The sequence below is a fragment of the Rutidosis leptorrhynchoides genome, chromosome 7, assembly GCF_046630445.1.
Source record: "Rutidosis leptorrhynchoides isolate AG116_Rl617_1_P2 chromosome 7, CSIRO_AGI_Rlap_v1, whole genome shotgun sequence".
Classification (NCBI taxonomy): Eukaryota; Viridiplantae; Streptophyta; class Magnoliopsida; order Asterales; family Asteraceae; genus Rutidosis; species Rutidosis leptorrhynchoides.
The window spans coordinates 358,154,374-358,226,462 of record NC_092339.1 but is presented as its reverse complement, the minus strand read 5'-3'; the positions used below and the strand labels follow the sequence as shown (position 1 = coordinate 358,226,462).

Here is a 72,089-nt window from a genome sequence, read left to right as displayed (position 1 = left end):
ATATGCTAAGATATGAATTTTGTCCATACACTAATCATGCAATCAATGCAGTAAAACGTGTCTAGACTAAGAATGATAAGCAAGTGATTCTCTAAGAATGATAAGCAGGTAATTTTTGACACGAAGTGATAAGCAAAACTTTTGACATGCAGACACGGTCGAAGTCCAGACTCACTAATGCATCCTAACGACTTATCAGTTAGACACACTATTGCAGACCTGGTTCGCTAAGACCATCGCTCTGATACCAACTGAAAGGACCCGTCCTAATCCATCCGGACGAAGTCCATATCGATTATAAACGATTCACATCAGTTGATTACATCGCGAGGTACTTGACCTCTATATGATACATTTTACAAACATTACATTCGTTTTTAAAAATACAATCTTTCATTACATCGAAATTTGACGGCATGCATATCATTTCATAATATATCTAATTATAATCGACTTAATAATAATCTTGATGAACTCAACGACTCGAATGCAATGTCTTTTGAAATATGCCATGAATGACTCCAAGTAATATCTTTAAAATGAGCAAATGCACAGCGGAAGATTTCTTTCGTACCTGAGAATAAACATGCTTTCAAGTGTCAACCAAAAGGTTGGTGAGTTCATTAGTTTAATATAAATAATCATTTCATAGTTTTAATAGACCACAAGATTTCATATTCTCATTTCTCATAAACATACGTCCCATGCATAGAGACAAAAATATCATTCATATGGATTGAACACCTGGTAACCGACATTCACAATATGCATATAAGAATATCCCCATCATTCCGAGATCCTCCTTCGGACATGATATAAATTTTGAAGTACTAAAGCATCAGGTACTTTGGATGGGGCTTGTTGGGCCCGATAGATCTATCTTTAGAGTTCGCGTCAATTAGGGTGTCTGTTCCCTAATTCTTAGATTACCAGAATTTATAAAAAGGGCAATATTTGATTAGATAATCCAACCATAGAATGTAGTTTCGATTACTTGTGTCTATTTCGTAAAGCATTTATAAAAGCAACGCATGTATTCTCAGTCCCAAAAATATATATTGCAAAAGCATTTAAAAAGGGAGCAAATGAAACTCACCATACTGTATTTTATAGTAAAAATACATATGACGACATTTAACAACTGAACAATGTAGGGTTGGCCTCGGATTCACGAACCTATATCATTTATATATAGATATATATTAAAACATATAATTACATAATTCCATTTGTAAATTATATACTACTTATATATTAAGTGTTGTAGGTTATATAACTAAATTTTGATTAAAATATATACCTTATTTACATATGATATCTTCAATTATATGTTATATATATTTATTTTGTAAGATAATGAATATTTATATATACAGTTATATTTATCCATTTATATATTTGTAATTGATGTCATATCAAAAATCATTAATTTGTCATATGTAATATTTATATAATTAATAAAAGTATTTAATATTTATTTGCCATATAAAAACAATACTAGTTATGATGATAACTCTAATAATAATAATAAGTAATAGTATTGATAGTTAATATATATATATATATATATATATATATATATATAATGATAATAATATATAAAATATTGATATTGATAATAATAATAATAATAATAATAAGTTATTTTATTTTTATAATAAAAACAATAATATTAATCATAATACCTAATACTAATAATAATTAATAATAATACTAATCATGATAAAAATAGTAATAATGATAAAAATGGCAATTTTACTAATAATGTTAATGATAATTTTTAATTAATAATAATGATAATAAAAATACTAATAATCATAATAATTAGAAAACTACCTCATAAAGCTTTTCTAAAAAGAAATGTCCTAGACCAGAATTGAACCCTTGATCTCCCGCTAACCTGAAAACACACCACACCAGCTGAACTAACCCGTTTTTCTAAATACATCACAGACCCAACACTATTTAACCCATTTTATTTATTTCCCTTCCTGGCCCAGTTTCACTTCAGCCCAATATATGTAATTGATTCAATCCAACCCAATATTTGCTGTAAAATAAAAAAATATGGTGTAGGAAGCGAGAATAGAACTCGGGACCTCTTGAATAACAACACACACAACGAACCACCCTGCTGCTACTACACTTCTGATATATAATGCATGCGATAAAATATAATCCGTTTGGTTTTCTATCTATTTTATCTTCTTCATCATTATCATTCAAACTCGCCATCATCATCACTTTTCATTACGGTTCATTACCATCATTCCTTATCATCATCGAATACATTTTATCATTCATTCATCATCAATCTTATGTCATTAAGATCACTACTGTGTTATCTTCACAGCTCATCATCTTCATTTCATCGTAACAGTAGCAGATAGGCTGATTAAATAGCAGCGGTTTGTGGAGTGGTTTTGATGAATATGAAGGTGGCATTTGGTGGTCAACAATGGTGGTTTCATCAGAAAAATATTAAAGTGCAACAGGTTTGTTCGATCTTGGGTTGTCTGATCGGAACAATAAACAGAAACAATTTGTAGCAGTTTTATGGGTTGATTCTTGAGGTGGTGGATTAATGTGCTTATCGTAACCGAAAACAGTAATAATATCATAAGTGAGAGAGAGGATGAGAGAGAGAAAAGGGATTCGGGTTGGAGGTTGATATGGTGCCCGATAGTTGAAGTTATGAAATGAAGAAGGTGGTGATGGGTAGCCGGAATAGTAACAGGTAGTAACAGTAAACCGTAGCAGCTATATCGTCTTTTTGGGTTTCGTTTTCTTTTCCTATAAACTAAACAACAACCTTGGGGTTCGATTAGACCGAAAATTCATGATGGTCGACGGTTTTCTTAGCAGGAGAGGAAGAGAGATATACCTAGAGAGAGAGTGAGGTGGTGGTTCTAAATGTTGATGGTGGCGGCTGTGATGGTTGTTGATGGCCGGTTGTGGTGGTAGTCATGGTTGATAGTTAACGAAGGTGGTGACTAATTGAAAATGGTGATAGTTCACAATCAATAATCGTAGAGAGAGTAAAGGTGAGAGAGATGGTGGTCATGTGGTGGTTGTCTGATGGAAGAAAAAGGAAGGTGGTAGGTGATGGAGTTTAATGGTGGTTCACGATGGTGTTTAGTTCTTGCTCGTGACAATAGAATAGCAATGATAGAAATGGGTATTTAGTGGTAGCCGGTTGTTGTCAAGTGGTGGGAGGTGGTGGTGAACCATGGTGGTGGCGATGGATTGATGGTGTGGGTGATAAAGATGAGAGATTTTGATCTCTCCAAAATAGTCGAACATATACATTTATTTATTTGTATAATATTAATAATAATTAATAATTATATAATAATAATAATAATAATAATAATAATAATAATAATAATAATAATAATAATAATAATAATAATAATAATAATATAAATATCTCATGAAAGTCATGATTGCACAGTAAGAGTTCACAAGCTGAATAGTTTAGCAACCGGGGAGATTTGGAGTATCCAATTATATTATGTCTATTGCTAAACAGTTACGGATAAAAGTGTTCCTAAAAAATCCCAAACTTTTAGGATAATTATAATTAATTATTTCACTTATTAATTGTTTGAAACCTGATCAAAAAGGTTTGATAATTGTTTATTTTCTGTTCCAATTTATATGCACGGAGTATTAATATTTAACCTTAAAAAGGTAAAAATATTTTTAACACATCTAAAATCTTCGTAATCAAATTACAGTCCAACTTTTATCTTAATCATTCATGAACATATATTGTATCTATATTAAAACTAACGAAACGTTAACTGAGTGTCACTGACGTTTACTAATTAGGCTCGAAATTAATTATTTTTAATATAATCTCTTTCTATATGCAAACAGTTTTAAAAAGCAAGTTTTAATTACTAAAACAAATATATATATATATATATATATATATATATATATATATATATATATATATATATATATATATATATATATATATATATATATATATATATATATATATATATATATATATATATATATATATATATATATATATATAATATAGCTATATATATTTACAAGTAAAATTTATATACATAACTACATATATCTATATATAATATTAGTTTTTATTACATCGCATATTATTTTATATATTTATTTCCAACAATTAAGTGTATATGCTAGTTTATTAATGTTCATGTTATTATATATTTACATATATTTATATATGCACATATTTATATATATCCACATATTTACAAGCAATGGTTCGTGAATCATCGGGAACAGTCGAAGGTCAAATGATTTCATGTAACCAGTTTCAATAATTTTCGAGACTCAATATTACAGACTTTGCTTATCGTGTCGAATTATGTAAAGATTAAGTTTAAATTTAGTCGGAAATTTCGGGTCATCACAATCACTAGGTAAACTTCCCGGTTTTCTTTCACCTATTAACCTTGCTAGGTTGCTTACTTCTTGTTCCAAATTTTAAATAGAAGCTTGTTGATTTCTAAATGCTTGAGCATTTTGTTCATTGGTTTGTTTCTGAGATGTGAATAACTGAGTTTGAGATTCAACTAGCTTCGACATCATATCTTCTAAATTTGGCTTTTTATCATCGGTTTGTGGTGGTTTGTTTTGAAAAATAGGTCTTTACTGATTGTAAGTATTATTGGATACTTGTTGATTGCTTGGACCTTGTTGGTTGTTGTATGGAACATTTCGGTTATAATTCTGATTTTGATTGTAGATTGGTCTTGGCGGTTGATAATTATTCTGATAATTATTTCCAGGCCTTTGGTTTATGTATGAAACATTCTCTCTTTGTTCCATTGTTAGTTCAATACTGAGACAATCTTTTGTCAAATGTGGTCCTCCACACTGCTCACAACTAATTCGTATTGAGTGAATATATTTAGTCATCTTTTCCATTCGTCTCTCGACATCATCTATCTTTGCGGAAATGGAATCTAAGTCATGGCTAGAATCGGCTCTAGCTGCTTTAGATGATCTAACGATATCTTTTTCTTGGTGCCACTCATGTGAGTGGGAAGCAGTGTTATCAATAATTTTGTAAGCGTCAGTTGCGATTTACTTCATAATGGAACCACCAGCTGCTATATCGATGTCTTTTCTTGTAGTGATGTCGCATCCTTGGTAGAATATTTGTACTATTTGACAGGTGTCTAAACCATGTTGCGGACATCCTCTTAATAACTTTCCAAATCTGGTCCAAGCTTCATATAAAGTTTCATTTGGCTTTTGCGTGAACGTGACTATTTATCCTTGAAGTCTCACGGCTTTAGATGCCGGAAAGAATTGTTTAAGAAAATTTTCAACTAAAACGTCCCATGTATCCATCGCCCCTTCAGGTAACGATTCTAACCAATCTTTGGCTTCTCCCTTTAAAGTCCAGGGAAATAACATGAGATATATCTGTTCATCCTCCACTTCTCAGATTTTAAATAGTGTACAGATCCTATTAAAGGTACGAAGATGTTCGTTTGGATCTTCCTTCGGCGCACCACTAAATTGGCATTGATTAGTCACCATGTGTAGGATTTGTCCTTTGATTTCATAATCTGGCGCATTAATGTCAGGTTGAGTAATTGCGTGACCTTGGCCAGTGCATTTAGCTCTCATTCGGTCTTCCATACTTAGAGGTTCCAGATTTTCCATGATTGAATTTGTTGAATCTGAATCACTATAGGATTCTGATTTAATGGGTTGTTCCTTGACAATCTCCGTTTGAATGATTGGTGGTTCCGGAGGAAAGATTAGTGGTTCAGGATCTCTGAATTGTCCCTGAATATCCTCCGAATTCTCAATTGTGAGGTCGGGTTCAAAAAATAGATTATCGAAAATTTGAATTGGAGTACTTGGTCGACTGGATGAAGATTCTAAAGAAAAATCAACGGCGATAATATTTGCTAGATGTCTTGATCGAGTTACAGGTGGTGAACGTACAAAAGGTGGTGAACGTTTTGCTCGGTGCATTCACTGAATATCTTATTAGTTATAAAAATAAGAAAAATTATATAAGTTATCAAATTAATAGACTTTTCTAATTTTGCCCACGTTTCGAATAGCCAAAAGATGCAGCAGAGGGGCAGGATTCGTTTGGTCTCAATATAATTGAGTACTGTTTGGCTCCAATAACCAGGTCCACGTACAAATCCAACTATTACTACGAACCAGAAAATCGATGTCGAAAATTACCTGCTTATCATCTTAAGTCTAAGACACATCCTACTGTATTGAATGCATGAATAGTGTATAGACAAAATTCATATCTTAGCGTATCTGCTAATTCGTATCTTAGCGTATCTGTTACTGTAAACTTTGCCTGACAGCTTTCGAAAATTCCTCCGTAATCTACGAGATCTTCTTTTCTAGACATAAGTATTCTATGTAATTAGAATATCATCTGATATCTAAAAATCATTTTATATCGAAAACCCTTTATCTAACCGTACAAGATGGAACTCGCAACTAGTTCAAATTCCTCGAATTCCGACAGCTATTCCGATATGGATTTCCACTCGAACTCCAAAAGCAGTGCAACCGGAATGGATCGGTCAATCAGCCATCATCAATTCTGGATGAATTGGGGCTAAGTTCGTAGTCGACTTAATCAATGGAGAAGCGAAGAAGGCGATCCTTTCCACCAACCGAGTTCACCTCTTGGCGAAGAACCTGAAGCACTTACCGGTGAACCAGTCCGAAACAACATTTTCACCCTCATTTCTCGAATATCATGCCATGATTATATACTATCTCAAATTCAAAACCTTATTCACTCGCCCGTTCCTACCGACAATCATCCCGGAGTAATAAGTCAACGAGCTTCGCACCCGAGTTGTAGCCTTTAAAAAATATGGTGCAAAACGTACCAACTTCAACAACATCACTGGCAACAACAGTACCACCATCAGCAACATTAATAGTACCATCACCACCAACAGCAACATCCGCATCCCACACCTCAACATCACAATCTGTCCCACGAACATCAACATCATACGCACCATAGATACCAAGGTGTACCAACAACAATGAATGATTAAGTATTGATCCATAACTTCATTGAAGAAATATTCTACGAAGAATATGTGGTTTCTAAAAGTTTTAGAAATTGCTTATTTTAGCTCAACCCGAAAAGCAAATGAGATTAATATCATATTAACTCATTAAATCCATGATTACATCCGAAGAAAATATATATGTATATATATTTTCATAAAGATTTTAATTAAAAGTTCTTTTGTACAAAATGTTAATGGTGAAAATATTTTAACGGGTAGGTAATACTCGAGGAATATTTAGATTTCACATTAATAAGTTACACTGTACATTCTTCGAATATGATTCAACGGTCATTTACTATCCTACTTACATCCACAGATATATGAATCCGTTCACCACAGAATAATCATTTTCATTCAATTTCATATTTGGATTTTAACCTATCAGAATCCAACAATTGGCATAATGAAGAAAACATTGGACAAATAAAATTTGTTAGAAACAAACAAATTAACTATGAGAAATGCTGTTAAGAATCCACGCTAACAAAATCCTAGAACTGTTCCTAGCTAACTGTTAATTCCTATTTACATTTATTTATCACAATTTTAATTCTCGCAATTTTATTTATCGTCATTTAATTTCTGTTATTTATTTTTATGCACTTTAAATATCGGGACACGTATACAATGTTTTGACATATCATATCGACGTCATATATATATATTATTTAGAATAACCATAGACACTCTATATGCAGTAATGATCAAGTTCTCTATACAGGGTTAAGCTTGATTCTAAAATAATATATATACCTTGAGTTGTGATCGAGTCTGAGACATGTATATAACGGGTCATGACATGTATTAATTAATTCGAATATAATATATTAAACTATATATGAATTGTTGAATTACTAACTGTGGACAACTAATTGTGGACTACTAACATTGGACAATTAAAATGAATTAAAATATTGATTATAACATATGAAACTAAACATTTCTTCAAGTTTGCCACTTGATTTCATCTTAAACCTCATTTGTATCTTGACGATTACAATCTGCGTTCAAACCTTTCATGATTCTTGAAAACACCTCAATCGAGAGGATGAACCAACCACACTTCATCTACGGAAGAAAAGATTGATGCATATAGTTATGCACCTGAAAACACTCGGAACCTGAGTAAACGTTTAACACGTATCTGTGCTAGCTCCTTTAGCATTGCTATTACCGAAAATAACATTGCAATCTTTTTTTTCAAATTAGCCAATTTTGTCACAGCTCCAGCAAATCAGCTTCAATTTTTCATTCGAATAAACCTTATTATAAAGATTACCCATTCATCATCGTTACCGGGGAACCGTTTAGATTCCACCACATTAGCAGTAAACTTACCAGCAACTTCACTACTCATTGGCTTAAGTCTCTCCGAAAAATCATTATATTTGTTCATTAAAACCCTATCATATACTCATCCGCATCTTGTAACGAGAATTGCCATACCAAGTACCGGGAAATCAGCAATTAGTATTTTGAATCTCGCAGCGTTTTTACATCAATATTTATATGTATACATATAACATTTATCTCTTAGAATTATGATCTTCCATTCTAAAATTCTGAAAAGCAATCTAGTCTACGAATCAGTTCTTTGAATCTTGAGAAAGCTGATAAAACAGCGAAAAATGTTGATGACTTTAACAGTCAAAAGTATGATGATAAAGAATGGAGTGCTGGAAACGCTCAATAGAAAATTTAGTACCGAAAAGCGAATTATGCGAAACTATGAAGGAGGCTGTGAACAAATCACAAAGACTAAATCTGCCTTCAAAGAATCCAAATGATTCAGTATTTGCTGAAGTCATTAACGAATATCTTGCTTCTGATCCTAAACCTTTACGAACAAATCTTATTCATCATCTATCGATATTAGAAATTCTAAGATATCATCGTATCTTTCATTATAAATATCCTCGATAATTCTGAAGATATTTTCATAACTATTCTTATCTGATATCATTTATCTCTTCACGATATCAGTGTTACATCAGAAAGGAAACTAATTTAGTTTCTAAATTCTGAAAAATTCAAATTTAAATTATGAATGTTTTGAAGTAGTGTTGGAAATTGATGCATGAGTTAGTATAATATACTGACTCTTGATCAACGTGATTATATTACAGTAAGTCATGCTGAGTTTTTAATGAAACATTATGATTCACAGATCATACCGTCATCAGGTGCCATGTTACACGACTCCTACATTCTATCTAATCTCTAAACATATCAAGAACATATTTTCTTGATACTTCTATTTTTTTTCTTCCATAACTTCTGGTAATTTAACCAATCAAGATCGCGCTATTACAATTACTCTCTTAAAACATTAGTTATGTTCATTCGAAACTCCATACCTATAAATTCTGGACCATTACTTGCTTTATTTAAAGTCGGGAAGAGAAAACAAAAGCATGGAGTTCCGAAATATAAGGGAGAATATAAAGCCCGATAACAACACATAAATTACAAACCGTGTATGTCAATGTTTATCGCAACATAAAGACACGAGAGAATTAAAAACACTATAACCCCAAGGGCGAAGTAGAAGAAAATAGATTTCTCCAGTGGAAGTTGGAAGAGGAGAATGATTGTTGCGATAGTCAGAATAAGAACAATGATCAGAACTGGATTAAGCATTTTCATAATCTTTTGAATTTGGGAATTAAGTATAGGAGTGGTAGAAATAATGGAACGAAAAAAGTTTAATTTATAATGGAAATATCAGACAGAGTGATCGAGGCAGATCACCATATTTAATTATAGAGATCCTAATTTCCTTATTCGCTGAAGAATCAAATCTTTTAGATTTCGAAGATTTTCTTTAAATCCCTTGAATTCCGGAAATCAACCATGACTACGTCAAAGGTTAAGACGAATCTCTATCTCTTAATTTCAATCTTTTGCGATAGCTTCGCTTATACTTTTTAATAATCGAATTATCTTATCTATATTATTCAATTGTAATAAAATTCTATTTTATCAACTCATATGCGTCATGAAAACATCCTTATTGTTAGCCATGACAACCTCGATTAAATTTCGGGACAAAATTTCTTTAACGGGTAGGTACTGTGACGACCCGGAAATTTCCGACCAAATTTAAACTTAATCTTTATAAGATTCTGACACGATAAGCATAATCTATAAGGTTGAATCTAAAAATTTTAGAACTGTTTACATGAATTTATTTAACCTTTGACTATTCTCGACGATTCACGAACAATTGTTTGTAAATACATATTGTGTGTGTGTATATATATATATATATATATATATATATATAAATGTAAGTACATATAATAACTTGAAATTATAAAAATATAATTTAAATATTAGAATTAAATATGAAAAATAAGATACAAAATAATTAATTATAATTTAAAATGAACCTATATATAAATATATATGATTTTTAATATATTGTAAAATATATAACTCTTAGAAATAATAAATAATTAATAAAAGCTATTATATGATATATTATATGAATAATGAATATTACATAAGATAATACATGTATATAATACAAATATAATTATTGTTGTTATAAATAGAATTTTTATTACTTGCAATATTAATATCAATACCGGTACTATTAATATTATTTTAAAAATATATAATCTATAGATATGAATTTGATATATATAAATTGTTATAGTATTGTTATTATTATCTTTAATAATATTAGTATTATTATAATAAGTATTATTATTATTATTATTATTATTATTATTATTATTAATATTAATATCAATATTATTAAAAAATATTATTTGTATTTTTATTTGAAATATATAATCTATTATACTTAGTGTTATAAGTAATAATATTATTATTATCATATTTTTTTTAGTTAATATCATTAATATTATTTATTGATATTATAATTATTATTAATATAATTACTATTAGTATTATTATTAATATTAATTATTATCATTTATATATAAAATACAGAATAATTCAGAAATCAGTTTCATGTTACCATCATATTTTTGTTTTGTGTCTCTAAAACTGATGACAAGATTGATCGAATCTCAACAAATATCAAACCCAGTACAAATCAATAACAGTTTTTTTTTTAAGTTTTCCTTATTTCATTCTGTTACTGATTTATACTGTCGACACAATTGAGACATAAGACCAACGTTTTCTCAATGCTATTATCAAAATCACTCAACTTATCACCAATTACTATTATACATTATCCCAAATTCGAAGTTTAAACAGAACATAAACGAAGAACATCAGACCCATGCCTGTTCTTGTGTCATTTAACAAATTGCTTGATTTCGAAACACTTTACAAAATCTAAAAATGTAGCCTTGTTAGGAATTCTCTGTTAAATCTTTCTGCAAAGTTTGAGCTCTCAATTCATCTTAACGAATCTCAATTTTCGAGTCAAAGTTTCTATTTTCAAAAGTCAACAATGTTGTTCATCGTGAAATTTGATTTCAATTTGATGTTTTAGGTCCAATTGAAGATACAGAAAGTTTCTAGGATTGTTTTGCAATGTATTTCGTTTTGTAATTTTTTGTCTAAAACTGTCTTAATTTCAAAAGTGGAGTTTGAGTTGGGTTGAGTTCTTCGACTACACAGCAGGTCCCTAAAATTTTTATTTCTTTTGTTTAGTGAAACCAATTTCCATCACAGATTATTTACAAATGAATTTCAAACTTTATTTCAAACAATAATTAGTTATTTGATTGGGTGTTGGGTTCCCTAGTCGACTGAATAATTTGGGGAAGACGAAGTATTAGAATACGGGTTATAATTATTTTTGGGTCGTATAATAACAGAAAGACAGTGTAGCTTGGATGGTTTGGGTGTTGGGTCGGTTAATGAGAGGTCACGGGTTCGAGTCTCGAATGGGACAATTCTTTTTAGAAAACTCTTCAAGGGTATACACTCTTATTTTTTTTTTCTATTATTATTATCATTATTATTATTGTTATTATTATTATTATTATTATTATTATTATTATTATTATTATTATTATTATTATTATTATTATTATTATTATTATTATTATTACACTTATCATTATTATTATTTATTAGAATTATTATTATTATTAGGTATTATAAATATTAGTTACCATTTATTTTTATTATTATTATCATAACCCTAGTTACAATTATGATTATGATTATTATTAATGTTATTACTAATATTATTATCGATAAAAGTATTATTATTATGTAACATGATTATTAATATTATCATTATTAATAAGATTTCTATTATTATTATAAGAACATGTATTAACAATATCATTATTAGTATTATTATTAATAAAGATATTATTATTATTACTAGTAGATTATTATTATTATTATCAAAACTATCATTTTAGACAAATAAATATTTTGTACATGAAATATACTTATTACATATACTATAATTATATTAATATTTCACATAACCATATATATCAAACTTATTAATATTATTTATTTAAATACGTACATACAACAAACTAATGATTTTTAAATATAACACTAAACAATAATTTATATAAATATATAAATATATATATATGGATATATTAATATAACTATATAATTATTAATCATTTTGAATATATATATATATATATATATATATATATATATATATATATATATATATATATATATATATATATATATACACACAAATTAAATATATAATATATAAATTAAGATATAATGAATAAATTTGTTCAGTTACGATTACATGTTTTAATATATATATATATATATATATATATATATATATATATATATATATATATATATATATATATATATATATATATATATATATATATATATATATATATATATATATATATATACAAATGATATAGGTTCGTGAATCTGAGGCCAACCCTACACTTGTTCAAATATCGCCATATGTATTTTTACTACAAAATACAGTATTGTGAGTTTCATTTGCTCCCTTTTTAAATGCTTTTGCAATATATATTTTTGGGACTGAGAATACATGCACTGCTTTTATAAATGCTTTACGAAATAGATACAAGTAATTGAAACTACATTCTATGGTTGGATTATCAAACCGAATATGCCCCTTTTTAGCTTGGTGGCCTAAGAATTGGTGTTTATGATAATTGCCACCAATTAACGCGAATCCTAAAGATAGATCTATGGGCACTAACAAGCCCTAGTCAGAGAATTTGAACTGCTTTAGTACTTCGATTTATCATATCAGATGTGAGTCCCGAAATGATGGGGATATTCTATATGCATCCTTTTAAGGTCGATTACCAGGTGTTCACCATATGAATGAATTTTAATTCGCGAGTTACGCGTGTCAATATATGAAATCTTGTGGTCTATTAAAATGATGAAAATGAATGATTATGATAAACTAATGAACTCACCAACCTTTTGGTTGACACTTGAAAGCATGTTTATTCTCAAGTATTCAAGAAATCTTCCGCTGTGCATTTGCTCATTTTAGAGATATTACTTGGAGTCATTCATGACATATTTCAAAAGATGTTGCATTCGAGTCGTTGAGTTCAACAAGATTATTATTAAGTTATTGATAGTTTGGATATATTATGAAATGGTATGCATGCATGTCAACTTTCGATGTAATGAAAGTTTGTCTTTTAAAAACGAATGCAATGTTTGAAAAATGTATTATATAGAGGTCAAGTACCTCGCGATGTAACCAAATGTAATGTATTCGTCCAGATGCATTAGGATGGGTCACTACAACGGGTATGAGTCATCTTTGTTCACCATGAATAATCATAACTCCCCCACTAGGAGTTTTCACCTTCACAAATTTTTCATGACACGAAAAATCGGCTTCATTTCGATCAAACCAATCCATGCCAATAACAATATCGAACTCACCCAAAGTGATAGGTATCAAGTCAATTTTAAAACTTTCAGATCCAAACTCTATATCACAATCTTTATAAACCCCGACAGCTATCATAATCTTACCATCTGCAATCTCTACCTCTAACGGCGACTCTAAATTACTTAAAATTGGATTCACACAAGCCATAGAGTTTAAAGCAACAAAGGAATTATGTGCACCTCAGTCAAACGGTACTTTCACAAGTTTAAAGTTAACCAGAAAAGTACCTACACAACTTCGGTGGATTTCTTTGCCTCCTCGCTAGACATCATAAAATTTTGACTCCTAGCAGACCCGCCGCCCTTTCTAACCTTTTCTCTGCTTCCTTCTTCATTTCTTCATCAGTCAACTTAAGACAGTTTGCCCTTCGGCGACCTTCATGATGACATTTAAAAAAAGCGATTGCATCTTGGGATGGATTTGTGCAATTACGAGAAATATGACCCTTCTGCCCACAATTATAACATTTTAGGGGCGACGATCCGGAACCGCCTTTCCTAACACTCCCGACACTTTCTGCCACACTTTTACTTTTCTTACTTGGCCCACTTGTAGCCTTGAACTTCCTTTTTGAAGAAGTTTGATCTACCTTTTTAGGTAAATTCGTTTCAAACCCTTTCGCCACTTCAAACAACTTGGCAAAAGACTCGACATGACCGAGACTTATTCTTTCACGAAATTTCTCGCTCATTAAACGGTGGAAGGTTTCCATCAACAGTCGATCATTACCAGCATATTCAGGGCAAAACTGAGCTTTGGCAAAGAAACTAGACTTGAAAGTATTCAAGTCCATCGAACCTTGCTCCATACTTTGTAATTCATTTCGAAGTCTAGTAATGTCCGCCTGAGTTCAAAATTCCTTGAAGAATTCCGTTTTTAAATCATCCAATGACAAGTTCATCGTACGGTCTTCCCCAAGCAACATGATTTTCTTATCCCATCATCGTTTAGCCTCAGCTTTTAACATACTAGTACCAAACCGCTTTTTCTTTTCGGGTGGACATTCACAAATATGGAAAGACCCTTCCATCTCAGAAATCCACCGAGTGCTCTTAAGTGGATCTAAGGTCCCATCATAGGTTGGAGTATTCGTAATTAAGAAGTCTTTTAGGTCAAACTTCTTTTTCGGAACATCATCTCGTCCACCCTCTAAAACCACACCCTCACCTATAGTACCCTCGCTGTCTCCACCATCAACAATTGGAGGTTTAGGGAACCTCCTTTCAAACTAGGCTTGAACCGCCTGGGATACTTGTTCTTTAACAATCTTCAAAATTTTGTCAGTAACGGCTTCTTGAAAAGCCTCTTTGAATTTACGGGTGAAAAACGAAGAGTAATTTTCTAACGTGACACCAATTTGAGTGGCTAAGTCTTCACCACCCTCATTGACGTTTGTCAGAGGTGTCTCCTACATTACCTTCAGAAGTCATCATGAAATTTTAAACTCGGTCAAATACACAATCGACACAATAACATATACATACACCACGCTATAAATTAATAGTATGTATATATACACTAGCACACCCAACACTCATTATTCTTCACTTGTATAACCCAGTACGCGACCGTAATAGTGGTGGCCAATCATTATTACCCTCGTGTACGTGATTACATGCATTAACATAACAAGCACTACAACAATAAGCACATAACATTGCACAACATAGTTAGCTAGCTTAAATATTGAAGCACTAACTATTTCCAATTCGACCTATAACACCTACAAGTCCCGACATAGCACTTTGCACCAGAAAATCTAAGTCTATGCACCTATCTAAAGGTCACCTAAATCCCTCGGACCATCTCCTGATACCACTTGAAAGAACTTGAACACATTTCCAGAAAACAACATTTTTTTTACTATTACAAACTGTACATACCATTCAAACCCTGTTCACGACAATTATACAAAACATTGTTTCCAACTTCAATTCGATTAAGTAATAGACTAGCATTACGACCCATTTCGCGACTAAGTGGCAATAGTGACCCATTCGACATATAACACCAAAAGACACAAAATTGGAGCATGGTTTTCGGGACGAAATACCCACTTAGCAAATCCACCAAAAACATAAGTCTTCCAATTTCGTAAAGGTCCACCAACTATCTAGCCATCCAACTTACCCTTATTCTTCTGTGCACTTAAATCTATAAAAGAGTCAACAACAAAAAAGTAAGCTTTACACTTAGTGAATGTAATAATATATAAATATATATATATATATATATATATATATATATATATATATATATATATATATATATATATATATATATATATATATATATATATTTACACAAGTTTAACACCACACCAAGCATGCTCGACATCAAGTACATAACTTTTCTATAACGGACACAACAAGCATGCTAACACAATATCATTTGTAACTCATACAAAACACATATACACATTCAATACTCTGGGTGGTCGCCCTACGTCATCTAGTGTGTCATAACAAGTCACTAGATAGAAGTAACCTAACTCATAGTCCACTTTAGTGGTCTAACTCATAGTCCACTCGTCATGTGGTCTAACTCATAGTCCACTCGTCCCGTGGTCTAACTCATAGTCCACTCGTCCTGTGGTCTAACTCATAGTCCACTCGTCCCGTGATCTAACTCATAGTCTACTCGTCTCGTGGTCTAACTCATAGTTCACTCGTCCCGTGGTCTAACTCATAGTCTACTAATTCAAATACGCATACATATACACAATTATTACACTCACCTTGTATTTTCAAGTGATAAAATCCTTCAGTCTTGAGCACCAACAAAGCAAACACCTATTTCAAGTAATCACATATTAAGCTAAATACACAATTTAGCTATATCACTAACTATCACTAACTTGACATTAGTATTAGTGTAAGTTTGACCCATTTACATTTAACGCCATTAACCAACTTATGGTTTACCCATAATCACTAGTAAACTAATGATTATGCTCACAAATTATCACTAAACCCTACAATTTAAGTAATTATGTACCAAATCATAAATTTGACTTAAACTCTAGTTTGACTTAATTAAAGTCAACCTTCAGGTTCAATCAACAACAACCCTAACACTTAATTGATCAAGAACTTGGTTAATTACTTGACTTTTTGAGTTTTTTGTCAACTAATTCAACACCCAACCTAAAACTCACACTCAAGTGTTACACAACCATATACGAGACTCAATAAGCCCAAAACCTTAAGGTAAAAGGGTTAATCACCACTATTACATCGAACCCGAACATTAATTCAAAGATTATACATATAATTCGAATTCTAGGGTTTACCTTAAGTCACAAAAGAAGCCTATCAGCTGGAGCAACGGAGAGTAAGCTCTAATTTGAGTTGAAATTGCCTCCTTTCACACTAAATCAAGCTTGCCTCAACTTAGGGTTTCAAGAACTTTAAAGAGAGAAGTCTGGAAGGAATTAGATGTAAGAATGAAAGACATTAGACCTTATTTAGGTCCTTATCTCGTTTCTTTTTTATTTACATAACAGCCCCCTGCAGTTACAAAACTTGTCAAAAATTGCCTAAAATATTTTATACAAAAAGTGGATGTTACAGATTAACTCTAGGTTCTACAATGATGGCACACTAAGTGTTTGATTAAATGTCCAAATGAAAAGGAGTTTTAAATAATAAAACAAGTATGTTAAGAACGGTGATATTTGCGTAGCCAGTATTCATCTATACTCTTTATATTTATTCTCTTCATTTTTTTTTTCAACTACTATATGCTTTCAATCAAATATAATAAAGTATTTTATAAGAACATTTGATCAATTGTGGTACAAATCTAGTGTGATAAGGGACTATAATGAAAGAAGATCATTAGATAGCTACATTGTTAGGGAAAATTATTCAATTTCAATTGCTAATAGTATCATGGGAATGAGCTATTTCCATGATGATTATTGCTACCTTATGTTGCTAAGTCCAATAGTAAATATTATAAGTAGCAATATGGGTGGATCGTAAGGACTAATTAATGGTGTGAAGTATGTTTTTTGTTAGTTCACATCAAGAGGTGCAGTTGGTAAAAGTGGGAAACTGTGTGAAGGTATTACTGCGTCGGTAGCTTCAAATTACATGGAAATATAGTGATATAAGGTACTTATATGGCATGTCATATACTCCGTATCACTAAGTGTCTAAGCATTTAGCATTGATATTTGTGATGTTCTTATTGATATCTAATAAGAAGTGAAAAGACGCTGTAATGCTGTACTTGAGATGTTGCATATTGAAGTTTACTGATGTGTGCGAGGGGTAGTACGAAATACTATTATATTTTATTACGAAATAATATTAAATACGATATAATTTTACACAAGTTATTTATTTATTTATAGAATGGGATATACCTAAACCTTGCTACAACACTTATAGGCAGTGTACCTAATCGTAGAGTAGTGTAGTTTTTAGTAAGTCCGGTTCGTTCCACAGGGATCTAGCTAAGTTTAACGCTATATTTATTTTAAACTATATTTGTACAAATATATATATATATATATAAGTAATATTATTATTATTAAAAAAGGGGGGTTTTACCGTTTAATGACCGGTTTGTCGATTTTATGTCTTAAGTCACAATTAAAACCTAATGTAAAATATTAAATATAAATATAACTTAATTTAAAGCGTAAAGTAAATGACGATAAATAAAAGTGCGATAAAATAAAAGTACGATAATTAAAAGTGCAATAATTTAAAGTCCGATAAATAAAATGACGATAAATAAAAGTGCGATGAGATATAAAATAAAGGAATTATGCTTATTTAAACTTCCGTAATCATGATGTTTGACGTGTTGATTTTAATTTATTACCATGGGTTAATTATCCTTTGTTCTGGATTATTTGATATGTCCATCTGGTTTTGTCCATAATAGTCCATCGGTCATAACTATAAAGTGCGAAAGTCTTCGTCAAATTACCCTTATATCCGAAGTCAAATATTCCAACTAATTGGGGACTTAAACTGTAACAAGGTCTTAATACTTTGTTGAATGAATACACCAGGTTATCGACTGCGTGTAATCCAAGGTTTTAATACTTTGTTAACAATTACACCAATTACCCTTGAATGTAATCCACCCCTATTTAATGAGTCCAGTGACTATTAATCCATCCCCGTGTCTTGTGAAATGAATAATTATTAGTATTTATAGATATCCCGCCCACCGTACCCGATCAAGCGTATGTGGTTATATATAAACACGTCAAATTATAAATCTCTATATTAAATCAACGAGATATCATTTAATTAATATAAAGCCCACTAATAGCCCATAGTCCAATTTCCACAAGTGTCGGTCTTTTGTCCAAACCCCAATTATGGTCCAAAGCCCAATAACCTAGTCTTAATATTTAGTCCAACATTAATATTACTTCGGCTTAAATAAGCATAATAATAACTTAGCTACGAGACATTAATTTAAAAAGGTTGAACATAACTTACAATGAGTATTAATCGCGTAGCATTACACGGATAGAGTTTTGACTTACAAACTTAAAACATTCGCCACTATTACCTTATTATTATTAAACTTAAATTAAAATTAAAATTATATATATATATTTACGTAGATAGAAAGAAAGAAAAAGAGGTGATTGAATCGAGCAGAATGCGCGGCCTTTTATAGGCCCACTTTGAACTGTACAGCTCCGCGATTGTGGTACTTTTCTTCCTCACAGCTCCGCAGTCGCGGAGCTTTAGATTCCGGCTCACCATAGTGAATTAAACGTGGGCTGCTGATAAATATAATATATAATAATATATATAATTAATTATATATTATATTATATTCTTGTGCATAGTTGACTTGTAATTTCAGCTCCGTTGAGTCGCACGTTGATAGTTGGTTCATGTCTCGGTTCTGGATTTTCGAACGCCTTTTTGTATAATTTAATATCTTGTACTTTGCTTTTTGCGGCTTGTACTCTTATGATTTTGAGACGTTTCTCATCAATAAATTGAACCACTTTTATTGTACTTTGTACTTTTTAGCTTTTTGATCATTTGCGTCTTCAAATCGTCGAATCTGTCTTTTGTCTTCACCTTTTATTATTTAAACGAATATTACTTGGAAATAGAACAATTGCAACTAAAAGCTTGTCTTTCTGGAAGGATAATGCTATGAAATATATGTTCGTTTTTAGTATTATCAAATATTCTCACACTTGAGCGTTGCTTGTCCTCAAGCAATATAGAACTTGAATATAACTTTACTAGAATCACTTCTTTATTCTTCACACTTTGTACATCAGTGATTTTGATACGGCGGTATAAACAATGATAGTAACGTTGTGGTTTACATTCCCACATGACTATGAAAATTTAAATCCGTTAGGAAATTGGATCTTTATGAAAACATTTGATCGATTAAAAATTCAATCTAGCTTTACCCTAGATAAGTTTTCCGCAATAACCCTTCACCGGTGTTTGCAAAATGTTTTTGTGGGTTTTGTGGGTTTCAGATTTTAAAATTTTAGCTCAAAACTTGCGGTTTTGTGTCACCCACTTGCTAACCTTGTATTAGGAAAGCAACATGTCCAGTTTACTTGTTCCGTATATTACCTTTTGGTAAACTACCATCCGGTTGTAAAGAAAAGCGTTGAACAAGCAACTGTTAAGGCAATGTCTAATGACATGCAGATGATCATGGTCAAAAATGTGTCGGATGCAATTACTATCCTTTGTAGGAGCAATAGTAAAGATCACCCTATAATTTTTCGGTCTGGCACAAGGTCCTGTCTTCGACCATGCTATGCAACCACCGTTCTTACGGTTGACACCCGATTTGGTTCAGGTGACCTAATGAATTCCAGGTGAATTCCTAGGATTTTACGTTCAATGGTAATGAACGCATTGAAAATAGGTTTTTCAGAAAACAAATTGGTTTGTAATTTTGATCAAAATATTTTCTCATTCAAGCTCGAGTTTAGATATCATCGAATTCCATGAGTTTGTAATTCTCAATCTTTAAGGTCGATCTCAAGGATTGAGTAATATCAGGCTTAAATGCTGATTTTTGATCTTTTAAGGAGATTATCCTTTTCTGAGGGTCTGATTCATTAGTCTTATCAAGCTAATTTGCACGGCGCCCTCCCCATTTTACGAGATAGATCCTCTCATGGTTAGGATACGTCTGACCACCTAGCGACCCTGTTTGATGCTGAGGTCCGTGGATTTCCAGCTGATTTTCGAGAAAACTTTTCAAGGTTTTTTGTAGACTCTACAACTGATCTGGACGACAACTTCCTGACCTAAATCAAGAAGCGCGTGTCTTTTTTGGTAGACTTTACTTCCTTTTAATTTTCATTTATATTACAATAAACTGGGTAAAACTGATTAATATCATCCAAAACAAAAGTATCTTCAATTATTTGTACAAAAATATGTGATATATGTTCTAAATAACTTGGTAAATTTTTCCCACACTTGGCTTTTATTTTTCTTTCTTTGCCTTTTTATTCTCTTCTATTCCATTTTAAATGAATTCAAGCGTTTTGGGGTTTTTCTCAATTTATGTCATTTCTGAGGTAACAATAATTTCGGTGTTAACACCTAGTTTTATCGTTCTTAAATATGTATAAACATGATTTTGAGTTCATTTAGTTGAAAAATTTTCAAAAATTTTACTAGAAGTGGGTAGTCAGTATATAAGACTAGGGCTGTTCTTTATTATCAGAGAACACTAGATTCTAATACAACTACTGCGTTACTAGTAAAGTTTAACTGTGGCTATTAAACCAAGTGTATAAGTCAATTTTTTAAAATCCGAAAGAATTTAATCCCTTCCCACACTTAAGATCTTGCAATGCCCTCATTTGCAAGAAATCGGTATCAATTTAAATTATTGAGGGTGATTAGCATAGAAAAATGATTAAATTTTACCAAAGTTTCCAAACATATTGTTGTTTGTTTGAATGATAAATGGTGCACATCATTTGTTCATTCCTGCAGTTGTTATATCACATTTATTTTACATCTTATCGTCAAAATTAGTTGCTTTTGCTGAACTTAATGCCAGTCTTTGAAAGTGCGCTGTTTTACCCTGTTTTGTACATGAGATAAACTACAAACATATATATACATATTTTTGAAGTTGGGTATATCACCCCACATTCAAAAATTATTAAAATCTAATAATAAAAGTTATAAAATTATAAGAACTATTACAGTATCAAAAGAAGTATTAAAAGTATAAAATTACAAGTTACAAAATAAATAAAAATAGGAATAAAAGAAAATTACGGTTGATGAGGATGGTTCCAGTAGGGATTTCATTCATAGCCGTAAGTGCTGTAGAATGCTTGAGCTGGGTTATATGTAGGGAACGGTGGTCGGGTATGTATAGTCCAGGGAGGAAATATGGCCGGTTGAGTAGGAATGTAGTTTGTATTTATGTAGGCACAATGGCTTATGATTTGGCTTTGATGATATTTCCAATCTGCAAATGCTCGTTGTCTAGCCATTTCATACTCATTTTGGGCCAATAAAATTTGCATTTCTGTCATCTGATTCCCTCCTCCCGCATTACCTTGCTCCTGATCTCTTTCTACCTGTGGATGCGTGCCATCATATGGTACTGCAGCGTTATGTCGTTTCTTTAAAACCTTTGCACCGTGATACACTTGCAAACCAATTCTATCACGGGGTTCTGGTACTGTAACTAATAATCCCCCTTGACTTCTATCCACATTGAGATACTCAGCAATTAAAGTAATAAAAATACCACCTCCTATTATACTATTAGGCCGCATACCCCTCGCCATAACCGATAAGTAATAACACACACAATAAGGTATGTTCACAATGCTCTGTGGGTCTCTAATACACATGAGGTAAAATAGATCATTTTCATTTACCTTTTCTTTATTCCTACCTCGCTGTGTAATCGAGTTTGCTAAATACCTATGGATCACTCTAAGCTCAGCTCTATTAATATCTGTATAAGAGTGAGTTCCCCAATGAAATCGGTTATGGCTAGTCATTCTACTCCATATTCCATTCATATCAAAATTTTCATCAACCCTTCTACCGTTATATATCAACCTCTGACAGTCAGTAGATGCTAGTTCCTCATGCGTATATATACACAAATCCTGAGCCATATCTAGTAGAGACATATGGCGTATCACACCTCCCAACAAAAATCTAATAAAACTCCGATCGGTTAAGCTAGTTACCCGATCATTTATTTCAACACTACATAATAATTCGACACACCATTCTCTATATACAGGCCTACGTATATTGAATAATCGTTCCCAATCATTAAAAGTAGAATTACCATACCTTTGTGTAAGTAATTCTCTGATTGGTTCGACCAATCCCATTGTTTCTAATGGATCCCAATCTATTACCCTAGGCACTTCAACATTATTAGACTAAAGGATGTGTTCCTCTGATATTTTGGATAATCTATCCAATGTCTGTCAAATCTTAAATTAGGGTGTAAATCTGCCAATTGTATATTTGAATATGAAATTAATTGATGCGGTAGATTTTGTCTGTATTGGTCGTTAATCTTCTGTTCGTCTGCATTCTCAGGAGGAGCATTGTGAGCCTGGGATGTGGATGAAGATTCACCCCTTTCAGTCTGCAAAACACATTAAACACAATTTTTGTGCATCCAAATATGCATTAGTGTTAGCAAAATCATAGATTAAAACAATCATAATGACATGTTTAATCCGTATTAAACTTTATACGCATTTTCATAATATTAACAATTCTACACTTTTTCAAATAAGCATATATGAAAATGTATACAATGTTCCTTAGCATTTAACTTCTAAAACATGTCAAAAATAATCATTATAGCAATTAAACGAGTTTCAAATGGCATTCATATCAAATTAATCAAGTTCATGTATTTTAGACTTAAAAAGTCCACTTTAATGCTCAAAAATCATGTTTAGGATCAAAGTTTTGATCATTTAGCAACCTAAACATGTTACACTACTTATTTAAGCATGTATTAACAACAAAATTCGGTCATAACCCGTTTATATCAAAAAGCCCCAATTTTGCTCAAGAACACAAACCTTAGATTGTTAAAAATTTGAAGTTTAAGGCTTCTAATCATGTTAAATAGCATCAATCTAGGTTATACAAGCATAATATACAAACAATTTAAGCACAATTAAACTAGAAATCATCAAAATCAAATTAGATATAATTTTGCTCGAGAACACTAAAAATTCGGATTAAAGAATGTTTAGATGTAGAAATTACCGATCTCCTTGAAAAACTTGTTGGTAGGATTCTTCTCAACATGATTTTAGCAAAAAATTTGATGATTAACGGTGAAAAATCGTGAATTTTAGAGTGTTTTGTGTGTATTTTTCGCAGAAATATTGAGAATGGGGATGGGGACTGGTCTATCAACCAGTTTTAATCTGTTTTGGGTTTTTCTTGCTCCGCGAGTGCGGCTGTGGGGTCACACAAACCTCCGCGAGTGCGGTTTTTTTTATAAATCCTTTAACTATTAAAACAATTAATTAATTAATTTTTAAAATTTTGTTTCCTTAGATTGAGGGCGTTTCGGTATGTTTACCTAGTCCTTCCCTTGACAAAATTTTAAAATTTGTCATTTTAAAGCGATTGTTTTAAAAGCAAAGATTTTTGGGTTTTCTAAATATTTTTTGCATACTTTACTTAAATAAGATTAAAAATAATGATAACAAAATTTCTCGTCCCGCCCTTGGGTAAAGCAATTTTGGTTCAACGACCTAGTCTTCAACTCACGACGAATTTTAGAAATCATTTTTTAACTTAATGAAATAAAGTACATTTTTGTTTTTAAATTCATACCAAATTTAAATTTAAAATGTGCATATTAATAAAAGTTCATATAAATATTATTATTTTTTATATAAATTAATTTTACAATCTTATATTTAAAAATAATATAGTTATATATTAATTTTAAAAACAAGGTAAAAATAAAAATCTTTTTTGTCTTTTATCCCACTTGAATCAATCAAATATTAACAAAAATATACGTCCCTCTTTTGGGTAAAGTAATTTCGGCTATATTACCTAGTTTTACTCCTGACGAATTTCTGAAATATTTTGAGTTGATTGATTAAAGATATTTCTACCTTATGAATAAACGGTAAATTTCGCAGTGATAAATTAATTTTTTGTCTGATATCAATAATTTCGGTTTATTATACCTAATTTTATTGAATATCAATTTAATACTTTATAGCGAACGATTCAGCGTTTATTATCAAAAAGTTAAAAGCAATAAAATAAAATAAAAACTGTACATACTTACTTGTGAGATTGAATTCTCAGAGACCTGCTTTAGTTGACTCATAGGAGAGTCGTTCGATTTGGTTTTCAATTGCTACATAAGCGTAACCTCGATTTTTCAATAACTTTTCTTCTAAACATATGAACGGTCCTTCTCTGCATAGAGTAACGAATTCAGAATTGGAATGTGTTTGATTGTTCAAACATTTACCTTCATGTGACCATTTTCCGCATTTATGACATCTTTCAAGGTGTCGTGCTCTTCTTTTTGTTGCGGATTTCGATTTTTCTTTACCAAAATGTGTCTTATTATGATTCTTCCTGAGTTCTTTCCTCACTTCGTCCATTTTGCCTCTTATGAATGATACCAGTTCACTCGGGAAGATGTTATTATTACGTTTAGTTATCATAGCATGTAGTAGTAGACCATGGTTCAAATCAAAGGAATTCTTCATCTCGTAAAATCTAAAAGAAATAAAAATTCAGAATGGAGGGAGAAGACTAGTTCTTTAGGGTCTGCTAGGGAAAGACCATTCGAACTCCATTTTCGAGAACTACATGAAAATAGAAAATATAATACTAGACAGCATTATATTATCCTTTAAAACATTTGAATCTTCCCACACTTAGTTAGCTGTGGTATCGAAATTGTGATTAACTTCATTATTAACTTCAATTGGAACATCAACAACTTGAATATTTCTGACTTTTACTTCAAGCCATTTGTTGATTTCCTCTGTAACATTCACAAATTCAATTAACATCACCTTTTCTTTAGGCAAAAAATTGGATAATAATCGGTTACATAACTTAAAGTTCTCCTTAATCCTAGCATCTTGAATCCGTTTATAAATTTTCTTCGTTGAACTGTTAACAACAGGTCCATCTAATTTTGTATCAACAATGGGGTTCTTTGTTATCAGGTCATCATTGGGTGTTTCTTCATCTTCCCCACACTTAGGCATTTTTATTGGTTCAATAGTTTTTGTTGGTGAAGATTGAAACTTTCGGTTCACAAAGGTGACCGATTTATCACCATGCCTAAGTGTCATTCTACCTTCTCTTACATCAAAGAACGCCTCGGTGGTTGCTAAAAATGGGCGACCTAAAATTAGAGGAATATCAAGGTCTTCCTCCATATTAATAACTATGAAATTTGCAACAAAGGTCAAACTTCCCACTTTAACAAGTAAATTATTGGCTATTCCAACCGGGTGTTTAATGGTTTGGTCAAATAATTGAACACCTATTTTGGTTGGTCTTAATTTACCTACGCCTAATCTTTTGTATAAGGAAAGAGGCATAACATTTGTACTAGCTCCTAAATCTGCGAGCCCATTATACATAGCACCATCATTAAGCAAGCAAGAAATGATAAATTCACATGGGTCTCCTACTTTAGTAAGTAGAGTTGGTTTGTTAACCTTTTCCGGGTGATCTTTTCTTGATTCTTTCACTTCTACTTGAACTTCTTGTTCATATTTTTCTTCGTTTCTTGGAATGGGAGGTTTATATAGAAATTCTGCTTCATCACTCCAATTTGAAATCTCTCCATCTTCCACTTTTGGTTTTTCATATGTTGTTGGCAACATATTTACGTTTTCATTCTGAGAGTTTTCTTGGGTGGTGAAATTATGATTAACTTCATTATCAACTTCCATCGGACCATGTATATAATGTTTAACTCTGTGACCATTAACTTTAAATTCAATCCCATTTGAATTTATTAACTCTATTGTTCCGTATGGGAAAACTCTTTTGACTATAAATGGTCCAGACCATCTTGATTTCAATTTTCCAGGAAATAGCTTGAATCGTGAATTGAAAAAAAGAACTCTGTCTCCTTCCTTAAATTTTTTTGAACTTCTGATTCTTTTATCATGCCATTTCTTCGTTCTTTCCTTATAGATTAATGAATTTTCATATGCATCATGTCTTAATTCTTCTAATTCGTTTAGTTGACTTAACCGTAGACGACCGGCTTCATGTAAATCAAGATTACATGTCTTCAAAGCCCAGAATGCTTTGTGCTCAATTTCTACTGGAAGGTGACATGCTTTTCCGTAAACGAGTTTAAAAGGTGTGGTGCCAATTGGAGTTTTATAGGCTGTTCTAAAAGCCCAGAGTGCATCCTCCAATTTCATGGACCATTCCTTCGGATTTGATCCTACGGTTTTCTCTAGAATACGTTTTAAAGCTCGGTTGGTATTTTCAACTTGTCCACTTGTTTGTGGATGATAAGCAGTTGAGATTTTATGAGTTACTTCATATCTTTTGAGAACTTTCTCAAGTTGATTATTACAAAAATGAGTACCCCGATCACTTATTAAAGCTTTCGGTGTTTCGAACCTAGCAAAAAGACGTTTTAAGAAGTTGACTACAACTCGTGCATCATTAGTTGGGAGAGCTTGTACTTCTTCCCATTTAGATACATAATCAATGGCAACGAGAATCTAGAGATTATTATGAGATTTTGGAAATGGACCCATAAAGTCAATACCTCAAACGTCGAATACTTCACATACTTGAATGACATTTTGTGGCATTTCATCACATTGACTTATTTTTCCGGCCCTTTGACAAGCATCATAGGATTTACAGAGAAGCTGTGCGTCTTTGAAAATTGTAGGCCAATAGAATCCAGCATCATAAACTTTTCTTGCTGTGAGTTGAGGCCCATAATGCCCTCATGTTGGTCCTGTGTGACAATGGTTTAAGATTTGACTAGCTTCATCTCCAAATACACATCGGCGTATTATTCCATCGGGACAACTTTTAAACAAATGTGGATCTTTCCAAAAATAGTATTTTATATCACTAAAGAATTTCTTTCATTTTTGGTACGACAATCATTTTTCAAGGAATCCACATACTAAGTAGTTAGCATAGTCTGCAAACCATGGAATTTCATTATAATCGATCTTCAAAAGATATTCATCAGGGAAGTTATCTTGGATGGCCGATTCATTTAGAACTTCTAATTCAGGGTTTTCAAGGCGAGAAAGATGATCAGCTGCGAGATTTTCTGCTCCCTTTTTGCCTCGGATTTCAATATCGAACTCTTGTAAGAGTAAGATCCAATGGATTAATCTTGGTTTGGCATCTTGTTTTGAAAATAGGTATCTAAGAGCAGAATGGTCGGTATAGACCACCGTTTTTGCTAGAACGAGATATGAACGTAATTTGTCAAAGTAAAGATGATAGTAAGGAATTCTTTTTTAGTAGTTGTGTAGTTCGTTTGTGCTCCTTGTAATGTCTTACTAGCGTAATAGATAGGTTGAAATCTTTTTTCAATTCTTTGACCTAAAACGGCTCCCATTGCAAAATCACTTGCATTGCACATGAGTTCAAATGGTATATTCCAATTTGGAGTTATCATGATCGGCGCATTAGTGAGTTTTTCTCTAAGAATATTAAAAGATTTGATGCATTCATCTGAAAAGATGAATGAAGCATCTTTTTCAAGGAGTTTGTTCATAGGAGTGGCAATTTTAGAAAAATCTTTTATGAAGCGTCGGTAAAAACCGACATGCCCTAGAAAACTCCTAACTCCTCTAACATTGGTGGGATGTGGAAGTTTAGCAATTACATCTACTTTAGCTCTATCCACTTCAATTCCTTCCTTTAAAATTTTATGACCAAGAACGATGCCTTCTTTAACCATGAAATGGCATTTCTCCTAATTAAGTACTAGATTTGATTGTTCGTATCTAATAAGCATTCGTTCAAGATTAACTAGACATGTTTCAAAAGTATCACCGAAGACTGAAAAGTCATCCATGAAAACTTCCATGCATTCTTCTATCATGTCGTGAAAAATCGCCATCATGCACCTTTGAAAGGTTACAGGGGCGTTGCAAAGTCCAAATGGCATGCGTTTGTAAGCAAAAGTACCATAAGGGCACGTGAATGTGGTTTTCTCTTGGTCCTCGGGTGCGATTGGAATTTGAAAGTATCCGGAGAAACCGTCAAGAAAACAATAATAACTATTCCCAGCTAACCTTTCCAACATTTGATCAATGAAAGGTAAGGCAAAGTGATCTTTTTAGGTGGTGTCATTTAGTTTTCTATAATCAATACAAACAAGCCATCCTGTTACAGTCCTAGTAGGAATAAGCTCATCTTTTTCATTTGTGATGACAATCATGCCACCCTTCTTAGGCACGCATCGAACTGGGCTTACCCATGGACTATCAGAGATTGGATAAATTAAACCTGCATCGAGCAGTTTAATTATTTCTTTCTTAACAACATCTTGCATATTAGGATTTAGTCTTCGTTGGCGTTGCACATATGTTTTATGACCTTCTTCCATAAGGATTTTATGTGTGCAATACGAAGGACTTATTCGTTTAATGTCATGAACCTTCCATGCAATAGCTGGTTTATGAGCTTTTAGCACAGAAATGAGTTGAGATTTTTCATTTTCCGTAAGAGAAGACGATATTATTACAGGTAATTCAGATTCACCATGTAAAAAAGCGTATTTCAAATGGTTTGGAAGTGGCTTTAACTCTAATATCGGTGGTTCTTCTATCGATGATTTATATCAATATCTGTCTTCTTCTTTTAGCATTTGAAGTTCTTCTGTTGTTGGTTCGTATTCATTAGCCATGAGTGTAGCTAACATTTCAACTTCATCAATTGGTTCAGTTTCTTCTCCTAAAGAACATTCTCCTGTTCCTTGTAATTCTGGAAATTCTTCTAACAATTCTGCATGTGAATCTATAGTTTGAATATAATAACATGTATCATCAGCAGATTACGATTGTTGCATGGCTCTATCCACAGAAAAGGTAACACTCTCGTCCTCTATACTTAGGGTCAGTTTCTTACCGAACACGTCTATTATTGCTTTAGCCGTGTTTAAGAATGGTCTTCCTAATATGAGAGGAACTCGAGAATCTTCTTCCATGTCCAGAATAACAAAATCTACTGGAAATACTAAAGTACCAACTTTAACTAGCATGTTCTCCATTATCCCTCTAGGATATTTTACTGATCGATCTGCTAGTTGTATGCTTATTCTTGTTGGTTTCAATTCTCCGAGGTCTAGTTTAGCATATAATGAATATGGCATTAGATTTATACTAGCACCTAAGTCTGCCAATGCTTCTATTGAATTAAGACTACCCAGAAAACATGAAATTGTGAAACTTCCTGGATCTGAGAGTTTTTCTGGTATCTTATTCAACAGCACTGCAGAACAATTAGCATTCATTGTAACAACCGAGAGTTCTTCCATTTTCTTTCTATTTGTGATTAGATCTTTCAGGAATTTAGCGTATCTTGGCATTCCTGAAATTACATCAATGAAAGGAAGATTGACATTTATTTGTTTAAACATATCCAAGAATTTGGATTGCTCGGCTTCAAGTATTTCTTTTCTCATTTTACTCGGGTAAGGAAGTGGTGGTTGGTATGGTTTAACATAAGGTTTAGCCTTAACTGTATTATCTTCATTAACCTTTTCAACTACCGGATTTTGGATTTTAACATAAGGTTCTGTTTCCTTATCTTGCTCAGGCTGTGGTGCTTGTGGAGTAGGAATAGAGTCATCAGAAATTACAGGTACTTCAGGTGGTTTAAGTGTAATACCACTTCTCGTGGTAATGGCTTTAGCTATTTCATTTCGGGGGTTAGCATTTGTATCGCTAGGTAGACTTCCCGGTTTCCTTTCACCTATCAACCTTGCTAGGTTGCTCACTTCTTGTTCCAGATTTTGGATAGAAGCTTGTTGATTTCTAAATGTTTGTGCATTTTGTTCATTAGTTTGTTTCTGAGATGTGAAAAACTACGTTTGAGATTCAACTAGCTTCGACATCATATCTTCTAAATTTTGCTTTTTATCATCGGTTTGTGGTGGTTTATTTGGAAAAATAGGTCTTTGTTGATTGTAAGTATTATTGGATACTTGTTGATTGCTAGGACCTTGTTGGTTGTTGTATGAAATATTTCGGTTATAATTCTGATTTTGATTGTAGTTTGGTCTTGGCAGTTGATAATTATTTTGATAATTATTTCCAGGCCTTTGGTTCATGTATGAAACATTCTCTCTTTGTTCCATTGTTTGTTCAATACTGAGACAATCTTTTGTCAAATGTGGTCCTCCACACTGCTCACAACTAATTTGTATTGCGTGAATATCTTTAGTCATCTTTTCCATTCGTCTCTCGAAAGCATCTAACTTAGCGGAAATGGAATCAAAGTCATGGCTAGAATCGGCTCTAGCCGCTTTAGATGAACGAGGAATATCTTTTTTCTGGTGCCACTCATGTGAGTGGGAGGCTATGTTATCAATAATTTTATAAGCTTCGGTTACGGTTTTCTTCATAATGGAACCACCAGCTGCTATGTCGATGTCTTTTCGTGTAGTAATGTCGCATCCTTGGTAGAATATCTGTACTATTTGATAAGTGTCTAAACCATGTTGAGGACATCCTCTCAACAACTTTCCGAATCTTGTCCACGCCTCATATAAAGTTTCATTTGGCTTTTGTGTGAACGTAACAATTTCTCCTTGAAGTCTCACGGCTTTAGATGCCGGAAAGAATCTTTTAAGAAATTTCTCAACTAAAACATCCCATGTATCAATTGCCCCTTCAGGTAATGATTCTAACCAATCTTTGGCTTCTCCCTTTAAAGTCCAGGGAAATAATATGAGATAGATCTGTTCATCCTCAACTTCTCTGATTTTGAATAGAGTATAAATCCTATTAAAGGTTCGAAGATGTTCGTTTGGATCTTCTTTTGGCGTACCACTATATTGGCATTGATTAGTTACCATGTGTAGGATTTGTCCTTTGATTTCATAATCTGGCGCATTAATATCTGGTTGAGTAATGGCATGACCTTGGCCAGTGCGTGTAGCTCTCATTCGATCCTCCATACTTAGAGGTTCCTGATTTTCCATAATTGAGTTTGTTGAATCTGAATCACTAGGGGATTCTAATTTAATAGTTTCTTCCTCGACAATCTCTGGTTGAATGATTTGTGGTTCAGGATCTCTGAATTGTCCTTGAATATCCTCCGGGTTCTCAATTGTGAGGTCGGGTTCAAAAAATGGATTATCGGAAATTTGAATTGGAGTACTTGGTCGACTAGATGATGATTCTAAAAAAAAATCAACGGCGACGATATTGGCTAGATGTCTTGATCGAGTTACAGGTGGTGAACGTATGAAAGGTGGTGAACCTTTTACTCGGTGCATTCACTGAATATCCTATTAGTTATAAAAATAAAAAATTATATAAGTTATCAAATTAATAGACTTTTCTGATTTTGCCCACGTTTCGAATAGCCAATAAATGCAGCAGGTAGTCAGGACCCTTTAAATCGGAAGCCCACAACTCGCCACTAATAAATCCAACTATTACTACGAACCAGAAAATTTTGGATGTTTATCAATTTAAACACTTAAAATAATTTATTTTTTTTCGAAATTTTGAAGAAGATATAGAAAATTCTATGTCCTAAAAACTAGAGTTTCAAAATTTTTTCACACTAAATCAAGCTTGCCTCAACTTAGGGTTTCAAGAACTTTAAAGAGAGAAGTATGGAAGGATTTAGATGCAAGAATGAAAGACATTAGACCTTATTTAGGTCCTTATCTCGTTTCTTTTTTTATTTACATAACAGCCCCCAGTAGTTACAAAACTTGTCAAAAATTGCCCAAAATATTTTATACAAAAAGTGGATGTTACAGATTAACTCTAGGTTCTACAATGATGGCACACTAATGGCACACTAAGTGTTTGATTAAATGTCCAAATGAAAAGGAGTTTTAAATAATAAAACATGTATGTTAAGAACGGTGATATTTGCGTAGCCAGTATTCATTTATACTCTTTATATTTATTCTCTTCATTTTTTTTTTCAACTACTATATGCTTTCAACTAAATATAAGAAAGTATTTTATAAGAACATTTGATCAATTGTGGTACAAATTTAGTCTGATAAGGAACTATAATGAAAGAAGATCATTGGATAGCTACATTGTTAGGGAAAATTATTCAATTTCAATTGCTAATAGTATCATGGGAATGAGCTATTTCCATGATGATTATTGCTACCTTATGTTGCTAAGTCCAATAGTAAATGTTATAAGTAGCAATATGGGTGGATCGTAAGGACTAATTAATGGTGCGAAGTATGTTTTTTGTTAGTTCACATCAAGAGGTGCATTTGCTGAAAGTGGGAAACTGTGTGAAGGTATTACTGCGTCGGTAGCTTCAAATTACATGGAAATATAGTGATATAAGGTACTTATATGGAATGTCATATACTCCGTATCACTAAGTGTCTAAGCATTTAGCATTGATATTTGTCATGTTCTTATTGATATCTAATAAGAAGTGAAAAGACGCCGTAATGCTGTACTTGAGATGTTGCATATTGAAGTTTACTGATGTGTGCGAGGGGTAATACGAAATACTATTATATTTTATTACGAAATAATATTAAATACGATATAATTTTACACAAATTATTTATTTATTTATAGAATGGGATATACCTAAACCTTGCTACAACACTTATAGGCAGTGTACCTAATCGTAGAGTAGTGTAGTTTTTAGTAAGTCCGGTTCGTTCCACAGAGATCTAGCTAAGTTTAACGCTATATTTATTTTAAACTATATTTGTACAAAAATATATATATATATATATATATATATATATATATATATATATATATATAAGTAACATTATTATTATTATAAAAGGGGAGTTTTACCGTTTAATGACCGGTTTGTCTATTTTATGTCTTAAGTCACAATTAAAACCAAATGTAAAATATTAAATATAAATATAACTTAATTTAAAGCGTAAAGTAAATGACGATAAATAAAAGTGCGATAAAATAAAAGTACGATAATTAAAAGTGCAATAATTTAAAGTACGATAAATAAAATGACGATAAATAAAAGTGCGATGAGATATAAAATAAAGGAATTATGCTTATTTAAACTTCCGTAATCATGATGTTTGACGTGTTGATTTTAATTTATTACCATGGGTTAATTGTCCTTTGTCCTGGATTATTCGATATGTCCATCTGGTTTTGTTCATAATAGTCCATCGGTCATAATTATAAAGTGCGAAAGTTTTCGTCAAATTACCCTTATATCCGAAGTCAAATATTCCAACTAATTGGGGACTTAAACTGTAACAAGGTCTTAATACTTTGTTTAATGAATACACCAGGTTATCGACTGTGTGTAATCCAAGGTTTTAATACTTTGTTAACAATTACACCAATTACCCTTGAATGTAATTCACCCCTGTTTTAATGAGTCCAGTGACTATTAATCCATCCCCGTGTCCGGTCAAATGAATAATTATTAGTATTTATAGATATCCCGCCCACCGTACCCAGCCAAGCGTATGTGGTTATATATAAACACGTCAAATTATAAATCTCTATATTCAATCAACGATATATCATTTAATAAATATAAAGTCCATTAATAGCCCATAGTCCAATTTTCACAAGTGTCGGTCTTTTGTCCAAACCCCAATTATGGTCCAAAGCCCAATAACCCACTCTTAATATTTAGTCCAACATCACGATTACTTCGGCTTAAATAAGCATAATAATAACTTAGCTACGAGACATTAATTTAAAAAGGTTGAACATAACTTACAATGAGTATTAATCGCGTAGCGTTACACGGATAGAGTTTCGACTTACAAACTTAAAACATTCGCCACTATAACCTTATTAATATTAAACTTAAATTATAATTATAATTATAATTATATATATATATATATATATATATATATATATATATATATATATATATATATATAATTATAATTATATATATATATATATATATATATATATATATATATATATATATATATATATATATATATATATATATATATATATATATATATTTTTTACGTAGATAGAAAGAAAGAAAAAGGGTGATTGAATCGAGCATAATGCGTTATAGGCCCACTTTGAACTGTACAGCTCCGCGAGTGCAGTACTTTTCTTCCTCACAGCTCCGCAGTCGCGGAGCTTTGGATTCCGGCTCACCATAGTGAATTAAACGTGGGCTGCTGATAAATATAATATATAATAATATATATAATTAATTATATATTATATTATATTCTTGTGCATAGTTGACTTGTAATTTCAGCTCCGTTGAGTCGCACGTTGATAGTTGGTTCATGTCTCGGTTCCGGATTTTCGAACGCCTTTTTGTATAATTTAATATCTTGTACTTTTGCTTTTGGCGGCTTGTACTCTTGTGATTTTGAGACGTTTCTCATCAATAAATTGAACCACTTGGATTGTACTTTGTACTTTTAGCTTTTTGGTCGTTTGAGTCTTCAAATCGTCGAATCTGTCTTTTGTCTTCACCTTTTATTATTTAAACGAATATTACTTGGAAATAGAACAATTGCAACTAAAAGCTTGTCTTTCTGGAAGGATAATGCTATAAAATATATGTTCGTTTTTAGCATTATCATTTACATTGTAATGTTGTAATGATTTTTGCATATTAATGTACTTTATTTACTGCACAATATTGGTGAACAACATACTTGACGAATATAAACATGATAGTTGTTAGTTTGTTACATATGTAACACAATTGGATAAGGAGCTTAATTAAGCGAATTAATATCCGTGTGGGAGGTAGAAAGGTTAAATATCAACAAAACTTATAATAACATTAGTGCTATCTTTGGCAATGACGATTTTGTCATTGCTTTGACGACATAGATGCGCCTAGCTTATCATTTATTTATCGTCATGAATTGAAGCTATTGATTGATTGTTTGGATATAATTGATAGTAGCTATTGTGTCATTATTATTGAGAGTGTTGATCTTATTTTAGTGGTGGTATTATTGGCTTTGCAGGAACATCTGTGTGTCCTACTGGGAACTTCTATTGTCGAAATGCTGGGCATAGTCCTGTTACTATATTTTCTTCACTATATTTTCTTCGAGGATAAATGATGTTATTTGTGGTAAGTAACGTTTTTTACTTGCAAGATTTTGCGTATCATATGGAAGGTATGAAGGATAACATCCCATATATTTCCATAATCAGTGATGATGAACTGAATGTACATCATCTACTCATAAATCAAGAGTTGTGTTATGTGTGCATGATTTCAACATAACCTTCAATTTGTTGTCTTCCTTTTATGTCATGTGAAATCTCGAATCTGTGCAAGGGGGTTGCATTATTCAAACTTCTAATTTGTTTATATGCTATGGTATAACTGATTTTTATATTTGAATTTTAACATTTTATTTTTTCTGTGGTTTGATTTATGTTCTCATATTTCATGAAATACGGAGTAGAAGTTATTGCAACTATTGACATTACTATCAATGTATAGTTGATTCATTTATGTATATAGGTGTTCTAATATACTTTTAATGTGTTTTAATTTTTGAAGGTGTTGATGAGCTGGAGTAGTGGCAATAGAAGTCACAAATATAAAGGTTAATGTGATGCAATAGCAAAAAAGAAAGAAGTCTTTAAGTTATTTTATACTAAATGCCTTGCCTAATGACAAATTAAAGTATAAACATTTTTTAATACTATAAAATACTTAGATTCTATTGCTTTTAAAAAATAATAAATATTAATTTTTATTATAGTGAAGATTTCTTCTTCAAACCCGTGAATTCACGGGTCACTAAACTAATTTCTATTAATTGGTAGTTAATAACCCTTTTAAAAGTTGAATAAAAGTTGAATAATTTCTAGCATGCTACCTGCACAAATTGGTGATTGGGACTTGCCTTTCAAAATAATAAATAAATAAAATTCATCACAATTTTACATATTAGAAATACACACATTCAAGTATGTATGTATGTAAGTACCTACACATCTATATACATATATGCTAGTACATATACATATTTTTTTTACAAGTAGCTACAAAATTCTGATTTTCTTCTTATAATGCGCAGATGGACATTCGTGATAAGCCTTCTTTGGAGCGACTTTTTGCATCAACGAAGTAAGTTTCTTTCATTTTAAACCGTATCTTTTTATAACCTTTTTTTTTTTTTTTTTTCAAGAATCTCATTTTGCTTGCTAATCAGGTTTGATGCTGTGGTTCATTTTTCGGGAGTAAAAGCGGATAGCGAAAGTGTGAAAAAGCCCTTGATGTATTACGACAACAATATTATTGGTACTTTAACCCTATTAGAAGTTATGGATGCCTATGGATGCAAAAAGGTAACAAAAAAGAGTACTTTATGTGAAACTAGTTAAGTGACCTGTAAATCACGGGTCAGTTAAAATATTACTTTTAAATAATATAATTATATAGATATATAGATGTTGGTGACTGACATATAAGTTTAAAAATTCGAACAAAAAGAATATAAATTTTTTTATGTTTGTTTAGATTACATAGAGTGATTGATTTAACTTGTTTTTAACATGTTATTCGGTTAACTAATTTATTCATAGAGCAAAACGGCTAAAAGTGCAGATTAATTACATTTCTTGTTAGAAATTAAATCATTAAATATTAAATAAAAAAGAGCTTTTTTTATATATATTTTTTTAGAACGGCAAAAAAAAAAAAAAAATATATATATATATATATATATATATATATATATATATATATATATATATATATATATATATATATATATATATTGATGTCTCAACCAGATGATACAAATGTATGAAAACAAACAGAACCGCACCCGAAGTAGTAGGTGCTAAGATTGCAACTACATAAAATGCACGAAAAAATTAGACAAAGTTAGAGAAAACTTGATGGGTTATTGAACCAAGTATGACAATCGATCTTTTTCTTCTTGTGTCTCTTCGCGATCCATTCGAAAGTCTTAACTTGGATCTCACTTAATGCCACGGGAATGGCCCAACATTTGGGAATGGTCCAACATTTGTTTTTGAACACCATTTGGTTTCTATTTCTCCACACGAGGTAGCAACACGACCAAATGACCGCTTGTAAAATATCTTCATCCGCACCTTGATTTTGATTTCCCAAAAAATGATCTTCTACCCTTGTAAACGAGAATGTACCCAAACCCCACCATTTGAACACGTTAGACCAAACTTCAAGAACCTTTTTGCACGAGATAAGGGAGTGATCTACCGTCTCAATATCGTCATCACAAAGTGGACAACGAATCGAGTGTAAATCAATCCCTCTTTTGTCCAATTCCGTACGTATCGGTAACCTTTTTTTCTCACTTTCCAAATGAAAACCTCGACTTTTTTCGGGACCAAGCAGTTTCTAAGAGTTTCTTTCGAGTTTGACCCAACATGAATTGTCTTCGAGTCGATTAAACTGTTGAGCTTTTTTGTAGTAAATGTACCGTTATTACACGCGTCCCATAACCATCGATCTTTGCAGCCCGGATCCATTTTAACCCCACTAATTTTACTGTTGACGTCACGCAGGTCCTGTGCAGCCCTACCTGCCGGCGGCCTGATCCAGCTCCATGTGGCAGCCGCGCTGTTTCCATCCCAAACAACATGATCTTTTACCAACGCATCCAAATTCGAATCAAGCCTTGCCAACTTTTGATGTTTATCTATCAATGCACCATCCTCGAGCCAATTATCTTTCCAAAAGAGAGTTGAGCCTCCATCCCCGATCTTCTTCAAGAAGGAATTCTTAAAAGCAACACCAAAAGATTCGATCAAATTACCTGATGCAATAACATTAAACCAAACGGTTTTATACGAACAAAAATTGTCAAGAGAGTCATCACATTGTATTTATAATTAATTAATAGATTAATCCTAAATTAATTATGTTATGACATCATCAAGATGCTCTCTAATTTTTTTCTTTTTCTTTTTGATTTTTTTGATGAAGAATAATTGCTTTTTAATAACATCATCAAATTTGTATTTTAAAATATAGTATAGATAACTTTTCGTTATGTATCACTATAGAAGAAAGTATTTAAGGGACTATTTTTTTATTAATTATTTTTTTTATTTTTTTTATTTTTTGAATTTCAGTTAGTGTTTTCATCATCAGCGACTGTTTACAGTTTGGCCAAAGGAGGTACCATGTACTAAAGAATTTCCATTATCTGCAGCCAATCCTTTTTTTTTTTTTTTTTACGGCGAAAAATTGAATTGTATTACTTGAGAGATCTTCATCAAAAAAATGAAGATACAAATACAAAGTAAATAGACGGAGTCAAGCTCGGTCAAATTAGAGATTACAAATTGAAAGAAATTAATGCTAAAAACATAAAAGAAAATGATTGTTTTCCCAAACATATGAGAGAAAACCGTTGCCTAGCTTAAGATTTGTAGCCCATAAAAAGGATTTTAGCTTGATATTGCGGACCAAACCCGAACGACACATGAATTTACCATTGAAAAGGAGATCGTTTCTAGCCATCAAAGCCCGGGAGGGCCCAAGCAAAATTCCACCATCTAAAGAGATCGCTCAAATTTTGGAAGATCACTTGCAACGTAACAATAGGTGATTGACGGTCTCGATTTCTTCCAAACACCAAACACACAAAATCGATTGAGACAATGGCAAAAAAAAGTCTTTTAAAGATAACATCTTTAATGGGGATACTATTGTGGATTGCAAGCCAATGATGTAACATTACTTTGGGCGGGTCTTTGTAACCCCAAATAACTTTTGGCCATGTAGGAGAAATGACAACATTAGATTGGACCAATAATCGAACCGCATCCGATACCGAAAAGGTACCATCAACAGAAACTTACCAGACGACAAGGTCAACTTCCATGATGTTAACAGAAGCCTTTTCCAACAATGTCACTAACTCCATAAAATATATAGTGTTAAAATATGAAAGAGGGTGATGTAAATATAAATTCCACCCACTGTTACCAACATGGACATGGACTTGTGAGAGATGTAAATAAAAACACCCTTTAACAGTAGAAAAGGATTGAAACAAGAATCATAACATGAAGGGAAAGCAGTTTCTTGAAAAGCAACGAATAATAATTGAAATCGATTAACTAACGTACCCGCCATACGACCTCTTGTCATGTTACCAAGGCCACGGGTATTCCATGAGGCGAGCCTCATGGTTTAGATTTGGTGATTGGAGTATCGTAATCGGCCATGTTTTGCATCATTACCCCAAAATTGGCCATCTCTTCTTTAAAGGTGAGTTTTTTACCTCCAAATTGACATTGATCCTTTAGTTTTATACCATCTCCAACGACATGGTTAATTTCGCTTGAAGTATCGAAAACACCCGCGAGATTTGGAATGCTATCAACCCAATCGACACTTGTAACTTTACCTTTGTTTTTGGTTTTACTTTCATTAATGTGGAAAACAGGTTCCACGTTAGATGTAACAGAAGAACATCTTGCTTTGATTTTCTCACATGAGGCTTTACAACCTTGATCAATACACTGATTGTCTTGGATGATTTTGCTAGGACTTGACGAATTCATTTTAGTCCTATAGGAATTTTCATCAGTAGAGTGGGGGAGATTAACAGGTGAAATGGAATGAGAGGGTTTTTTGGGAGAAAAAATATTAAGGGCAGGATAGTCATTTAAGTCTAAGTTAAAAGGTGCCTGTTTCACGTGAGGAGAAGGGGTTGAGAAAGACTTATCGACAATTTCCACCTCATCAGGGTCATAAAGTACAGAATTGATTTTGAACAGTGAAGCTTTGATTTCCTCTGCAGCTTTAGAAATCTCTTCTGCTTTTGTCTTTTGTTTTTTAACTGCAATAGAGACCTTGTCCATTGAATTATGGATCTCTATAGGTGTGGTAGCCATAAAAGGGAGGGTTGACTTCTTTGGGGTTTCAAAATTCAAATCCCCTTGAGTAACGTTAATTTCTCCTTCCTCTAAAACCGGATCTGCAGCCATCGGAGTAAATTCCGGTACCGGAATCTTGACCTGAGATGTTTGAAAAATTGGATCATACATGGCCATCTCATTGAATTCTCTAATGATATCGGTGTCAACTGTTTCCATTATTTCTTCTTCAAAGATCTCCTCAACCCATAGTTTACAACTAAATTTGTTTTCAATTGTAGCATCGACATATTGGGGAATTGGACGTGGATCATGAATCTCAATGATAGCCTGCAAAACGTCGGGTCTTTGAAGATTGTGAGACAACAAATCAATGTGCATCATTCTACCGAAATAATTAGCTACTTCAATCGAACAGTTTGAAGAGAACAACAGTTAAAGGGTATTCCTTTGATTGCAATTTTAGTAATCCTTATATACTTGTTCGTGTAATTCTTCATTGGAATGACGTCAAAGAATTCTAGTTCGCTAGAGGAAGGACCTTTAATCATTCTTGAATAGCTTTCTTCATCTTTGCAAGTCACAATATACCCATAGGGGCCCAAGTAGAAACTGAATCGATTAGAATGCTTCTATTTTTCAGCCATTTGAATAGTTTAAGCACCTTAATTGGTTCCCTGTCCACGACAAGAGCTGTTAATTTGAGGCGATTGGTTGTTTCATGGTTGATAGCAAGGTTAATTTTGGGTTTAGGAGGGGACGAATTGAAAGTGGGGTTGGTTCTGTTTACATTTTTTTGAGAGAAAGGTTTGGGTATGATATTAGTGTTTAGGTCTTTTTTGGCAAATCCAACAAATAAGATTCGACCATTAATCAAACAACCATTCATCTCATGAAAAACACGAGTAGCCTGGTCAATATTGTGAAATTTTACAAAAGCAAATGATCTATATTGTTTCCATGAGATACCTTCAATCAAACCAAAAGTGTTCAATGAATCTTTGATGGTGTTTGCAGTGGTGAACTTTGATAAATTCCCCAAAAATAATGTTGTTTTCTTAGGGTAGATGTGATTTTTTGTTTGTGTTTTGGAAGAAGGTTGAAAGGTGAAATGAGGTTGTATTGGAAGAGGAATTGAGTTTGGGAAAGATGGATGAAATTTTTGTTTGGGGTGATGTACGGATTGGGAGAGATTTTGAGGCTTCATGAAATTTATCTTTTTTCCAGAATAAATACCAGTTTATTGAACGTACCCTCTATGTGCTACTGATCAAGATGTTTGGGAGGCCATTGAATACTCTTTTAGACAAAAGATCGAGCAGTTGGTGGGCAACACAAAAAGGAGGAAGTGTAAACCAAACAATAAAAAGGTTATCAATAGGGTGATAATCAGAGGCAAATGGATATGGGTGAAGTTTTTGCAGCCAATCCATATGGACGAACCAAGGTATAAATGGGTCTAAGTCAATATTTATTTTAGTCAACGTGAAGTATTGACTAATGATAAAATGGGTCTTTTGCAGTTGATGATTGAGGAGATTTGTCGGGATATATACGCTTCTGATTCTAAATGGAAAATAACATTGCTTCGGTACTTTAACCCTGTTGGGGCCCACCCGATATTGGCGAGGACCCACGTGGAATCCCGAACAATCTTATGCCGTATGTTCAACAAGTAGCCGTTGGTAGGTTACCTACGCTTACAGTTTTTGGAACCGATTACTCAACAAAAGATGGAACAGGGGTATGTTTTGTCTGCTGACTTTTTAATTCTAATATTTATTATTATTAAAAAGTTTATAATTTATAAAATCGCTAACTGTTTTGTATGTAATTTCGTGTACGGGAATCCTTTGAATTCAATAATTTGCTTGAAATTCAACGGATCAATCAAAGTGCGACATGTGGCAAAACAATCACATGTGATTGGAAAAAAAAAATAAAAATAAAAATTAATAAAAAAAATTTTGAAAAAATTAAAAAACAAAATTTTTTTTTCGAGATTTTTTTTTAAATTTAGCATGTCAAATCCAATCATATGTGATTTTCAAACTCAATCACATGTGATTTTGCATGTCAAATCCAATCACATGTGATTGAAAAAAATACAAATTTTTTTTAACAAAAAAAAATTTCAACAGGAAACAGACTTTAATTTGGTGATTTGATTAAGTTTGTTAGCGTTTCGTGATCATATCTTCAAAATTTCAGACTTTAATTCGGTGATTTGATCAAGTTTTGATCAAAAACTTGGTGTTTAAAGGTTTTAGCACAAATTTACTGAAATTCGTCATTTTACTAAATAAAATTTTTTTTAATCACATGTGATTGAAATTGACATGCAGAATCACATGTGGTTGGGTTTTACAATCACGTGTGATTGGCATACAGAATCACATGTTATTTACTGTGATTGAAAAAAAAAATTCGAAAAAACAAAAAAAAATTATCGAAAATAAAAATTTTAAATTTTTTATTTTTTTATTTTTTTAAATCACATGTGATTATCGCACCACGGTCGCACTCTGATTGATCCCTTAGATCTCAACTTAAAAGATGGTTTCATTTGAATATTTCTCAAGGGATTATATTCATGTTGTAGATTTAGCAGATGGACACACTGCTGCATTGAGGAAACTCTCTGACCCTAAAATAGGTTCGTCTGTGTTTTTCTTTTTGTGACGACCCGGAAATTTCCGACCAAATTTAAACTTAATCTTTATATAATTTAATGTTTCCGATACGATAAGCAAAGTCTGTAATGTTGAAGTCTCAAAAATTTAGAACTGTTCAATTGACCATCAACTGTTCCCGACGATTCACGAACAATTAATTGTAAATAGATTTGTGTGTATATATATATAGATAATAATTAGAAGTATAATTTAAAATATTGTTGTTATGAAATATGATATTATAATAATTATTTAAAAACATATCTATATATAAATAAAAGTATATTAAAAATAAATATTAAATAATAGTAATACTCGTTTGATGTTTCGATTGATATTAAGTAAGTTAAATTCAAACTTAGATAATTTTAAAATAAAAAGTGATCTGAAAATGAGTTCTATAAATTTTAGGCTTACTAAAAATGTATTTAGGATCTAGTTACTTAATTTTAGCATTTTTTTTATATTTTACCCATAAATGAGAGGGACATTTGATGTAATTTTTATTTATTAAATTAATGACTGAATTTTATACCATAATGACCAAAATAAATAAATATAGTTAATTTAAAAATATGGAATTTTTCTGAACACTTTTTATTCGTCACTGATTTAACAACGGAGTACGATTTAACAGTCCGTAATAACTGTCGGTAGAAAGAAAATAATGCCGACGATGGCTTTACTGTTCTTTCAACTTACACGTTTTAATTTTTGTTGCTTTATGATAATTTATCAACCCACTTTGTATTATTAGATATGTGTGTGTGTGTGTGTGTGTGTGTGTGTGTGTGTGTGTGTGTGTCATTTTAATACATGATCACTCAACCAAACTTTTTATAACATACATACATATGTAACCGAGAACCCACCACTATCATTCACCAATTCCTTTTTTCTTTTCTACTACTACTTTACCAATCATCAACTAAAACATCATTGAACCACTATCCTTTTCTCTTGTTCTTCTTATCAATCGGGTCACTTCAAAACTAAAACACCATTAGAACACCACGAACTCACAAGCTCTAACTATTTGATTACTACTAACAAGTTAGTACCCACTGTCCTATTATTGGTTCTGTGAATTGGAAACAGGTATATATGGAGATGTGGTAGTCATGGTTGTGCTAGTAGTTAACCATCGTTCAATCTAACGAGTGGCTAAATTCAATTATTTCAACTTCTACGATCAAGGACCAGACATAAGCTTCATGAACAATAACGGTCTTGGTGACTAACGGTAATCGTTTTGGCTTATCTTTGCACACACACGTACGTAAATTGCTATGGTAGATGAACACGACTCAACACCATCAACAAGTTCTATTTTCTGTTATTAATTGACAACCATCCTCCACTCTTGAAATCATCTGCCAACTTTAAACATCAAATGAACCACCACCATTAAAACTTTGTTGTTCTTCTATTCCTATTTTCTATCGTGTAAAGACCAAACCAAATACCACCTTGAACACCATACAACCACCCTCCTCTATCTCTCTTACTACTTATACGATTAGTATTTATTTTTCCTTTCCTTTTTACTTCTACTTCCTCACTTATGTCGCTCACCACCATCAAACCCCGCACAAAACACGATGAACCACCTATTGTTGCGGCTACGGGTACGGGTACAATTCCTTCTATCGCTGTGACGATCAACGGTACTCTTAAAGTCCCTCCAACACCTGCAGTCGAAAACCCACTTCAAATCGAGCTACCACCTTTCTATGATTCAAATTGTTGAAAACCTCAATAGTACTTTAGACTTTCAATGACAACTTGTTTCATCTCTCCATTTTGTCAAAAAATCGGTGTCCCACAATGGTGACTTAAAAACCATAAAGTAAAGTGGATGCTTAGTCATGTGGGGACTATTTTATTTAATTTACTCACGGGATTACCTACCAATTGATGTCAATAATTTTCCAATTATACATCGAAATATTTTCTTCAGCGTGCTCTCTGGTAACCAGTTACATCACTCGAATTATTTGATGAAGTAAATAATTCAACCTTGATTATTTATAAGATTATGTCATTACAAGATAAAGAGATGACAAAGATGATTTAAAAAAAATAATAATTAGGATGATAATGGACGATGGGGTGATCGTAATTTTATGTGATTGATGATGGCGGGATCGAAGATGATGACGACGTTGTATGATGATAATGATGGAAGTAAACGGTGATGATGAGATGAAGAACAAGATGTTAATCAGGGTGGGCTGTAATGATGCAAGATGATGATTATGATAACGTACATGATGACGTTATGAAAAAGAAGACGATGAGTAATCGGTGATGATAAGAAATGGTGATGGTGATTATGTAAAGGTGATGTCGATGATAAAGATCATAAGTTATGCTGTTAGATAGTTTAATCGAATGATGAGATGATGATGAAAAAGATTATCAATGAAACGATTCCGTGTTGTCTGCCTCTTGATCGAACCAAATAACAATTTGATACCGTTATTGTTCGTGTTTTTGGTTCGTGAATTGACTTACCTCAAAACCCACCAAAACCTAATTATTTTCCCTGCTACAGATGCGTTGGTAGTTACTGTTTCTTATCTCTATATTCTAAAAAAATAAAAATAAAAATAACGAAGTTGTTGATGATAACTTGATGATGATAATGTTGGTGATTTAAAAGAAGAAGAGAGAAACACTTATACGGGAAATATAAAAGTTAGTTAAGATTTAAGACAGAAAAGTAATAGCAGCACAGATGGTTTGAGGCGTTTATTGGTGAGCGAGTGGTCATGGGTTCGAGCCCTGTCTGGGGCACTTTGTTTTTGGGAAAAGCTTTTGAGGTAGTTAAGATATATTTGTTATTATTAATTATTATTGTTATTATTGTTATCATTATTATTATTATTGGTTAGTGTTATAATGGTTAAGATAACTATTATTATTACTATCATTAATACAATTAATATTATTATCATTATTATTATTAATAATAATATCATTATTATTATTGTTATTAATATTATTATTATTATTATTATTATTCTTATTATTATTATTCTTATTATTATTATTATTATTATTATTATTATTATTATTATTATTATTATTATTATTATTATTATTATTATTATTATTATTATTATTATTATTATCATTATTAATACTATTATTATTATTATTAATACTATTAATATTATTATTATTATTATGATTATTATTAATATTATCAATATAATTATCATTATTAATAAAATTATCATTTTTAGAATTATTATTATTATTATCAGTTTTATTATTATGATTAGTAGTATTAATAACATTCTTATATTTTAACATTATTATTAGTATTATTATCATTATTAGCATATATCATTATTTTTATTATTATAAGTATTATCATTTTAATTTAACATTACTATATAATATCAAAATATTTTAAATAAATATTTATAGAAGTAAACTCACTGTAGTAATAGTACATACTAATTAATTATTTAAAGTGAATAATATAAATATATCTAACTTAGTATTTAATATAACAAATTATGAATTTTTAAAGCTATATAGTATTAATTATTTTAAATATATATACAAAGTAAGTATATAGGACATATAATTTAAGATATAAAATATAAATTTGATCGATTACAATTATACGTGTTAATATAAATATAAATGATATAGGTTCGTGAATTCGAGGCCAACCCTGCATTGTTCCATGACGTCATATGTATTTTTACTACAAAATACAGTATCTTGAGTTTCATTTGCTCCTTTTTTAAATGCTTTTGCAATATATATTTTTGGTACTGAGAATACATGCGCTACTTTTATAAATGTTTTACGAAATAGACACAAGTAACCGAAACTACATTCTATGGTTGGATTATCGAATCGAATATGACCCTTTTTAGCTTGGTAGCCTAAGAATTAGGGAAATGGCCCCTAATTGACGCGAATCCTAAAGATAGATCTATGGACCTTGACACGTCCCATTCGGGTTACGAATGCTTTAGTACTTCGATTATCATGTCCGATGAGAGTCCCGGAATGATGGGGATATTCTATTTGCATCCTGTTAGTTCGGTTATCAAGCGTTCACCATATGAATGAATTTTATCTCTATGCAGTTTGCGAAATGCCTGATATGAGATGTATATGTATGAGAAATGGAAATGAAATTCTTGTGGTCTATTAAAATAATGGAAATAATTATTTATGATAAACTAATGAACTCACTAACCTTTTGGTTGACACTTGAAAGCATGTTTATTCTCAGGTATGAAAGAAATCTTTCGCTATGCATTTGCTCATTTTAGAGATATTACTTGAAGTCATTCATGACATATTTCAAAAGACGTTGCATTCGAGTCGTCGAGTTCATCAAGATTATTATTTAGTCAATTATAGTTGGATATGTTATGAAATGGTATGCATGTCGTCAACTTTTGATGTAATGAAAGTTTGTCTTTTAAAAACGAATGCAATGTTTGTAAAATGTATCATATAGAGGTCAAGTACCTCGCGATGTAACCAAATGTAATGTATTCGTCCAGATGGATTAGGACGGGTCATGAAAGTTGGTATCAGAGTGGTGGTCTTAGCGAACCAGGTCTTGTATTAGTGTGTCTAACTGATAGTTGTTTAGATGCATTAGTGAGTCTGGACTTCGACCGTGTCTGCATGTCAAATATTTTGCTTATCATTTCGTGTCGAAAACCATCTACTTATCATCCTTAGGAAATTATCTGCTTATCATTCCTTGTCTAGACACATCTTACTGCATTGATTGCATGAATAGTGTATAGACAAAATTCATATCTTAGCGTATCTGTTACTGTAAACTTTACCTGACATATTCCGTAAATTCCTCCGTAATCTACAAAATCTTTTGCTCTATATATATATAGATATTCTATGTGATTAGAATACCATCCAATAGCTGGAAAATGATTTCAAATTGAAAAATCCTTTATTCAATCGTATGAAATGGAATTCGTTGTTAGTTCAAGTCCCTCGGATTCCGAAATGGAATCCCACTCAAGCTTTGAAAGCAGTGTGACCGGAATGGATCAACCAATCCATCATCATCTGTTCTAGATGAAGTGGGGATGGGTTCGTAGCCTCCTCAATCATTGGAGACAAGAAGAAGGTGATCCTTTCCATCCACCACATTGTCCTCTTGGGGAAGAACCTGAAGCACTTACCGGCGAACCTATCCGAAACACCATTTTCAGCCTCATTTCCAGAGTATCTCGTCACGATTATATACTATACCAAATTCTAGATCTTATTTATCCGTTCGTCCGAATCGACAATCACCCAGGTGTAATAGAAGAAGTTAACGAGTTTCGCGCCCGGGTAGTAGTTTTGGAGAATATGGTGCAAAGGTTACAAGCACCAGCAACAACACCGGCAACAACAGTACCACCAGCAACAACACCAACAGTACCATCACCACCACCAACAGCAACATCTGCATCCCACACCTCGACATCAAAATCTGTACCTCGCGCATCAACATCGTACTTACCATAGATACCAAGGAGTACTAATAAGAATCAACGATGAAGTATTGATTCATAACTTCATTGGAGAACTATTAGGCAGCAATTATGTAATCTCTAAAATCTTAGAGATTATTTATTTTAGCTCAAACCAAAAGGCAAAGAAGATTAATATCATATTAACTCATAAATTCATGATTACATCTGAAGAAAATATACATGTATATATGTTTTCATAAAGATTGTAATTAAAAATTCTTTTGTACAAACTGTTAATGATAAAAATATTTTAACGAGTAGGTAATACCCGAGGAATATTTAAATTTCACTTTAATCAGTTACACGGTACATTCTGCGAATCTGATTCAACAGTCATTCACTATCCTACTTACAACCACCAATATACGTATCCGTTCACCGCAGAATAACCATTTTTATCCAATTTCATATTTGGATTTTGATTTACCAGAATCCAACAAGTGGCATAATGAAGAAAACATTGGACAAAATAAAATTTGTTAGAAACAAACAAATTAACTATGAGAAATTTTGTTAAGAATCCACGCTAACTGTTCCTAGCTAACTGATTACATTTTATTTATCGCAATTTAATTATCGCAATTTATATTCTCGCAATTTTATTTATCGTCATTTAATTTCTGTTATTTATTTTACGCACTTTAAATATCGGGACACGTATACAAGGTTTTGACATATCATATCGACGCATCTATATATATTATTTAGAATAACCATAGACACTCTATATGCAGTAATGATCGAGTTAGCTATACAGGGTTGAGGTTGATTCTATAATAATATATATAATTTGAGTTGTGATCGAGTCTGAGACATGTACACGGGTCACGATACATATTAATTAATTTGAATATTATATATTAAATTATTGAACTGTTAACTGTGGACTACCAACATTGGACAATTAAAATGAATTAAAATATTTACTATAACATATGAAACTAAACAATTCTTCAAGTTTGTCACTTGATTTCATCTTAAACCTCATTTGTATCTTGACGATTACAATCTGCGTTCAAATCTTTCATGATTCTTGAAAACACCTCAATCGGGAGGATGAATCAACTTCACTTCATCTACGGAAGAAAAGATTTATGCATATAGTTATGCACCTGGAAACTCTCGAAACCTGAGTAAACATTTAACACATATCTATGCTAGCTCCTTGGGCGTGGTTATTACCAAAAATTACTTTGAAATCCCTTTCCAAAGTAGCCAATTTTTTCACAGCTTCAGCAAAGTCAATTTAGACTGTTCATTCGAATAAACTCTATTATAACTTTAATATATAAGTTTGCCTTTCATCATCGTTACCGGGGAACCGTTTACATTCCACCACATTAGCAGTAAACTTACCAGCAACTTTATTACTCATTGGCTTAAGTCTCTCCGAAGAACTATTATATTTGTTCATTAAAACCTATTCATATACTCACCCACATCTTATAACGAGAATTACCACATCAATTACCGGGAATTAGCAATCAGTATTTTAAAATCTCGCAGCATGTCTACATCAACAGTTATATGTATACATATAACATTTATCTCTTAGAATTATGATCTTCTATTCTGAAATTCTGAAAAAGTACTCAGCCTACGAATCAATACACTGAACTTTGAAAAAGCTGAATGAAGCAGTAGAAACTGTAGACAACCGAATCAGTTAAAAGTTTATGATAAAGAATAGTGTGTTGGTAAAGCTCAGAAAAAGTTTGAAACTGCAAAACGGATTGAGCAAACCAAGAAGGAGACAAAGGATAAATACCAGGACCAAACCCTGTATTTAAAGAATCATGATGATTCTATTTCTGATGAAATCTTTAGCGAATACCTTACTCCTTAATCGCTCTAAATCATTGTGAATGAATTTCTTCATCACACTTTGAATCTAAAATTCTAAGGTATTATCGTATCTTTCATTGTAAATATCCTCAATATTTCTGAACATATCTTCATAAATATTCTTATCCGAAATCATCTATTTTCTCGTGTTATCACTATTACATCATAAAGGAAACTGTATAGTTTCTATATTCTATAAACCTTCGAGTTTAAATTATAAATGTTTTTGAAGTAATGTTGGGAATTGAAGCATGAGTTAGTATAATATAATGACACTTGATCAACGTGATTATATTACAGTAAGTCATGCTGAGTTTCTAATGGAACGTGATGATTCACAGATTATAACGTCATCATGTGCCATGTTACACGACTCTTACATTCTATCTAGCCTCTAAACATATCAAGAACATATTATCTTGATAGTTCTATCTTTTCCCTTCAATTCAGGAAATCAACCGTGACTACGTCACCGGTTAAGACGAACCTGCATTTAATAATTCACTCTTTTGTGATAGCTTCACTCGTACTCTTCGAGTAGTTGAATCATCTTATCCATATTACTCAACAGTGATAAAACTCTATTTATCAGCTCATATGAGTCAGGAAAACATACTTATTCTCTGCCATGACCATCCCAATCAAATTTCGGGATGAAATTTCTTTAACGGGTAGGTACTGTGACGACCCGGAAATTTCTGACCAAATTTAAACTTAATCTTTATATAATTTAATGTTTCCGATACGATAAGCAAAGTCTGTAATGTTGAAGTCTCAAAAATTTAGAACTGTTCAATTGACCATCGACTGTTCCCGACGATTCACGAACAATTAATTTTAAATAGATTTGTGTGTGTATATATATATATATAGATAATAATTAGAAGTATAATTTAAAATATTGTTGTTATGAAATATGATATTACAATAATTATTTAAAAACATATCTATATATAAATAAAAGTATATTAAAAATAAATATTAAATAATAGTAATACTCGTTTGATGTTTTGATTGATATTAAGTAAGTTAAATTCAAACTTAGATAATTTTAAAATAAAAAGTGATTCGAAAATGAGTTCTATAAATTTTAGGCTTACTAAAAATGTATTTAGGATCTAGTTACTTAATTTTAGCATTTTTTTTATATTTTACCCATAAATGAGAGGGACAAATGATGTAATTTTTATTTATTAAATTAATGACTGAATTTTATACCATAATGACCAAAATAAATAAATATAGTTAATTTAAAAATATGGAATTTTTCTGAACACTTTTTATCCTTCACTGATTTAACAACGGAGTACGATTTAACAGTCCGTGATAACTGTCGGTAGAAAGAAAATAATGCCGACGATGGCTTTACTGTTCTTTCAACTTACACGTTTTAATTTTTGTTGCTTTATGATAATTTATCAACCCACTTTGTATTATTAGATATATGTGTGTGTGTGTGTCATTTTAATACATGATCAATCAACCACACTTTTTATAACATACATACATATGTAACCGAGAACCCACTACTATCATTCACCAATTCCTTTTTTCTTTTCTACTACTACTTTACTAATCATCAACTAAAACATCATTGAACCACTATCCTTTTCTCTTGTTCTTCTTATCAATCGGGTCACTTCAAAACTAAAAAACCATTAGAACACCACAAACTCACAAGCTCTAATTATTCGATTACTACTAACAAGTTAGTACCCACTGTCCTATTATTGGTTCTGTGAATTGGAAACAAGTATATATGGAGATGTGGTAGTCATGGTTGTGCTAGTAGTTAACCATCGTTCAATCTAATGAGTGGCTAAATTCAATTATTTCAACTTCTACGATCATGGGCCAGACATAAGCTTCATGAACAATAACGGTCTTGGTGACTAACGGTAATCGTTTTGGCTTATCTTTGAACACACGTACGTAAATTGCTACGGTAGATGAACACGACTCAACACCATCAACAAGTTCTATTTTCTGTTATTAATTGACAACCATCCTCCACTCTTGAAATCATCTGCCAACTTTAAACATCAAATGAACCACCACCATTAAAAATTTGTTGTGCTTCTATTCCTATTTTCTATCGTGTAAAGACCAAACCAAATACCACCTTGAACACCATACAACCACCCTCCTCTATCCCTCTTACTACTTATATGATTAGTATTTATTTTTCCTTTCCTTTTTACTGCTACTTCCTCACTTATGTCGCTCACCACCATCAAACCCCACACAAAACACGATGAACCACCTATTGTTGCGGCTACGGGTACGGGTACAATTCCTGCTATCGCTGTGACAATCAACAGTACTCTTAATGTCCCTCCAACACCTGCAGTCGAAAACCCACTTCAAATCGAGCTACCACCTTTCTCTGATTCAAATTGTTGAAAACCTCAATAGGACTTTAGACTTTCAACGACAACTTGTTTCATCTCTCCATTTTTGTCAACATATCGGTGTCCCACAATGGTGTCTTAAAAACCATAAAGTAAAGTGGATGCTTAGTCATGTGGGGACTATTTTATTTAATTTACTCATGGGATTACCTACCAATTGATGTCAATAATTTTCCAATTATACATCGAAATATATTCTTCAACGTGATCTCTGGTAACCAGTTACATCACTCGAATTATTTGATGAAGTAAATAATTCAACCTTGATTATTTATAAGATTATGTCATTACAAGATAAAGAGATGACAAAGATGATTTTAAAAAAATAATAATTAGGATGATAATGGACGATGGGGTGATCGTAATTTTATGTGATTGATGATGGCGGGATCGAAGATGATGACGATGTTGTATGATGATAATGATGGAAGTAAACGGTGATGATGAGATGAAGAACAATGATGATGTTAATCAGGGTGGGCTGTAATGATGCGAGATGATGATTATGATAACGTACATGATGACGTTATGAAAAAGAAGATGATGAGTAATCGGTGATGATAAGAAATGGTGATGGTGATTATGTAAAGGTGATGTCGATGATAAAGATCATAAGTTATGCTGTTAGATAGTTTAATCGAAGATGAGATGATGATGAAAAAGATGATCAATTAAACGATTCCGTGTTGTCTGCCTCTTGATCGAACCAAATAACAATTTGATACCGTTATTGTTCGTGTTTTTGGTTTGTGAATTGGCTTACCTCAAAACCCACCAAAACCTAATTATTTTCCCTGCTACAGATGCATTGGTAGTTACTGTTTCCTATCTCTATATTCTAAAAAATAAAAAAATAAAAAAATAAAAATAACGAAGTTGTTGATGATAACTTGATGATGATAATGTTGGTGATTTAAAAGAAGAAGAGAGAAACACTTATACGGGATATATAAAAGTTAGTTAAGATTTAAGACAAAAAAGTAATAGCAGCACATATGGTTTGAGGCGTTTATTGGTGAGCGAGTGGTCATGGGTTCGAGCCCTGTCTGGGGCACTTTGTTTTTGGGAAAAGCTTTTGAGGTAGTTAAGATATATTTGTTATTATTAATTATTATTGTTATTATTGTTATCATTATTATTATTATTGGTTAGTGTTATAATGGTTAAGATAACTATTATTATTACTATCATTAATACAATTAATATTATTATCATTATTATTATTAATAATAATATCATTATTATTATTGTTATTAATATTATTATTAATATTATTATTATTATTATTATTATTATTATTAATATTATTATTATTATTATTATTATTATTATTATTATTATTATTATTATTATTATCATCATCATCATTATTAATACTATTATTATTATTATTAATACTATTAATATTATTATTATTATGATTATTATTAATATTATCAATATAAGTATCATTATTAATAAAATTATCATTTTTAGAATTATTATTATTATTATTATTATCAGTATTATTATTATGATTAGTAGTATTAATAACATTCTTATATTTTAACATTATTATTAGTATTATTATCATTATTAGCATATATCATTATTTTTATTATTATAAGTATTATCATTTTAATTTAACATTACTATATAATATCAAAATATTTTAAATAAATATTTATAAAAGTAAACTCACTGTAGTAATAGTACATACTAATTAATTATATAAAGTGAATAATATAAATATATCTAACTTAGTATTTAATATAACAAATTATGAATTTTTAAAGCTATATAGTATTAATTATTTTAAATATATATACAAAGTAAGTATGTAGGACATATAATTTAAGATATAAAATATAAATTTGATCGATTACAATTATACGTGTTAATATAAATAAAAATGATATAGGTTCGTGAATCCGAGGCCAACCTTGCATTGTTCAATGACGTCATATGTATTTTTACTACAAAATACAGTATCGTGAGTTTCATTTGCTCCCTTTTTAAATGCTTTTGCAATATATATTTGTAGTGACCCGAACTTTTCCATGTTTATATATATTAAATTAAATTGTTATTTACATGATTAAGTGTTTCTAACATGTTAAGCAATCAAATTTGTTAAGACTTGATTAATTGAAATAGGTGTCATATAGACAATTGACCACCCAAGTTGACCGATGATTCACGAACGTTAAAACTTGTAAAAACTATATGATGACATATATATGATTATATATATAGTTAACATGATATTATGATAAGTAAGTATCTCATTAGGTATTTTAACAATGAGTTATATACATAAAATTGAGTTTATTGAATTAAGAAACTCGAAACGATATATATAACGATTATCGTTATAACAACGTCTTACTAAATACATATGAATCATATTAAGATATTGTTACACTATGTTTAATCATGATAAATGATAAGTAAACATGTCATTATGTATATTAACAATGAACTACATATGTAAAAACAAGGCTACTAACTTAAGGATTTCGAAACGAGACATATATGTAACGATTATCGTTGTAACGACATTTAAATGTATATATATCATATTAAGATATATTAATATATCATAATATCATGATAATATAATAATTTAACATCTCATTAGATATAATGAACATTGGGTTAACAACATTTAACAAGATCGTTAACTTAAAGGTTTCAAATCAACATTTACATGAAACGACTAACGATGACTTAACGACTCAGTTAAAATGTATATACATTTAGTGTTTTAATATGTGTTCATACACTTTTGAAAGACTTCAAGACACTTATCAAAATACTTCTACTTAATAAAAATACTTACAATTACATCCTCATTCAGTTTCATCAACAATTCTACTTGTATGCACCCGTATTCGTACTCGTACAATACACAGCTTCTAAATGTATGTACTATTAGTATATACACTCCAATGATCAGCTCTTAGCAGCCCATGTGAGTCACCTAACACATTTGGGAACCATCATTTGGCAACTAGCATGAAATATCTCATAAAATTACAAAAATATTAGTAATCATTCATAACTTATTTACATGAAAACAAAATTACATATCCTTTATATCTAATCCATATACCAACGATCAAAAACACCTACAAACACTTTCATTCTTCAATTTTCTTCATCTAATTGATCTCTCTCAAGTTCCATCTTCAAGTTCTAAGTGTTCTTCATAAATTCTACAAGTTCTAGTTTCATAAAATCAAGAATACTTCCAAGTTTACTAGCTCACTTCCAATCTTGTAAAGTGATCATCCAACCTCAAGAAATCCTTGTTGTTTACAGTAAGATATCATTATAAATCAAGGTAATACTCATATACAAACTTTGATTCAATTCCTATAACTATAACTATCTTAATTCGAGTGATAATCTTACTTGAACTTGTTTTCGTGTCATGATTCTACTTCAAGAACTTTCAAGCCATCCAAGATCCTTTGAAGCTAGATCATTTCTTGTCACTTCCAGTAGGTTTACCTACTAAACTTGAGGTAGTAATGATGTTCATAACATCACTCGATTCATACATATAAAACTATCTTATTCGGAGATTTGAACATGTAATCACTAGAACATAGTTTAGTTAATTCTAAACTTGTTCGCAAACAAAAGTTAATCCTTCTAACTTGACTTTTAAAATCAACTAAACACATGTTCTATATCTATATGATGTGCTAACTTAATGATTTAAAACCGAAAAACACGAAAAACACCGTAAAACCGGATATACGCCGTCGTAGTAACACCGCGGGCTGTTTTGGGTTAGTTAATTAAAAACTATGATAAACTTTGATTTAAAAGTTGTTCTTCTGGAAAAATGATTTTTCTTATGAACATGAAACTATATCCAAAAATCATGGTTAAACTCAAAGTGGAAGTATGTTTTCCAAAATGGTCATCTAGACATCGTTCTTTCGACTGAAATGACTACCTTTACAAAAATGACTTGTAACTTATATTTCTGACTATAAACCTATACTTTTTCTGTCTAGATTCATAAAATAGAGTTCAATATGAAACCATAGCAATTTGATTCACTCAAAACGGATTTAAAACGAAGAAGTTATGGGTAAAACAGGATTGGATATTTTTTTATTGTTGTAGCTACGGGAAATATTGTAACAATTCTATACAAATCATGTTCTAGCTAACTTATATTGTATTATACATGTATTCTAATATATTATGTAATCTTGGGATACCATAGACACGTATGCAAATGTTTTGACATATCATATCGACCCATGTATATATATTATTTGGAACAACCATAGACACTCTATATGCAGTGATGTTGGAGTTAGCTATACAGGGTTGAGGTTGATTCCAAAAATATATATGCTTTGAGTTGTGATCTAGCCTGAGACGTGTATACACAGGGTCGTGGATTGATTCAAGATAATATATCGATTTATTTCTGTACATCTAACTTTGGACAACTAGTTGTAGGTTACTAACGAGAACAGCTGACTTAATAAACTTAAAACATTAAAATGTATTAAAAATGTTGTAAATATATTTTGAACATACTTTGATATATATATATATATATATATATATACATATATATATATATATATATATATACATATATATATACATATATATATATATATATATATATATATATATATATATATATATATATATATATATTTATTATAGGTTCGTGAATCGACCAGTGGCCAAGTCCTACTTCCCGACGAAGTAAAAATCTGTAAAAGTGAGTTATAGTCCCACTTTTAAAATCTAATATTTTGGGATGAGAATACATGCAGTTTTATAAATGTTTTACGAAATAGACATAATTAATTGAGACTACATTATATGGGTGAATGATCGAAGCCGAATATGCCCCTTTTGCTTGGTAACCTAAGAATTAGTAAACCGATCTACTAATTGACGCGAATCCTAAAGATAGATCTATTGGGCCTAACGAACCCCATCCAAAGTACCGGATGATTTAGTACTTTGAATTCGTTTTTATCATGTCCGAAGGATTTCCCAGAATGATAGGGGATATTCTTATATGCATCTTGTTAATGTCGGTTACCAGGTGTTCACCATATGAATGAATTTTATCTCTATGTATGGGATGTATATTGAAATATGAAATCTTTGGTCTATTATTATGATTTGATAATATATAGGTTAAACCTATAACTCACCAAAATTTTTGTTGACGTTTTAAGCATGTTTATTCTCAGGTGATTATTAAGAGCTTCTGCTGTTGCATACTAAAATAAGGACAAGATTTGGAGTCCATGCTTGTATGATATTATGTAAAAACTACATTCAAGAAACTTATTTTTGATGTAATATATTCTTATTGTAAACCATTATGTAATGGTCGTGTGTAAACGGTATATTTTAGATTATCATTACTTGATAATCTACGTAATTCTTTTTAAACCTTTATCGATAAAATAAAGGTTATGGTTGTTTTAAAAATGAATGCAGTCTTTGAAAAACGTCTCATATAGAGGTCAAAACCTCGCGACGAAATCAATTAATATGGAACGTTTATAATCAATATGAACGGGACATTTCAGTTGGTATCCGAGCGTTGGTCTTAGAGAACCAGAAAATTGCATTAGTGTGTCTTACCGAGTTTGTTAGGATACATTAGTGAGTCTGGACTTCGACCGTGTTTTCTTTAAAAACGATTGCTTAACACTTTTGTTGGAAACTATATATTATTAACATGTAAATATTATGTGATATATTAACCTCTTAATGTGTTTGATATTGTGTGATAGATGTCTACCACTAGTACAAATTCCATTGATTCACCTAATAATAATGAAGAGTCTAATATATTTTTGGAAGAATCACAAATTCTCGAATAGGAACCGGAAGAGGAGGAACCGGAAGAGGAGGAATCGAAAGAGGAGGAATCGGAAGAAGAGGAACCAGAAGAGGAGGAAGTGATACCTATTCTAAATCGATTAGATAAAAGAAAATCCTCAACCAGCAGACCAAAGTTAAAAATGGTCAATGGTGTTTCCGCCGAGGAAGCAAAATATTGGGAAGATTACCAATTTTCCGATGAATCGAATCCCGATGAGGATTCCGATGATGTTATAGAAATTACCTCGACCCAATTTAATAAAGCAAAAGAAAATAATAAGGAAAAAGGTATAAAAATAGAGAAACCCGATTCCAACCCCGATGAACTTTATATGTATCAGCAACATCCGTATTTCCTAAAATGTAACAATGACCCGGGAACCTCTAAACCACCTGGTTTTTCGAAACCATTATGGAAAATGACGGCTCGTATTAGAGGAACACCATATATTCCTAGAAAATTAGTAAAAGGAACCAAGTTCGAAGAAGAAGAAACCAGTGATTCAGATTAGAGGGTTGTAATCATGTTGTGTATTATATATATTGTAGTATGCTTGTACTTTTATGTTCTATGTAAAAATTGCTTGTATTGTTTGTTAATTATCTTTTACGAATCTAATCCTTGTCTATTTTACAGTATAAAAACAAAATGGATGTTAAGGATAGACAACCGAATATTTTAGAAGACCTACCAGAGGATATGATTGAGGAAATCTTGTCTAGAGTCGGTCAGAATTCATCAGCACATTTAGTTATGGCGAAATTAACTTGTCAAACATTTGAAAGACTTTCCAGAAATGCCTTAGTTTATAAAAGGCTTTCCTTTGATAGGTGGGGTATATCACATTGGGGAGACAGTAAGTTACGCCGTGTTTTCTTTAAAGCATTAAATGCGGGGAACCCAAATGCAATTTTACGCTACGGGTTAAGAACCTATTTTGACTCAACATATCCCAACATAGGATTTCGTGAATTAAAAAGAGCTTCTAACATGCAACATAAAGAAGCATGTTATGCTTACGGTTTAGTGATGTTCGCTTCTTACCAAAGTGAGAAAAAGAACATCGGATTGCAGCTTTTAAATAAAACCTTCCCACAAGTGACGGATTCAGTAGTTGGGGTGAGAAACAAGGTTTTTAGATTATTACGGGGCTGTTGGACATTACGAAACCCTCGTCCTTTTGACAAAATTACAACATGCTGCCTAGCCAATGGTCATAACGGTTATTTTCCACAAGACCAAGGAGGGGAAGTTGTCTTGGTAAAACCAGAATGCATGACTTGTTTCTGGACTTATGAATTACGTGTCTTTATTTCCTTTGCTGAACAACTTGCGTATTAACTAGATTTATCTTCAAAACTGTCATGTATCATAGTGTACTATATTTCATGTTATATGTAATATAGCGAAGTTGTAAGTTTGAAGAATATTTGTATATGATATATTATTATAATCAGTTTTTCATATGGAATTGTAGAAGTTGAATTATATATTAGCTACTAAGTATGAACTTAACGGGTAGGTAGTACCCGAATTTAAACTTATAAAACGCTAATATGAAGAAAAAACTTTTATAAATGAGTTCATATTATGATACGAAATACTATTGACTACTCTTAATATTCTGTATGATTAACTCGATTCAGTTGGCTATTTTGAAGGAAATGGCACCGACTACTCGACACACCATGAATATGAGCGAAGAAGAATTTCGTACCTTTCTTGCTGCAAACATAGCCGCAGTACAGGTTGCGCTACATACCAACAATAACTCTGAATCTAGCAATGCAGCTAACGGCGTAAGAAATCGTGTAGGATGCTCCTACAAAGAATTCACTGCCTGCAAACCTTTGGAATTTGATGGAACCGAAGGACCAATTGAATTGAAATGGTGGACCGAGAAAGTCGAATCGGTGTTTGCCATAAGTAAGTGTACTGAAGAGGACAAAGTTAAGTACGCTACGCATACCTTCACAGGTACTGCGTTAACGTGGTGGAACACCTATCTTGAACAGGTAGGACAAAATGTTGCTTACGCACTACCGTGGTCGGCATTCAAGCAATTGATGAATGAGCAGTACCGTCCTAGAAACGAAGTCAATAAACTCAAGGCAGAACTTAGAGAGTTACGAACACAAGGGTTCGACGTTACCACATATGAACGACGATTCACAGAGTTGTGCCTATTGTCTCCGGGAGCATTCGAAGATGAAGAAGAGAAGATCGACGCGTTTTTAAAAGGGTTACCAGTAAGGATTCAAGAAGATGTGAGTTCACACGAGCCCGCTTCTATACAGAAGGCACGTCGAATGGCTCATAAACTCATAAATCAGATTGAGGGAAGAATTAAAGAGCAGGCGGCCGAAGAAGCCAACACGAAACAACTCAAGAGGAAGTGGGAGGAAAACGGTGACAAGAGTCACCAGTACAACAACAATAACAATTACAACCACAATCACAACAACTATCCCAACAACCGCAACAACAATCGCAACAATAACCGCAATCCTAACAATAACTACAACAAACATCCCAACAACAATAACAACTAAAACAACCGTTTCAACAACAATAACAATCCCAACAACAACCTCAATAATAACAACGGCAACAAAAACCAAAAACAGCCATGTCATAGGTGTGAAGAAAATCACCAGGGGTTTTGCACGACATTTTGCAACAGGTGTAAAAGAAATGATCATAGCGCGACAAAGTGTGAGATCTACAGACCAAAGTTTAACAGAACTAAGGGAGCAAATAATGCCGGAACAAGTAATGCCGAAACGAATAGTGTCGAAGCAAGTAATACCAACGCTGTTTGTTATAAATGTGGAAAACCGGGCCATATTATTAGAAATTGCCCGAATCAGGGGAATACTAATGGGCTGGGCAGTGGAAGAGTTTTCAATATTAATGCGGCAGAAGCACAGGAAGACCCGGAACTTGTTACGGGTACGTTTCTTATTGACGATAAATCTGCTTATGTTTTATTTGATTCGGGTGCGGATAGAAGCTATATGAGTAGAGATTTTTGTGCTAAATTAAGTTGCCCATTGACGCCTTTGGATAGTAAATTTTTACTCGAATTAGCAAACGGTAAATTAATTTCAGCAGACAATATATGTCGGGAGAGAGAAATTAAACTGGGGTATGAAACGTTTAAAATTGATTTAATACCAGTCGAGTTAGGGAGTTTTGATGTAATAATTGGCATGGACTGGTTGAAAAAGGTGAGAGCAGAGGTCGTTTATTACAAAAATGCAATTCGCATTATGCGTGAAAAAGGAAAACCTTTAATGGTCTACGGAGAAAAGAACAACTCGAAATTAAATCTTATTAGTAGTTTGAAGGCGCAAAAACTAATAAGAAAAGGTTGTTACGTCATTCTAGCACACATCGAGAAAGTTAAACCTGAAGAAAAGAACATCAGTGATGTTCCCGTCGCAAAAGAATTTCCCAATGAATTTCCGAAAGAATTACCGGGATTACCCCCACATCGATCCGTTGAATTTCAAATAGACCTTGTACCAGGAGCTGCACCAATAGCTCGTGCTCCATACAGACTCACACCCAGCGAAATGAAAGAATTACAAAGTCAGTTACAGGAACTTTTAGAGTGTGGTTTCATTCGACCAAGCACATCACCATGGGGAGCTCCTGTTTTGTTTGTCAAGAAGAAAGATGGTACATTCAGGTTGTGTATCGACTACCGAGAGTTGAACAAACTTACCATCAAGAACCGCTACCCACTATCGAGAATCGATGACTTATTTGATCAACTACAAGGCTCGTATGTTTATTCGAAGATCGATTTATGTTTTGGATATCATCAAATGCGGGTGAAGGAGGATGATATTCCAAAGACTGCTTTTAGGACGCGTTACGGTCATTACGAGTTTATGGTTATGCCACTTGGATTGACTAACGCACCAGCTGTGTTCATGGACCTCATGAACTGAGTGTGTGGGCATATCTTGACAAGTTTGTCATTGTTTTCATCGATGACATACTTATTTACTCGAAGAATGATCAAGAGCACGAAGAACATTTGAGAAAAGTTCTAGAGTTGCTGAGAAAAGAAAAACTGTACGCTAAGTTTTCAAAGTGTGCATTTTGGTTGGAAGAAGTTCAATTCCTCGGTCATATAGTGAACAAAGAAGGTATTCAGGTAGATCCAGCAAAGATTGAAACCGTTGAAAAGTGGGAAACCCCGAAAACTCCGAAACACATACGCCAGTTTTTAGGACTAGCTGGTTACTACAGAAGGTTCATCCAAGACTTTTCCAGAATAGCAAAATCCTTGACTGCATTAACGCATAAAGGGAAGAAATTTGAATGGAAAGATGAACAAGAGAAAGCGTTTCAATTGTTAAAGAAAAAGTTAACTACGGCACCTATATTGTCATTACCTGAAGGGAATGATGATTTTGTGATATATTGTGACGCCTCAAAGCAAGGTCTCGGTTGTGTATTAATGCAACGAACGAAAGTAATTGCTTATGCGTCTAGACAATTAAAGATTCACGAACAGAATTATACAACGCATGATTTGGAATTAGGTGCGGTTATTTTTGCATTGAAGACTTGGAGGCACTACTTATATGGGGTCAAAAGTATTATATATACCGACAATAAAAGTCTTCAACACATATTTAATCAGAAACAACTGAATATGAGGCAGCGTAGGTGGATTTAATTGTTGAATGGTTACGACTTTGAGATTTGTTACCACCTGGGGAAGGCAAATGTGGTAGCCGACGCCTTGAGCAGAAAGGATAGAGAACCCATTCGAGTAAAATCTATGAATATAATGATTCACACTAACTTTACTACTCAAATAAAGGAGGCGCAACAAGGAGTTATAAAAGAGGGAAATTTAAAGGATGAAATACCCAAAGGATCGGAGAAGCATCTTAATATTCGGGAAGACGGAACCCGGTATAGGGCTGAAAGAATTCGGGTACCAAAATTTGGAGATATGAGAGAAATGGTACTTAGAGAAGCTCATAAAACCAGATACTCAATACATCCTGGAACAGGGAAGATGTACAAGGATCTCAAGGAACATTTTTTGTGGCCAGGTATGAAAGCCGATGTTGCTAAATACGTAGGAGAATGTTTGACGTGTTCTAAGGTCAAAGCTGAGCATTAGAAACCATCAGGTCTACTTCAACAACCCGAAATCCCAGAATGGAAATGGGAAAACATTACCATGGATTTCATCACTAAATTGCTAAGGACTGCAAGTGGTTTTGATACTATTTGGGTAATAGTTGATCGTCTCACCAAATCAGCACACTTTCTGCCAATAAGAGAAGATGACAAGATGGAGAAGTTAGCACGACTGTATTTGAAGGAAGTCGTCTCTAGACATGGAATACCAATCTCTATTATCTCTGATAGGGATGGAAGATTTATTTCATGATTCTGGCAGACATTACAGCAAGCATTAGGAACTCGTCTAGACATGAGTACTGCCTATCATCCACAAACTGATGGGCAGAGCGAAAGGACGATACAAATGCTTGAAGACATGCTTCGAGCATGTGTTATTGATTTCGGAAACAGTTGGGATCGACATCTACCGTTAGCAGAATTTTCCTACAACAACAGCTACCATTCAAGCATTGAGATGGCACCGTTTGAAGCACTTTATGGTAGAAAGTGCAGGTCTCCAATTTGTTGGAGTGAAGTGGGGGATAGACAGATTACGAGTCCGGAGATAATACAAGAAACTACCGAGAAGATCATCCAAATTCAACAACGGTTGAAAACCGCCTAAAGTCGATAAAAGAGCTACGCCGACATTAAAAGAAAAAATATAGAATTTGAAATTGGAGAGATGTTCATGCTTAAGGTTGTACCTTGGAAAGGCGTTGTTCGATTTGGTAAATGAGGGAAATTAAATCCAAGGTATATTGGACCATTCAAGATTATTGATCGTGTCGGACCAGTAGCTTACAGACTTGAGTTACCTCAACAACTCGCGGCTGTACATAATACTTTCCACGTCTCGAATTTGAAGAAATGTTTTGCTAAAGAAGATCTCACTATTCCGTTAGACGAAATCTAAATCAACGAGAAACTTCAATTCATCGAAGAACCCGTTGAAATAATGGATCGTGAGGTTAAAAGACTTAAACAAAACAAGATACCAATTGTTAAGGTTCGATGGAATGCTCGTAGAGGACCCGAGTTCACCTGGGAATGAGAAGATCAGATGAAGAAGAAATACCCGCACTTATTTCCAGAAGATACGTCAACACCTCCAACTGCTTAAAATTTCGGGACAAAATTTATTTAACGGGTAGGTACTGTAGTGACCCGAACTTTTCCATGTTTATATATATTAAATTAAATTGTTATTTACATGATTAAGTGTTTCCAACATTTTAAACAATCAAATTTGTTAAGACTTGATTAATTGAAATAGGTGTCATATAGACAATTGACCACCCAAGTTGACCGGTGATTCACGAACGTTAAAACTTGTAAAAATTATATGATGACATATATATGATTATATATATAGTTAACATGATATTATGATAAGTAAGTATCTCATTAGGTATTTTAACAATGAGTTATATATATAAAATTGAGTTTATTGAATTAAGAAACTCGAAATGATATATATAACGATTATCGTTATAACAACGTCTTACTAAATACATATGAATCATATTAAGATATTGTTACACTATGTTTAATCACGATAAATGATAAGTAAACATATCATTATGTATATTAACAATGAACTACATATGTAAAAATAAGACTACTAACTTAAGGATTTTGAAACGAGACATATATGTAACGATTATCGTTGTAACGACATTTAAATGTATATATATCATATTAAGATATATTAATATATCATAATATCATGATAATATAATAATTTAACATCATAAGATATAATGAACATTGGGTTAACAACATTTAACAAGATCGTTAACTTAAAGGTTTCAAATCAACATTTACATGTAACGACTAACGATGACTTAACGACTCAGTTAAAATGTATATACATGTAGTGTTTTAATATGTATTCATACACTTTTGAAAGACTTCAAGACCTTATCAAAATACTTCTACTTAACAAAAATTCTTACAATTACATCCTCGTTCAGTTTCATCAACAATTCTACTCGTATGCACCCGTATTCGTACTCGTACAATACACAGCTTCTAAATGTATGTACTATTGGTATATACACTCCAGTGATCAGCTCTTAGCAGCCCATTTAAGTCACCTAACACATGTGGGAACCATCATTTGGCAACTAGCATGAAATATCTCATAAAATTACAAAAATATTAGTAATCATTCATGACTTATTTACATGAAAACAAAATTACATATCCTTTATATCTAATCCATATACCAACGACCAAAAATACCTATAAACACTTTAATTCTTCAATTTCCTTCATCTAATTGATCTCTCTCAAGTTCCATCTTCAATTCTAAGTGTTCTTCATAAATTCTACAAGTTCTAGTTTCATAAAATCAAGAATACTTCCAAGTTTACTAGCACACTTCCAATCTTGTAAAGTGATCATCCAACCTCAAGAAATCCTTGTTGTTTACAGTAAGATATCATTATAAATCAAGGTAATACTCATATACAAACTTTGATTGAATTCCTATAACTATAACTATCTTAATTCGAGTGATAATCTTACTTGAACTTGTTTTCGTGTCATGATTCTACTTCAAGAACTTTCAAGCCATCCAAGATCCTTTAAAGCTAGATCATTTCTTTTCACTTCTAGTAGGTTTAACTACTAAACTTTAGGTAGTAATGATGTTCATAACATTATTCGATTCATACATATAAAACTATCTTATTCGAAGATTTGAACATGTAATCACTAGAACGTAGTTTAGTTAATTCTAAACTTGTTCGCAAACAAAAGTTAATTCTTCTAACTTGACTTTTAAAATCAACTAAACACATGTTCTATATCTATATGATGTGCTAACTTAATGATTTAAAACCGGAAAACACGAAAAATACCGTAAAACCGGATATACGCCGTCGTAGTAACACCGCGGGCTGTTTTGGGTTAGTTAATTAAAAACTATGATAAACTTTGATTTAAAAGTTGTTCTTATGGGAAAATTATTTTTCTTATGAACATGAAACTATATCTAAAAAACATGGTTAAACTCAAAGTGGAAGTATGTTTTCCAAAATGGTCATCTAGACGTCGTTCTTTCGACTGAAATGACTACCGTTACAAAAATGACTTGTAACTTATATTTCTGACTATAAACCTATACTTTTTCTGTCTAGATTCATAAAATAGAGTTCAATATGAAACCATAGCAATTTTATTCACTCAAATCGGATTTAAAACGAAGAAGTTATGGGTAAAACAAGATTGGATAATTTTTGATTGTTGTAGCTACGGGAAATAGTGTAACAATTCTATAAAAATCATATCCTAGCTAACTTATATTGTATTATACATGTATTCTAATATATTATGTAATCTTGGGATACCATAGACACGTATGCAAATATTTTGACATATCATATCGACCCATGTATATATTATTTGGAACAACCATAGACACTCTATATGCAATAATGTTGGAGTTAGCTATACAGGGTTGAGGTTGATTCCAAATATATATATGCTTTGAGTTGTGATCTAGCCTGAGACGTGTATACACTGGGTCATGGATTGATTCAAGATAATATATCGATTTATTTCTGTACATCTAACTTTGGACAACTAGTTTTAGGTTACTAACGAGGACAGCTGACTTAATAAACTTAAAACATTAAAATGTATTAAAAATGTTGTAAATATATTTTGAACATACTTTGATATATATATACATATTTTTTATAGGTTCGTGAATCGACCAGTGGCCAAGTCTTACTTCCCGACGAAGTAAAAATCTGTGAAAGTGAGTTATAGTCCCACTTTTAAAATCTAATATTTTGGGATGAGAATACATGCAGTTTTATAAATGTTTTACGAAATAGACACAAGTAATTGAAACTACATTATATGGGTGAATGATCGAAGTCAAATATGCCCCTTTTGCTTGGTAACCTAAGAATTAGTAAACCGATCTACTAATTGACGCGAATCCTAAAGATAGATCTATTGGGCCTAACGAACCCCATCTAAAGTACCGGATGCTTTAGTACTTCGAATTCGTTTTTATCATGTCCGAAGGATTTCCCGGAATGATAGGGGATATTCTTATATGCATCTTGTTAATGTCGGTTACCAGGTGTTCACCATATGAATGAATTTTATCTCTATGTATGGGATGTATATTGAAATATGAAATCTTGTAGTCTATTATTATGATTTGATAATATATAGGTTAAACCTATAACTCACCAACATTTTTGTTGACGTTTTAAGCGTGTTTATTCTCAGGTGATTATTAAGAGCTTTCGCTGTTGCATACTAAAATAAGTACAAGATTTAGAGTCCATGCTTGTATGATATTATGTAAAAACTGCATTCAAGAAACTTATTTTTGATGTAATATATTCTTATTGTAACCCATTATGTAATGGTCGTGTGTAAACGGTATATTTTGGATTATCATTACTTGATAATCTACGTAATGCTTTTTATTTCTGTCCAGGAACCACTCACCAAATCACCATCGAGAACCACCATAACTTGTAACATTTCTATTCTATTTATTGCTATTGTTCGCTAATGCCTTTCCTTTTCTTTTTCTGATCACCAAGAAACCCACAACTACTCTGTTCATTATATTTTTTTTCTCTCAATCATCACCCAAAAACCAACCAATTCGATCAATCTATTTTGCTTGCTTCTGTTTTCTAATACGAATCACACCCGACACTTACACTTGTTTATTAAGGAGTGATGATGATATAATGATGAAACACGATTATGGTGATGATGTTAAAATAACGATGATGAAGATAAAGATGATATAGGTTGATGATGATGACGATGATGAGTAACGAAGACGATGAATAGTGATGGGTTTTGATAATGATAGTGGTTACGGAGGATCATGGTGATGATGATCACGATACAATGATGATGATGTGAACGAGATGACGATGATCATGAATGATATATGTTATGATAATGATGATACACGATGACTATGATGATGTGAAAGAGATGATGAATGAAGAGCTATGTGCACAAGTTACAAATTTCATCGGTGGATTCCCTGAATTTTGATTAGACCAACTGGGCCGACTTCCTTAAGCCCAATCTCTTCTAATTGGGTTAATAATCATGATGGGCTCCTTATGGGCTGAAACTGCGACGATATATTTGTTGTTTCTATTTCGCAGCACACCACAACTGCTGTACTTTTGCTTCTAGTTCGAACAAATCACCACCACCTGAACACAGCTACTATGTCTGCATCTATTTTACGATTCTGTGAACGAGATGACGGGTTAAATATATTTAGGGTGTTAAAAATTTTAGAAAAACGATAGACGGATCGATGGTTTAAGAGTATTATTGGGTTAGTGGGAGGTCGCGGGTTCAAACCCGGACTTGCGCATTTTTTAAAGGCTACTTCTTTGAGGTAGTATTACTATTACCATTATTATTATTATTATTATTATTATTATTATTATTATTATTATTATTATTATTGTAAAAATAATAGAATTTATCATTTTTATCATTAATAATAGTATCACTTTCGTAACTATTAGTAGTAGTATTATTATTATTAAACAAAATAATATTTTTACTTTAAATATATAAAAAAATATATGAAACATATAGGTTATTAATATAAAAATGATATAACTAATAAATATATAATATATAAATTTGTTCAAATACAAATATATGTGTTAATATATATATATATATATGATATAGGTTCGTGAATCCGAGGCCAACCTTGCATTGTTCAGTTCCGTCGTATGCATATTTTTACTACAAAATATCGTATCGTGAGTTCATTTACTCCCTTTTACTCTTTATATTTTTGGGACTAAGAATACATGCGCTGATTTTATAACTTCTTTATTAAATGCTTTTGAAATATATTTTGAACTGAGATTATATGAAATGCTTTTATAAATGTTTGACGAGATAGACACAAACAAAACATTCCTCGAATGAATTATTATGCAGATAGAAGTTCTGTTGATTATGATTGAATTAGTTGGACGTGATAATTGCCACTAATTGATATGAATTTTTCCCCTGATTATTATTGCTTGGTAACCTAAGAATTAGAAACGGGTATAGCCCTAATTCACGCGAATCCTAAAGGTAGCTACCGGGTTTAACACCCTCACCCAGAATGTTCACTAGACAGAAGGGCTAGTGGGCGTGGTGTTTAGTACTTCGAAGTTTATTATTATTATACAAACGAGATGTTCTATTTTGGGGATATTATTGATGCGCATTATATGTTAAGGTCGGTTACCAAGCCAAGCAATGAAAGTAAAGTGAATGTTATGTATCGAGAGAATGATTTTATACACAGGTTATGTGTATGATATTTTTGTGCACGAGATATGTGTACTGTTATTTAAAAATCGCGAGGCAACCTACGGGGGAGAAAAGGATACGAACCTACTCTGCCAAGCATTATAAAAAATGGTTTCGTACACGAGATAGGTGTAGTGTATTTAAATCTTGTGGTCTATCAAAATGATGAATTTTATTGTTTACGATAAACTTATGAACTCACCAACCTTTTGGTTGACACTTTAAAGCATGTTTATTCTCAGGTATGAAAGAAATCTTCCGCTGTGCATTTGCTCATTTTAAAGATATTACTTGGAGTCATTCATGGCATATTTCAAAAGACGTTGCATTCGAGTCGTTGAGTTCATCAAGATTATTATTAAGTCAATTATAGTTGGATATATTATGAAATGATATGCATGCCGTCAACTTTCGATGTAAAGAAAGTTTGTCTTTTAAAAACGAATGCAATGTTTATAAAATGTATCATATAGAGGTCAAGTACCTCACGATGTAACCAAATGTAATGTATTCATCCTGATGGATTAGGACAGGTCGTTATAGGTGGTATCAGAGCGGTGGTCTTAGCGAACCAGGTCTTGCATTAGTGTGTCTAACTGATAGTTATTTAGATGCATTAGTGGGTCTGGACTTCGACCGTGTCTGCATGTCAAAATTTTTGCTTATCACTTCTTATCAGAAATTACTGCTTATCATTCTTAGTCTAGACACATCTTATTACATTCAGTGCATCGATAGTGTATAGACAAAATTCATATCATAGCGTATCTGTTACTGTAGACCTTTCCTGACAGCTTACGTAGATTCCTCCGTAATTTATAGGATCTTAGTATTCTATATACATATGAAAATTATGTGTTTCTAAGTCCTATAATCTATCTCATATCGAAAATCAATTCCCTGATCGTACGAAATGGATCCTTCAACTAGTTCCAGTTCCTCAGATTCTGACAGTTATTCCGATATAGATTTCCACACGAGCTTCGGCCGCAGTATAACTGGAATGGATCAACTAATTAGTCATCTTCAGTTCTGGATGAATTGGGGATGAGTTCGTAGCCTACTTAATCATTGGAGACAAGAAGAAGACGATCCTTTCCATCCACCTACTTTCCCTCTTGGCGAAGAACCTGTTCGAAACACTATTTCCTCTCTCAGAGTATCTCACCACGACTATATCATAACTCAGATTCTAAACCTTATTCATCCGCTCGTTTCGACCGACAATCATCCCGGAGTAATGGAAGAAGTTAA

The 72,089-nt window shown here is 32.1% G+C and overlaps 1 long non-coding RNA gene and 1 other non-coding gene across 2 annotated transcripts; both read left to right on the top strand.

The window, feature by feature from the left end:
• Positions 1-31,672: 31,672 nt before the first annotated feature.
• Positions 31,673-31,779, top strand: LOC139861021 (small nucleolar RNA R71). The gene has a single exon (XR_011763641.1). It is a non-coding gene; the product is annotated as a small nucleolar RNA R71 (small nucleolar RNA).
• Positions 31,780-37,209: 5,430 nt separating this feature from the next.
• Positions 37,210-58,852, top strand: LOC139858316 (uncharacterized). The gene is made up of 3 exons (XR_011762897.1): positions 37,210-37,259; positions 37,345-37,480; positions 58,702-58,852. It is a non-coding gene; the product is annotated as an uncharacterized lncRNA (long non-coding RNA).
• The last annotated feature ends 13,237 nt before the right edge of the window (positions 58,853-72,089 follow it).